Below are 72,089 nucleotides of genomic sequence, written 5' to 3' on the forward strand. Positions count from 1 at the left end.
AGTTCATCTTTCTTTAACATTCGTATGGTAAAGGAAAGCAAGTGAAGTTATTTTTGCAAAGGAAATTGCTTCACGGAGTCTTTTAAAGATTTAAGAATTTCAATGCTTTGGGCATCATAATTGTGGTTAAGATTTATCAAGTAATTACCAGTAAGCCTATCACTGTTTGTTTAAGAGTGCTCGAGTTGCCAGTGTAACTACTAATTTTCAACTTAAGTACATTTTGTGTGCGTTATTTTCTGAGGTAAAGTATTGGCTGGGCTAGTTACTGTGCCTGTAGAAAACAGAATGGAAAGAACATGGTTTTGATCAGGAGTATAATGTACGAGTCACCTCGTGTTCATTACAAGAGCCCCGAGAAGTACTTAATTGTATGTGCACTTGACAAACAAGGAAACTGAGGCTCAGGGTGTGTAAGACAGCTGTCCCATTTCATAGGCAGAAGAGGAGGGAGAGGGGCCACCACTCCTGCCCCCCAGTCCCGGTTATTTCTCTATCTTTTCTGGATCCCACCACTTCCTGTCGATTCTCAACCCAGCATGTTGCCTTACTGTTACCCATTTCAGCCACGTCATGTTGAACAGCACTTCATGAATGTCTCGTGTTCCTGTAAAGTATCAGCCTTTTGTCTAAATAGCAAACAGCCTTCAAATGTACAGGGACTGGGACAGGAGATATCGTCCTGTGGTTTAGAGTACTGGCTGCTCTCACAGAAGACGGCAGTTCAGATCCCAGCACCCACGTGGTGGCTCACTAGCGTCTGTAACTCAGTCCCAGGAGACCCTATGCCTTTTCCTGACCTCTGCGGATACCTGGCATCCATGTGATATTTACACATAAGTGCAGGCATAACACTCATACATATAAAGGCAAATAAATAAAAAAAAATTCCCACAGGCAGCAAATCCTGTACAAAGATTTAGAAAACTGTGGCGCCTAGATACATCCCAGGGCCTTAAAGAAGCATCAGTAAAGCCCGGCTCTGTAAGAAACACGTCTAGAACTGGAGAGATGGCTCAGTCGTTGTCAACTTGACTGCATTTGGAGTCAAGCAGCAGGGCACATCTGTGAGAGGTTTTCTTGACTTCCTCCTTTGAGGTGGTAAACCCACCTTCAATCTGGGCCATGTCTTCTGGTGACAGCCCACAGAAAAGGACACAGAAGAAGGAAGTATCTGGGTTTGGCCTGCTTGTCCTTACTCTTGCGGGCAAGTTCATCCACTCTGCTGTGGAGGCATTCCTTCTCTGATGTTAGGACCTACTTCTTAGGGATTCCAATGTAGCCTGGAGACCAACTGAGACATCCAGCCTCGTGGACAAAACAACGACTGGATTCTTGACCTTTCTGTCGTGAGACAGCTGCTGTTAGACTAGCCCAACCACAGCCTGTGAGCCGCTCTAGTAAATTCCATATGTAATACACTATGAAGCACATCTCTACAGAGGAGAGAGGAAGTAACGGAGAGCACAGCCTCATCAAAGTTCACAGCTGCCTACTTTTGTGGTTCTCCATCTGACCCTCCCAGCGTTTGGACACGGGGACCAGTGCACAAGAGCTCTCTGTAACCTCTGATGCTGTGGCAGGAAAACTGCCAGCTTGCGAGTAGGGTGAGTGGAGTTGAAGCTCAGACATCCGGTCTCAGAGTCGACCCCTCCTCTGCGTCTCCTCCAGGTCGCAACGTAGGAAAATCAAGTCTTTAAATGGCGTCTATAAGGCTCAAGGGTACTCAGCTTTCCCAGGAGCCATTAGCTCGTCAGCTTACTTTATGCCAAACGCAGCAGCGTCTCTGACCTTTCACCTTAACAGGAGGCCTGCTGTTTCAGGAATCTTCATTGGATGACCATTGGGGAGGTCTGTTGTTTCAAGAGTCTTCATTGGCTGTTCCTGTGCCCCCTCCCCCAGATCGCGTGTCTCCATTGCTCCGGAGGGCAACCATCCCGTTATCCACGGGTCTCTTCAGTGACCTCCTCACGGCTGTAACTGCTCTCCCAGAGACCCTCCCTTCCCATCTCCTTCCTCTTTGATACCACTTCACATTCTGCTTCTCTCATTCGTAGTCTGCTCCATTCTTCCGAACATGAACTCCACAAACACAGATCTTTTCATTCTCTCCTCTATTTTCTGCTTTCTGCGTCTCCCAAACAGCAATTGCCCCACAGCAGGGACTCCAGAAACGATCTGAATGAGAAAACAGAATCAGCAGTTCCAAGAATGTGCCATTTTCCTTCTCTGGCAGCCTGTACTTTATGTGTATGTGTGTATGCGTAGGGGTATGCTCACATGGCTGTGTATGTGTGTATGTATGGCTATATGCTCACATGGTTGTGTATATGTGGGGGTATGTTCACATGGGTGCATACATGTGTATATGTGGAGATATGTTCACATGGGTGTGTATGTGTATAGGTGTGGGGTATGTTCACATGGGTGTATATGTGTGTGGGAAAGTATGTTCACATGGGTGTGTATGTGTGTGGATATGCTCACATGGGTGCATTGTGCATGGGCACATGTTTGTATATGTGTACGGAGTCAGAGAACAATCTTCAGTGTTGTTCTGAGGGTAATAACTATTTCAAAATTTTAGCATCTCTCATTAGTCTGGAGCCTCCAAAGTAGCTAGACTGACTGGCCAGTGAGCTCCAGGGATCCTCCTGCCTCCACTTTCCCGACACTAGGATCAAACACACATACCACCAAACCTTGTTTTTTATGTGGGTGTTGGGAATTAAAACTGAAATCCTGTGCTTGCTATGGAAGCAGGCACTTTACCGAGCCAGCTTCCCAGTCCCACTCCACATCCTTTATTAATATACTTGACAGGAGGAAATGCAATGAACAGTGTTGAAGGCAGCACACTGGAGAAGAGGAAAATTGCGTTTTACAAAACGAAATCATGACAGCAGCTATAGCAAGAGGAACTTCTAAAAGAACTTTATGTTTTGTACATGCCTTGGAAGTCCCATTTTGAGAACAAAGCAAGACCCATCTCCAGCCACATTTGTTCTGGGAAGGCATTGTCCACCCTCTTTCTCTAGAAGGTTCCTTCCATCTTTTAGGTTTCGTACAACTTTCTCTCTGGACACTTAGGGAACATACCTAGTTCCAGAAGGCCAGCTGCTGCACTCTGAGCTAGTCAGACTCAGCAGATGGCTCCAAGCTTGCTTCATTCACCTGCAGTTAGCTGGTTAGTTGTTACCTCCGAACCAAAGCACTCCCTCAGGAAGAGCTCAGGGAGAGGCAAAGAGGCTCATGACACTCACTAGAAACCCAACTCAGCAAACTCATTAAAATTATAAGACACAGAATTCCCCCTCCCTTGCTTACATAAGCACTGACCAGTTATGTGGGGGGGGGGGGCAAGGACTATCTTCAGGGGAGCCACCTGTCATCTACACAGGGAACTACAGAGATGATCTTCCATGAATTGCCATTGTTACTGGGACGGGACTTTTCCCTCAGGCAGATGCCTGTGTGACTCAAGTTCCTGCCAGTAATTCTTTTAACCGTAGATTCACCAAGTGCAACTTGGATGGAATTGTGTCTGCGGTCTGTCCTTGCTCTTATCTGTGGTTTAGCAGGGATATCTTCAACAGGAAATACCACAAATGTTCCCTTTCCCGGGTCCACGATACCCAGAACGGTTTTCACTCAGGCCTCAACTGGGAAAGACCCCTTCATTGGTTAGAAGGAGTCATGTGCTAGGTTAAAAGTCCTGAGGTACGAATAAGCTTCTGGTAGGTTCTACCGACTTTTTCTTAAGTGCCATTGGTCTTTCAAACCCTACAGAAGCCTTGAAATCATGTGACTTTCTCTCCTCTGGGAGATATTGGGCCTATCCCTGGCCTGCTTGGGGCCTCAACTTCCTCCTGCACAAACATATCATGCACATCTCAGAAGAGGCAGGAAAGCTGAAGGAGTCCATGTGAGCAGCACTTCCTGGGAAGAAGCTGTCTGAACAGGCTAAATGCTGATCAAAGCTTTAGTGCTTCCAAGAGGCTGCAATGCTGCAGATCCAAACCCATGACAATTCATCTTGGATGATTGTTAGCCCGACTAAGAGGCCTTTACGTCGCCTCTTCTGTGTCAGACCTAACATCCTTCTACGAGCCCAATTTAACATCCTGACAAACACACAAAAACCTGTTGGGGTGTATTATCTTAACCAAACCCAACTTTTCCACCAATCAAAGAGCTAAACAGGTTATGAGACAGGATCCAAGGCCAATAGCAGAGTAGAACCCATCTTGCTGTGCCCGCCTTAGTTCTACCAATGTATTTTCAAAAATGCTTTGATTTATAGCTTTCTTTTTTCAGGTACTGTAAAAACCCCACAAAACTGCTTCCATATGAGAACACGGCATTTAGCATAACCTTAACCTAGATTCCCAGGTCATGATCGCTCCTATGTTCTCCAGTATAAACCATGCCTCTTGTATCTTTGAGATGAAAGCTGTTTCTTTGGATGGCATTACACAGATGGAAGGATTCAGGCGTGGCAGAGAGGGAGAGAGAATACTGAGAATCCTCTGGAATTCCCATGGTGACTCATTTTCTTCAGGCTGCACGGAGGTTCATGATTTCTGGAATCCATGAAAGAAGTGATTTTATTCTCAACTGAACGAGTAATAATGTTCCAGAGTCAGAAAACACATAGAAAAGTCGTCAGCTACTGAATCTTATATTCAACGTAAATTTGAGTTTCCAAGGCTTACCCTGGTTGTGATTAAAAGACCTAGATCCTGCTGCTTGGGGTCATGTGACCAAGCACATTATGAGTGTGTGTGTGTATGTGTGTGCAATTGTGTATGAGTGTGTGTATGATTGTGTGCAATTGTGCATGATCGTGAGGGTGTTTGCATAAGTGTGTGATGTGTGACTGTGTGGGTATGAGTGTGTGTGTGTGTGCTTTTGCTCTCTGCCACTCTCCTTTTCCTTTTTAATTAACTGTGAGCTGGAGAGACAGCAGAGCCGTCACACCTATCAGTAGGAGAGAGACCTTGCCACAGACGAAAATACTTTATGGCGAACAGAACACTGTCTGTAAAATCAGAAAAATCAGTGTTAGCTAAGAGTGCTAAAAAGAATTGTCAGTTCGAGCTTCTTGGCATAAAATTCAAAGATCTAAAAGAAAACTGAAAGCCAGGCTTGGTGGTGCACACTGTAATCCCAGCGCCCAATGCAGAGGGATGTAGGGAGAGGAGGATCCTCTGACTCTCTGGCCAGCCTCACTGAATCAGAGGGTGTAAAACACAGTGGTGACTGGCTATAGTCTCCCTGGTCCTGAGAATCAGTACCTTCCATTATGTGTCCCTGTATGATGGGATTTTTCACAGGCCAGAGCTCAGAGAGACTTGGAAGACACTGCCTTCCTTTGAGGCCACCATGCTGGTTAGGTGCCCACATCCGATTAGTGCGGAACAGCTGAGTCCTGGCCCTGGTAGGGGGCCCCACTGCTGGGAAGCAATGAAGGAAGCCCTTCTGACTTTCAGGAGGGAGTTATGGGCTGAACTTGTTAGGATAGCTGGGCCCTCAGAGAGTCTGGGATCTTAGGAAGGGCCAGTGTCTGGCTGTAGCTGAAGGGATCAGCTAGACCCTCACCTCTTACTTCAGACCCCACACTGGGGCTCCGTGCTTTTTGTCCGCTGGGCTCTTAAGGCCTCTTTCATGGACCTTTCCTCATGGCTGGCTTGGGAGTACCAGTAAAGCTTCTCTTTATACCATGAAAACGGCATTGGTTAAGGTCTAGTGCAATAGTTTAAGCTTTAAACTTCATTTTTTGTATATCTGTTGTTGAAAGCAGGTCACAGGGTAAGAGAGTGTGCTACCTCAGGAGCCTCCAAACGCGCACCCCATCCCCCACCCCCACAGCCCTGTATCTGGACCTGCAGAAGGACCGAGTCTCTTTCCCTGTAAGCTTACTCTATCTGGATGACACTGACTCGGGATCCTTTCTGGCACCTTGGCTAGAAACAGTTCTTCCCGGCCCCAAAGTCTCCTCCCTTTCTCTCCTGCATTGTTCTGGATTGTTCTTTGTTTCTGTCTTAGATTATAATAGTGGGCCAGGCAGGAACTCTGCCATACCTGATGCCTTGGCAGGCCATGGGTAGACTCAGCATTTCCAGCTAGAAGCACCCTCCCTGACCTCACTCCGTTGCTTGCACCAATGCTTCCTGTGTCCAGTCTCTTCTGGTCTTCAATGCATGGGCGGGAAGCTGGCATGTGATCGCAGAGCCAATTAATACGTTCCAATTAATCTTCTGATCCCAAGGATGCTAAATATAACAGTCTACCCTGGAGTTATTTCATTATCTAGTTAGAAAGGCAGCAGTCTACCTAGATAATACCTTCCCTGGAAATCGATGACCTCTCCTTGTGGTGAGAGATGGCTCTGACCGTCTCCAGATGGTCGGCGTTCCAGCTCAGTAATGGACAGAAAAGATAAGATGTCCACAGTCATTCTGTTTCTAAACTAAATAATAATGTGGAAGGGAACCGAGTTTCATAAGCCAAGCAAGTGTATTCAATTATTTTCCATAAAATATGGTTATAGGCTGAGATCCAAATTAAAAATTCAGGCTACCATAGATCATAAGAAAAAGATCAAGACTCCTGTTAACTAATGGGAGTAAGTTAAATGGTGTTCTCCCACCAGAATACAAGACTAGTGGGGGAGAGAGAGGAAATTGTTGTAATTGGGCCAGCAGGATGGCTCAATAAGTAAAGACACACGCAAGCTTAGCAACTTGACAAGTTCAGTTCCAGGAGCCCACGTACAGTGGGAAGGAGAGAATTAACTCCACAAGGCACCCATATCTACACATCATGCATGCAGGCACACAGAATACGAATGCATAAATCATTTTTAAAGTTTAAAATTTGTCATAATAAAGAACTACAGCAAATAAGAAATAAATATAGAGTTATCCTCACCAAATTAGATTTCCAGGATCACCAGGCCCTCCCCTGCAGCTGGTGTTGGTGAGAACAAGGAAATGATCTATATGCATGGTTGCCATGGATATCATTTATCTGCAGGTTTCTAATATGTCTGTGGCACTCACAAAAAAAAAAAAAAATCTGAAGACTGCCCTGCGTCCATGGAAGATTTTTAAGAAATGAAAACAATCCCGCTCCTTATGGGGTCCTGACAGAGGCACCAGCTTTGATCTTCTTTTGCCAGGTATTGGCTCCCAGCACTGCATGGCTCCTCCTAGTCACAGGGACACTCACTGTTTCTATGAGCACACAGACGTCTTTGATTTCAGAAACACTGACAGCAAAATAGACAAAGGAAAGATCAAAGCTTGTGTTAAGTAATGCAAAGAAATTAAATGTGGCCCACCATAACAGTCTTTGCTAAGGGATGCCAGGACCATTTCCACTGTTCATGTGGCTGGATTTGGAACCCACCAGGAGACGGAGGCACATCCCTGCTGTGCAGTCACTGAAGGCATCCCCAGGGGCTATGAACTGATGGAGAAACCAGCTCTGAACGTAGGTGGTATAGGCCAGAACCTGAAAGATGCAAAGGGGCAGGACATGACAGCTAGCCTTAGCTAACCTATAGTTAGTAGTCATTTGTCTCTGATTCCTGGTTGGCCCAGACCCTGAACTGCCTTGCAACACTGCACTCTCCTATGAAAGCCTAGGGTCAAGGGGCCATGGATTGAGCCCTTTAAAACTACACAAAAGAGCTGGGCAGTGGCAGCTGCATGCCTTTAACCTCAGCACTTGGGAGACAGAGGCAGGTGATTCTATGTGAGTTTGGGGCTAGCCTGGTCTACAGAGCGAGTTCCAGGACAAGCCCTAAAGCTACACAAACAAACCCTGTCTCAAAAAACCAAATCAACCAACCAAACAACCCCCCTCAAAAAAAAAAAAAAACTGCACAAATCTTTTTTACTTAAATTGTGTTTGCTGGGATTTACTTTTGTCACAGTAACATTAATAGTAGGGAACACAGGTAACCTGGGGATAGCACAGGCTCTCCCTGTCCTGCGGCAGAGGCAGCTCTGCCTTCCTGTGCTTTTGTAACAGGGGACACGGGGCAGATGTCTCATTCCAGGCACAATTCCTAGGCGTGGAACTGAGTTCAGAGGGTAGCCCTGGGGCTTTCTGGGCCTTGTGGCTCTTAATTCCTGGCGGTAACTGGAAATGTGATAGTTAACTAAATTTTGGAGAAATATAAAGACTTGGAACTCTGTCAGACAGACCTGGCCCTCAGTCTGCAGTTTGGCATTCACAATCGGAAGAGCCAGGTCTCTGTCAGTCGTTTCTATGAGGTGCATTTTTCCATGTAGGCTCTGTCTCCTACCTGGAGCCAGCCAGGAAGGTTTCCAGGCTACTGCTGCCATGGCTTCTTTGTCACGTGAGTCCCTGGAACTTCTTTCTCTACTGATCTCCAACACACCTACCTCAGGTGCACCACCAAGCATCTCAAGTGTTCTCTGGAAAGTAACCTTCCATTGCCCTGTGTCTCTGTCAGCGGCATTGGAAGGAAGGGCTCTGGGGAGATAATTTGGATTTGATGAGGTTGGGGTCCTCCCCCAGGTGACATCTGACCACCTTGGCTTGCTTTTGGCAGAAACCCTGACTGGTCTATTCAGCCAGAGCCCCTCCCCTACACCTCTTCTATTTTTCTGTTATTAACCTTTTATCCTCTGACCCATTCCCACTCCTGTGCTTCCTTGTGGAATTGGGCCCAGTTTTATACAGAACTCTTTCTCTGGCCGGGCGGTGGTGGCGCACGCCTTTAATCCCAGCACTCGGGAGGCAGAGGTAGGCAGATCTCTGAGTTCGAGGCCAGCCTGGACTACAAGAGCTAGTTCCAGGACAGGCTCTAGAAACTACAGGGAAACCCTGTCTTGAAAAACCAAAAAAAAAAAAAAAAAAAAGAACTCTTTCTCTGAAAAAAAAAAAAAGTCAATTTTTCCACTTCCCTTACGCTCCACCTGTTAATCCCAATGTGTGTGGGGGAATAAGACTGCCACCACGATATTTAGAGCCAAATTTGAAGCAAGTTTTATTTTGTTGGGGTGCGCCAGAGAACTACTCCTAAGTCGGGTTAGAGAGAGCAGCGCGGAGTCCGTTTCTCCTGGCACTATTAAGGAGTAAAATCAAAAGTAGTTGCTAGGCAGGTTTACAGAAGAGAGACAATAGGGCACTTAGGAAGGCTAGAAAAATCACAACAACAAAAAAGAAGCCATCATCATGGGGTCATTGATTAGGGAGGTGCAGGGTGTTCTCAAAAACAAGTCAAGATCGAGAGTTGGGGGCAGTTCAGGGTCTGGGAAATAGAAACTCACTCGGTGTTTATAGTACATGGGAACATTTTAACAATATAACAAAATGGTTCCTGCCTTCAAAATGGAGTCAGGCAGGTTCCTCAAACCTCTGCTTTTTCTTTATCAATAGAGAGTGATTACAGAATCATAAGTAAAATGATTTTGTCTTGTTTTCCCTTAATTCTATTGCTATGGAAATTAACTTTCCAGAGTTATTTATTCATTTGTTCTCACCAAACACTTTCCACATCTATTTTCCTACTGTGCTGGAGGAAATGAATGAAGCTCTCTGTCAGCTGAAGGCTGTCCCATAATTTAGCATTTCCCCTGTCTGTGGTTGTTTATCACACAAATTAAAGAGGAGGCCAATGCCCTTTTAGAATAAAACCTCCAAATCAAGGCCCCACCCTTAGTTCCTAAAGCAGCACAAGGCTGTGACAGCCAATGGGCTTTGGTTATTTTAAATTCCCTCCTGCCCCAACATCAGCCTTTGTCTTCCTTCCTAGTGTGTGAGAGAGATTTAACAGCACTATCATTTGGAATGAGAATCAGGACAAGTAAGAAAGGATGGAGCAACTGCCACACAAGTCATCCTGGTGCCAAGACTAAAAGGAAAACTTAGAAATAACAAGATTAAATTTAGCCATCCCAGCTGGGTCAGAAAAGCAGGGAAGGGTTCCTGAGCATGGCAGGGTCTTTATCTTCCTGCGTGAGAGCACAGATGTAAGGGCCAGAGCCCTAGACAATTAGAGTCTACTAATGCCACCGTAGGTTTGTGCTTCCTCGTCCTTTGTCTCTAGAAGTAGAAACATGAATGTCACAGATAGCAGAAAAATAACTTTTAGAAAGGAATTTCACAGTAGCACAAAGCTTAAAAGGGGAATTTATTGCAGAAAGCAAGCAGAGCTGCCTAGAAGGGGTCCTGAGCAGTAGCTGCACAGCATAGAAAAACACACACAAAGCTTAGTCTAGGGCAGTGGTTCTCAACCTTCCTATCACTGTGGCTTTTTAATACAGTTCTTCATGTTGTGGTGGTCTCCCAACTGTAGTTATTATGTTGCTACTTCCTAACTGTAATTTTGCTACTGAGTGGTGTCTCAGTTCTGTTTTCCAATGGTCGCTGTTCATCTCATCAGTTGAGAATGAGATCACTACCACAATTTAAAAGTCCAATTTGAAGCAAACTTTAATTAAATACTGGCCAGAGGGATATAGGCTATGGTCAGGCCCATCTCTGGGTTTCTAGAAAATTGCCTCAAGTCACATTTTGCGGGGGCTTAATAAGGCCAAACTCACAATTCACAGTTCCCATTAGGTCCAAGCAGGTCCAATCAGGTCCAAGCATACATCCGGATGTATTTCCTGTCTACCTACCTCCCACCTACATCCAGTCAGGGCAAGCATGCATCATGATGTATTTCCTGCCTGGGAAACTCCCACCCACATGTGATCAAGCACATCTGGTGTAGCTGGGGCTGGGTCAAACAAACTTGTTTAGGGAGTGAAAACCTGGGACTTGTTATCTCCCATAAACAACAGCCTCTAGCATTTCAGGAGCCTTCTGTCCTTGGGCTGGGGTTTGTAAGTCAGAGGCATTTTTGATTTGCGGATCTCAATGACATAATAATTAAAGCTTAAAATGTAATTTTGGCTCTGGCATAGAAACCCACGGGTTGAGAACCATTGGCCTAAGGCGGCACAGAAGCCTGTGACCCACTAACTGGCAAGTCCCTGCCACCTACTCTCTGTCTCCAGGTTGATGTCCTGTGTCCCAATATAGCTACTCACATGGAGAAGATTTGGATTCCTTCTCCTAGGAACATGGGGTAGTTGAGGAGTCTACAGGGCACAATTTCCATGGAAATCTAGAAGGATTGTGCCTGAACTGTTTTGGAAATATGAAGAGAAGGTCAGCACCCTGCCATCCCTTCTCTTTATCAGGTCAGCCCAGGAGATGCAAAGGCAAAAAATGTCAAGTCTCCTTGGCCTTGCGTTTCCCCTGGAGTAGTTTAGCAGCTGCCTGGGCCCCCACGGAATCCTGTCATACATAAATTACTGTCTGAAGGCTCAGGGACAAATGTTTTATTCAGAAGCATTGAATGGAATTTTGCTTTATAGTCCTCAAGATGAGTTATATGCTCCTTGGAAGCAGACAGATAGTAAATCAACCTCTGGGTTTTGCGGGGATAAATCCATTCCATGTCTAGAGATAGGAGGAACACTTCTAGTGGTCATTTTTGAAAACAGTGTGTTCAGTTACTGGAACATCTAAAATGGCCAGGGAAATGTCACTGGCAAGTACAGTAGATCACTTAATTGGACATGGGATCAGTGTTTGCAAGTTTGGCAAAAATCACATGTCTATGTCAAATCCAGAGTGAGCTTGGAACAGGCTGGTTCTCCCATCCCATCCAGAGCTCCCGCCTGGGAGTCAGGGAGCTGCTTGTATTCATGAGTTCACAGAAATCACAGACAAAGATGGCTTCTAAGGGACCCTTGGATTTAAAATGGACTATTCTCCTCCAACACAGCTCCTGAAAACTCACCATGGATACCTGACACTGAAGGCAAGAAGTCACTCTGTTCAAAGGCAGGAGAGGAAAAAACCACCACACTTTGCAGAGGTGAGCTTGTGAGAGCATTCCTCCTGGAATGACCAGTCCTCCTGATAGCTGACTTGCCCGAGGTCTTCCTCAAGGGGCTTCTAAGGCAGCACTGAGCTTTGTAGTGGAAGTGGCCACTCTCAAAGCATACCTTCCCATGGAGCTCTGCAGATAATGCAATCTAGAATCTGCATAGGCATGCACATCTGTACGCACACGCGCATTCGTGACACACACACACACACACACACACACACACACACACACAGAGGCTGTTTGTACTTCTCTCTTGTTTTGTAGAAGCTCTGCAGGGAATGCTGCACCAGGAAGAAAAGCATCCTGGGGTTGGAGATGCAGCTGAGTTGATAAAGAGCTCCATTATCAAAGTCACATAAAAATAAAAACCTTCAGATGGGCACCACTAGGTACGTACTAGCAATCCCAGTACAGGGAAGGCAAAGGCATGGGGATCGGAGTTCAAGGTCATCTTCTGGCTATTGAAGGTCACCAGTGGGCCACATAGTGACTTCAAGACCAGTGGATATATGCAATCCTGTCTCAAAAAAAATAATAAACTAACAAAAAGCATTCACTTGCTTTAAGCAATTTTTAAAAAATCAACACCATCATCTTCTACAAACCCATTACAAATAGGAATGGTGGCACACAATGTCATGCCACAGCAAGGTCACAAGGTCATTTACTTAAACATCTATCTTGGCTCTGTCATCCTGCAAGGGGCCAGGTGAACCTCACACAGGTATCTGCAAGTCTTCAGCAAGTCACACTGACTTTCTCAGCCTCTGTTCTATAAAGTGTTAAATATCTTTCAATTATCACTAAAAAGAGGCATTCATGTAGATATGTTTTATGTCACTTCTCAGAGTCTAAATCATGCTAATTAATTTCACTAAAACTCCCAGTTAATCAGGCCAACACTGAGATACCCTGGTGATGGTATTTGAATCCCCTTTCCTGCTCTGAATGATTAAAATGCAACCTGGGTTTGGACTCTGCTGTTTCCTAAGGTCAGAAGTCACTTGTGAATCTTAGCAAGAGCTGGGTGACTGACCTGGAGGACACAATTATCTCTATGGCTTCTTGACTGAGCATCTGTCTTCATGACACATGTTCATTGTTTGTACCGAAGGACTCTACTCCTCCTGATTTACACATAAGACAGAGGAATAAGAGGGGTCTCTAGAAATAAAACTTGAAGCAGGAGAGACATTTTACACCAAAATGAACTGAGTGAAGCTAGTTTAAGAAGTCTGAGTTCTACTGACTGTGGTGGCACACACTTTAGTCCCAGTACTTGGGAGGCAGAGGCAGGAGCAACTCTGTGAGTTCAAAGCCAGCTGGGTCTACAAAGCTAGTTCCAGAACAGCCAGGGCTATTACATAGAGAACCCAATCTTAAAAACAACAGAAAGTCTGAGTTCTTTCTATTGAATTCTATTCAAAAGTCTTCTACCTCCTAAATTCCTGAGCTTCATGCTGGATATTGTTGCAGAGACATGTGGGGCTTCTCTTCTGGTTTATCCTAAGGAGAGATGGGAGACACGGAGAGAGATTTGGGACTGTGGAACCCAGAGCTCCCAGCTCCAGGACCATAGGTGGCCGGAAGAGCGAGGTAGATCAGGGAAGATATCCATTCAAAGCCTGTGTAGAGGTCAAGATGTGCAAGCAAGGTCTGTTCCCAAGAGCAATCATGAGATTTGGGCTTTCCCTGAGGGCTGGATTGAAGGTGTGATGGGGATGTGGGTAGATGTGAGTCCCATGCTGAAGCTGTTGGTTACTGGGGCTTTAGAGACAACAACCTTGGATCTACAACTCATCCAGGACACTGAAGTCTCACAACGCATTTAACTTGACTCATCTCTGAGAAAACACATGGGAAGAATGAATCATGGCTCCTAGTGAAGCCAGAGAGAAAAGAATACATAAAGAGAAGCTTTGCAGCTAGCCAGCCCCTGACACTGCTGGCCAGGGACTCAGCAGACCTCCTCTCGGGAGGACACCCAGTTACATAGCACCAAAAGCTTTAGGTGGCCATGCGTCTTTCATCTGGGCATGTGCCATTGACCCCTGGGAAAAAGACCATAGACTTAATTCAGTTACAATTAAAGGATTTGTTGATTAGCTGCTAGAAGGGCCATGGCCTTAAAGCTGAATCTCAGGCATGTTGGGAAGGAGGGTGTGGGGAAGGGTTTGGTTTTTAAAGGGGAAAACAAGAATACCTTCAGTATCTATACAAACAAACAAATACTGGTCTGTTTTAATCTAGCTAAATGGTTAAGACAACACAAAGGAAGCCTTGAGTATCTGAGTAAGCAAGTTACAGAAGACCAAAAAGCAGTTAGTCATATCATAACAAATAAATGATCCCAACTGTGCATTTTTTGGGTAGAGATCACTGAGTCAGGGTTACTGGGAACTTACCTTCCAGGGCCTAACTGGAGTTAGAGACGAATGACCATTGGGTACCAAGGTGGATGCCTATCATAAAATGGAGCACTTTTAGCCATCACATTCCCCACTGGCTCTTTATCAAATGAATCAAATCACTCGCATTTATGTAAGGGTAAAGTTGATATTTTAACTAAGTCATTTAATCAACTCTCAGCCCCTATCTTGAGTGAGTCTCTCTGTAACTCTGATTTTTAACAGTTATTTGTCCTACTAAAGCATCCTAGAGGTCAGCATGAGCTCTGGTATGTCAATAGACCCATCGATAGTCATTGGTTTCTTCTGACAGTGATAGGGAAATGGCTTTCTTGGTAGAGGGGAACTAATTTCCTCTGGACCTAACAATCCAGCATTTTGTTAATGATAAGGGGAGCTATAGTCTCTTCTGTAACTGCTTCTCAGATGAAATAGAGCATTGGTGTCAAGCCCAGGAAGGCTAGAATACCAGCGGAAGTCTGGGGTGGGCTGGGGACATCTGGTTTGCTGCCCACGTTCTGGTGAACCACCTGGGACTAGTGAAGTGCGGGTAGCTTTGGAGAAGTCTGGAACGCAGGTCTGAAGCTGGGAATCAAGTTGATAGGAAATTTCATCAGAAGCATCTGGCTTACATTGGCTTTAGGCAAGTCTGGGACTTGCTAGCTTTGAAGGACCTCCTGAGGCTGGTGTGTCTGGAGCAGTGTGCAGTCTTTGGCTGACTGGAAATCTGCTGGGACACGGAGACTAGGAACAGAAGGCAAAGTTAAGGAGCTTAGGGGAAGATCTTAGTTCTGTTGATTACATTATTTGTTTAGACCTTTATAACGTGCATTTACATAATCTTAAACCACTTTTTCAGATTCTCATGATTTATTTAAGCTTTTAGATTCCCAGACTTTTATAACTTGAATTTGTATATCTTATATTACTTTCTTAGACTCTTATAACTTACTTAAAGTTTTACATCTTTAGACCTTTATAATCTGCACCCTAAATCATTTTCCTAGACCCCCATAACCTTTAGAAACTCTGAATCTCTTTTAGTAAGGTAAAATGTATGGGTCTGTCTTTTTCATCAGGAGACCTAGTAGCTCTTGCAAAAGCAAGGTTTGAGTTTTACATATGAAATGGACTGACCAGGCAGCTCCAGCCTTGGGACTAGGGGAGAGGGAGCTGGATGCTTGCTGTTGTTAAGCTAATAAAGTTATAGTTAGTCATCAACATCAACAGAGATCTGAGAAGGATAAATTTGAGCAGGAAGTATAATCAAAATGACCTCTGTGTGAATTAAAATGAGAGAAATTTACCAAACGGTTATGCTAGGTTCCTTCATGGCAGTCTTGGGGACGTAAGTCATTGGTTTTCAGCAGTCACACAGGACAATATTAGGTCTATCATTGTTGTATAGGGCAGCATTAGCCTTCCGATGCCAGACCCAGAATATCTGAGAGTCTCTCTCTCTCTCTCTCTCTCTCTCTCTCTCTCTCTCTCTCTCTCTCTCTCTCTCTCTCCCTCTGTGTGTGTGTGTGTGTGTGTGTGTGTGTGTGTGTGTGTGTGTGTGTAACTTGAGAGACTGGTCTTCCTTGGGAGGCAGAGAGGGGCAGCTAATTCTCCAGTGTCCTCCTTGTCCACAGTTTGGGTACTGGTTAGTGTTTGCTCCACTGATTGGTGTTGCTACAATCCAGATGTTGTTTGTGCCCCACAGTCTTCTATGGAGGAGACCTTAGGGCTGCCACTAGGATCTGGCAGTTTGGTCTATCATGGGAAGCTTTTCCATTACACATTTTAAATAGCATATTCAGTAGAACCCCTAGAAGTTTAAAGGTCAACAGTTAGTTTATTAAGCAGGACTGATTTTAAACAAACTTTTTTTTGGTTTTAGTTATTTGCTTCAGGCTTAACCTTGAAAAGATGCAGATAAAGCTCGTCCCTGAAAAGGAATTACGTTTTTACTCAGATAGTTTATAACAAAGTAGCAGCTTTAATAAGATTAGGATTTTATAGTCTTATTCCTGTTAGATTTTGGTTTTAAAAATTATAACTTTTGAATTGAAACTCTCTTAAAACTTTAAATTCTAAACACAGCTAATTATTAACATTTTGTTATACATTTTAAGCTAACATTTTGCTTGGAGCTTTATAGGTCCCTCTTGAACCCCTTTCAGCAATGATCTTACAGATCCCGAGAGAAAGGAAGCCTGCATTACAGCAAGAGTTTTGACTATCCATGCCCTTAAACAGGGGAACATTTCTATGTACACACGAACCAAGAAAGGGCAAGGAAGACAGAGTTAGATATTTTTAATTACATTTAGCCATCCTCCTTTTATATAAATCCTTTTTAATTAAAAAAATTAAATAATATGAGACATAACAGTAACAAATAAATTTACCATTTGTAAATTTTTCCTTTCGGGGTGTTAGACAATATCTGGAGCCTTTGCCCATTAGAGAGAACAGCTTTTCATTGTTATGTAAATTCCTTTCTCCTTACTTGTAGTTTTTTGTCTGCGTACCACAGTTTTCCCAGAAAACCTTGAGGCTTCCAGTAGGCCTAATTGCACAGGGCCAGCTGGGAGGAGTGCCTGGGTGTTTAGGTGGAGGTCCAAAGACCTTGCCGACCTCCTTCTCCTGAAGGAATATTAACTCTTAACAAGTCCAGCTCTGGTGGGTTTATGAAGGCATATCTGGCATTATTACTGAGAGATTTTAGACAGAGGACTTTCTTTTATTTCATAACCAGTTTGTGTGTGTCTGCTGATGGGGGCAGGCAACCTGAAAAGCTTAGCAAGTATTTTTCTCATAAAGCCATCAAGTTGCAGAAAAACCTAACGTCTGTAACCTAGAGGCCATGGAACAGAAAACTATAAAGACAGACAGCTACAAGAACTCAGAAAAAGTTGGCATCAGGTTGTTTTGTTTTCTTTATAGATTTTTGTTTTAGAGATTTTTAACCATACCCAACAAGCTTTCAAATCCTGAGGAACAGAAAGTTTATATTTTAGCTGTTTTAAAGCATATAGTGTCTTTTCTTGAACTGTTTTGTTTTGTTTTTTTTTTTTTTCTACTAGAGTTAGACAGCCTTTTGACCTAGGACATAAGATTTTGGAGAAAAATTTTAAGCAAATATGCTAGCAGTGCAACAGAGCCAGCTCTTTAATAAAGTAGAACAGCATAAAAATACAATATTATCCATAGACAAAAGACATCTGAATCCCTCCAAAACCAAATCCAGTGATCAGAGGGAGAGACCAGAGCAAGCAGAGCACAAAGAAGGCTTAGAGATAAAACACCCTGGTGTATGCCTGCTGCATCAGTGTGAGAGTAGAAGGTGGCAGAGCAGGGGGCTTATGGTGCCAGAGCGGTCTGCAAGACTGCATCTCCCCAGCCAATGGCATGGGGAGTAGGGCCAGCCAGGGATGGGAGCCAGCTGGGGGATAGAGCAAGCAGGAAAAAAGAATCCTTCAAAAGCAGAGCAAGGGAAAAGGACTGCAAACAAGAGAGCATAGAGAAGTGTCTGATGTACCTGCAGGATGTAAACAGCAGGCTTCAGTGAGCCCATGAGAAGAACTGAGATGGAGCAAGGCAGAAGGGAGCAAGCTCCAGAGGGGAGCTAGTGGAGAAGCAGCCAGGAGTAGTCTGCCTCGTGGCAATCGGGAAAGGGAAAATGTAGCATGCGGCTCAGGGGCAATTTGGCTGCACTCATTTCGATTTCTGTCTTTGAAACAATTCCAATGTCAACACAATTCCAATGGTCAACAGAGAACAAAGGAAAAAGACAATGCAACCACACAGGCAGGGAATACCAGATGAACTACCATGTAGTGGTCACCTTCATTCATACATCAAACTCGGCAGAGCATTCCCTTTGCCCCAGAGGCTGGCTCTATGATCAAGGCTGACCTCGTCTTTTGTCTCTCCAAATGTCCAGACTCCAGAACAGAGCTGCGCAACTCACCGATCCATCCAACCAGAAGATGCATGTTGGCTGGCAAATCTTATTTTCGCTTTGCTTTCAGTTTGCAAATTCGGGGTGGTTGCAGTCTGTGATTCTCAGAGCCTATCAAGTCCACCTTGGACTTGCTCCCTCTGGGCCTATCTTGGATCCCTAGTTCTGAGTCAGGGATCTTGCTGCGGGCTTCCAAATGTTATGGAGTTTGTGACCTCTGGGAAAAGACCACAGACTCAAACCAATTATAATTAAAAGATATGTTGACTAATTGCTACCTGGAAAACAGCCTTAAAGCCAAATGTCAGGCATGTGGGAAGGCAGGGTTTGGGAAAGATTTTTGTTGCTGTTGTTGGTGGTGGGTTTTTTTTTTGTTGTTGTTTTTTTGTTTTTTTTTTTTTTTTTTTTTTTTTTTTTTTTTTTTTTTTTTTTTTTTTAGAAAAAACTCAAAAGACCTTAAATATTTATAAAAGCAAGCAAAAACTGGCCTGTTTTGACAAGTTAAATGGTTAATTAAGGCAACTCAAAACAATCTTTGGTTACCTGTGTAAGGCAGTTACAGAAGTCAAGAAAGCAATTAGTCATATCTTAACAAGTAGATTGTCCCAGCTGTGCATTTTTGGGTGGGGGTCACTGAGTCAGGTTTACTGGGAACTTGTCTTCCAGGGAACAGCACACCAAGATGGACGCCTGGCATGAAATGAAGACTCTTCTGCCCTCATCCAGGTAGGAAGAAGTCAGAAGAAAGATTGAAGGAACTGAGCAATGTAGAAGAATTCTCCAGATCAACAAGAAAACCAGGTCAGCAATTGGGAAGGGGTGCTTGTTTGGTGCAAAATGGTTCTTGGTTTAAAGTCTTGGTAAGAGTGGTGGGCATCCTGGGAGCATTCGTGTTAACATTGGCTGCCAGAAAGACATCTCTTACATGCTGCAAAGTAACCCATGCTTGTTTTGCTGGGAAAGGTTTCTTGGATTGGTTGAGCATCCAGGAGCAGACACCACCACCACCACCACCACCACCACCACAACCACCACCACCACCACCACCACCACCACCCCATGACCCTGAGGGCTTCCCTTCTCAAGGCAGATGAAAGAGGAAGGCCAAGGGCATACACACTGTGAACAGGAGCCCTTTTGTCATAGTGGCAGGTGGCACTTTCACCTGTAATGGGCAAGATAAAGATGAGAATGTGCCCCGAGGCTCGGGATGCTGAGGCTGTACCACTTCAGGTGATGGGCTGTGCCCTAGGCTAATTCACAATCTCTTTCTCCTGGACCCAAACAGGGACATCCTGGCACCCACAATAGAATGTTTGGGGCTGCCAGCCACAAACCTGGGCTCCAAGTGAACTGAACTTGTCTGGACCTGGAGGCTTCATGTGGCTCCTTTCCTGATTCCAGCAGTCATGTGACTGCTCCACTTCAGAGAGAAGCCTACTTGCAATTTTTCTGCTTTGGGATTCCTTGTCCTGGGAGTGTTCGAGCTAGAGAAGAAGTTCCCTAAGGCCTGGGGAAAGGAAGGAGGAACTCAAGGAAACTAAATAAGGCTCTCAATCAGCTAATCTGCAGCAACAGGAGCCTCATTAGGTAGAATTACACAGCGCTCAGTGCGCTGGGAACCCTGCTGGGGAGGCTGCTCTCTGGAGTCACACACCAAACAGTCACATCAAAGAACTCCGTGCTGCTGTGTCTATTTCAGGTCTGTGTTGAGCCTGTCAGCCTAGGAGGATTTTCAGAATCTAACCCTCAAGTCCCATAGCACACAGTGCACTCCTGCCTCTTGGGCCCTTGATGTGTTCCATACCCTGGCTGCAATGTGCCTAGCATGGATGCTGGATTTGTGATCTTCCCTGTGGCCATGGCAAAATTCCTTACAAAAGCAGTTTAATGGAAGAAGGGTTCATTTTGACTCACAGTTTGAGCGTGCAGTCCATTGTTGTGGGGAGTGCGTGGTGGCTAGGGAAAAGAGGGAGGGAAGGAAAATGGAAGGGAGGGGCAGGAAGAGAGAGAGAAGAACATGCTGGTAGTACCCACCCTTTCTTCTTTATATTCAGTTAAATGACTCTGGTGCAGGGAATGGATATTGCCCATATTTAGGTGGGTCTTCCTCCTTATTTAACCTAAGAAAAAATAATCCCCCATAGACATGCCCAGAGACTGCTCTTTTTGGTGATCCTAGACCCTCTTAGTTGACAATCATGATCAACTATGACAAATGTCTTCATTACATTGAGTTATCATTTAAGAAAACCTAGCATGGTAGGTTTAGAGCTACCATGTTGGTGAGGAGATGCCTTTCTGGGCTCTGAGACCTGGCAGCTGAGCTCTCAAAGGTGAGCTGATTTCACCAGCCCCACCCTCACCTGGGGAACAATGAGAGTAAGCCAGGAAGCCAGCATCGGGGCTGCAGGAGAAATAAATAGTTTAGATAGTTACAAAGCTGCCCTGAGGGCAGTGTGGAGAGCACACAGGTACTATGTCCATCAGTGGCACATCCATGGTACACACAGGTACTGTGTACGTCAGTGGTACACAGACAGGTACTGTGTACGTCAGTGGTGTGCACACAGGTACTGTGTCCATCAGTGGCACATCCGTGGTACATACAGGTACTGTGTACATCAGTGGTGTGCACACAGGTACTGTGTACATCAGTGGCACACACACAGGTACTGTGTACATCAGTAGCACACACAGGTATTGAGTACATCAGTGGTGCACGTAGTGGTACACATAGGCATCATGTAAGACCATGTGCGAACCCCATTATGCAGCAGTTACCTTGGAGTCTTGCCAAGATCCCATGCTGGGGTCCACTCACAAGATTCTGACCCACAGACCAGAGTAAAGCCCAAAGATGTGGATCTCTGATCAGCTGCAGTGATGACAACTGAATCTCTGGTACCCAGAAAGGGCAAAGGGCACAGCTATCATAGCCCTTGACCAGTGGGAAGGCCCATAGCCTCTTACAAAATAAACGTGTTTGTTCTAAAGATGCCTCCAATTCAGGGAATGGGAGGGACATTTGGGACCTTGGAGCCCATCACTTGGGCCACTTATTTCGGCAGCAAACCAGGTTTAGGGGATTAGAAGGCAAATCTTCTAGAGAGTCGAGTGGGTAAGGTTCTGCCCCGGAGAGCCGTGGATAATATGAAATACTGTGGCCATGCTCCTCTTGAAGTAGCTTTGCACTCATGGGGTCTGCCTGGAAAACTGCCAATGAGTCTGGGAAACAAAGGTGGCTACTTCTAAAGATAAACAGAAAGTCATTCTTCGGACTCAAAATGATGGAATCTATTTGTGTGTGGAGGGAGGTCTATCCCTGTACATATGATTTCCTTCCTCAGTCAAGTTGATTCCGACCAGAAAAAAAAAAAAAAAAACACCCCTAAAGCTGCTCTGAGAATTAACAAAGTCAGCTTGTTGTTCTTCTGTAGAAAAGCATCTCCCAGTTCAGCATAGATGGTGAAGCAAAACCTATTCTTGGTCCATTTGGGAGCAAATGGGAGATGTAGGGAAATGACCTGAGTAGGATGAGATGCCTGGAACTGGAGGCAAGAGGCCCCAACCCCACAGTATGTGTCAGGACCCTGAGGATGGGAAGAAGGAACTCACCACAGTTAAGAGCCATTGTTGCATCTTCTTGGGGAATAGTTGCATTATAAGGACCCCACAGGGAAGGGCACGACTAAGTCAAGAAGCATGAAGAAGCTCAGGTGAAAGTACTAAGATGCTAACTTTGGGTTAGCTATGAATCTCAAGGAATCAATGCTTTCTGGAGAAAGAAGACAATAGATTAGATAGGTAGATAGGTAGGTAGGTAGGTAGGTAGGTAGGTAAGTAGGTAGGTAGGTAGATAAATAGATAGATAGATAGATAATACATACACAAATAATACACAGATGATAGATAAATAAATAGATAATAGAGAGATAATAGCCAAATGACAGAAAGATGATAAATATACACAGATAATGGTGAAAAATAGATGATAAATGATGGCTAGGTGATAGATGCATAGACAGGTGATTGATAGACTAGGATAGATGATAGATGATAACTATGTAGATGATATATAAGAACATAGATGTGTATGATACATCACAGATAGGAGATTGCTAGATGATGGATGATAGGTGGATAGATGTTAGATAGATAGATAGATAGATAGATAGATAGATAGATGATAGATGATAGATAGATAGATAGATAGATAGATAGATAGATAGATAGACAGACAGACAAAAGACAGGTAGATAAAAGATAGATGATTGATAAGTGGCAAATGTCATTTACAAGGAACCAGCTCCCGCAACGAATATCTACATCAGAGTCCTAGCAGGTTAGCAAGTAGGTCTTTTGAATCTTGTGTGACTCCAATCCTACTTCTCTGAGAACAGAAGAGGCAGTCAAAGTAGTGAGACAAGTCAGTGCATTTAATTCAATGCATCCATTTCCCCATCATTAGCTTGAAAACTTCCACACAGAAGGCGAAGAGCTCTGCTCTGCCTCTCATAAGCCCTTGTGCTTGCTCTCCCTCTACTCATCATCTTCTCTTGATACAGGCAAGGGCTCCCGCCCTACACATATGCAGCCAGTCCTGTGCTTTTGCTAAAAAACACAACAAAAGCATCAGTGCATAGTCAGCTGGCAGGGAAGCGGGGGCCCAGCAAATCAGATCTTGATTGGCAAGTGAAGAGAGAATGTACAGGAAGGGAGACACTATGTGCTGAGTGGATGGAGGAAGGGGTGGGGCTTGGGATTCTTTCACACAGGCCCCAGAAAATTGTCAGGAGACCTATTTCTCTGGGAGGTGATGTGATTATTGTCTACCAAGTGGGCAATTTTGAGCTTGTGATATTAAATGATCATTGACTGGATGAGATGGCTTCCCTGTGTAAGCTCTGTGTCATTCTCTCTCTCTCTCTCTCTCTCTCTCTCTCTCTCTCTCTCTCTCTCTCTCTCTCTCTCTCTCTCTCTCCTTCCCCCTCTTCTTCCCCCACTCCTTTTCTGCCTTCTTCTCTCCTTCTCCTCCTCCTCCTTTTCTTCTTTTTTCTTTTCATGGGGTGGGTGGGTGGATGTGTGTTCTGTATGTGCAGGTGCATGTGTGCACAGGAGTGTGAAGGCCAGAGGTCAACCCCCGGGTATTACTCCTTAGGTGCAGGCCCCCCCCCCCCATCTTTTGAGACATGCCTGTCACTGCCTGGAACTTTGCCAGCCAGGCTAAGCTAGATAGCTAGCAACCCCCGGGGATTCTGTCTTCCCAGATTCCCAGAGTTGGAGTTATGAGCGTGCTCTGTCATGCCCAGTACAGGCTACCAGGCCCTTACTTCAACAGCTGAGCCGCCTCCCCAGCTGCCATGTCCATCTTCGACCAGCCAGATTCAAAACTCCGTGCGTCAGTTCTGGAGACTTTTATTGGAAGACAGCTTAAGCACTTTGTTGTTGAGGATGGTGTATGTCCAAGCCTTGACCCATATTGCTGGTGTTCTGTTTCAAGGAGGTTTCTGACATCATTTTCTTTCGTCCCTGAGTATTTCAGGAGGCTCATGTCTGACTGAATGCCATGTGTACCCGCTCACTACTTTTGCAGAGGGAAAGGCTGGGACCATGCAATGAATTCCAACAAGAGTGGAAGTTCATGTAAAGGCATCAGATGTGATGGTCCTCGCCTGGAAAGCCAGTACTCCGTGGCAGGTGTGTTGGGGGTGGGAGGAGGCTGAGACCAGAGAGGTGAGTTTGGGGCCAGCCTTGGCTACACAGTGAGATCATTAAAAAAAAACAAAAAAACAAAAAAAACATTCCTGTCAAGTCACAGAAGTTTACAGCCACTCCATCACTTTTGGGTGTTCCTTGTGCTCCACCCCCACTCTCCCTTGGTACCCCTCTGCCCTGCGAAACCACTGCCAATATCTGTTACGGCGTTACCGCTCACCTTGCCTGCTAGCCACTTCACTTCCATCTCCCTTGTACAATTATCCAGACTGAGGTTTTAAGACTGCTTCCGCACTTGTGAACCTTATTTTTAAATATTTAAGAACAATTTGTAATGACAGAAAGCTAGCATCCCGGCTGAGATGCTAGGGACAACGTTCAGTGTGTCTGAGTGAGCTCAGGCTGACGGTAGGAAGCTCTGGGCTCGCAGGAGGGAGCCTGACTCTTTAGCAAAGGGAAAACAGACAGATTCATCTAGAGAATGTCCCGTGAGGGAAAACCGAAGCAACCTCATCATTTCATTTATCCACCGTCTCTCTGTTTTCCTCCCTCCCATCCTAAGGCAGTAGAGCATTTTTCTCCACTGGGCTCTGCTTGAGTTCTTCTCTGTTTTATTTTCAGAAGCCACTTGCCTGGCACAAGAGGGCTTCCAGCAGGCTGCACAATTTAATCAGTAGAGATGTTCTAGAATCCAGCAGCTTTCAGGCCTGCCTCCTGGAGAACATAGATGACTTAGGAGACATCATCTCCTGTGGGTTGCCCAAACGAAGCCAGAAATAGATGAGCCACATGCAGGTAGCAAAATACATGACAGTCACCTCTTGGGTCTGATGGCTTTGCTCAGCAAGTTGGTTGAAGGTAGAATACAGTGCTTGACAACACCCCAAACCATCAGCCCTGGCACAGTTTCTACATGTCCATCAATCCATTAGATCACAGACCCTCTAACCGCCTCTCTATCTTTCCCAGAAACCAGGGCACATGCCCCTGCATCCTCCATCTGGGAGAGATCCTTGAGCTAAACTTTACTTTTATCCAGTTTCTGCTTGCCTGCGCCTCCCCGCACACAGGCCAGGCTCAATGACAAGGTACGGAGCTAACCTGTCTCCCTCTGAGAACCTCTAAGAGTCAGAAGCCCCCTCTGTCCTCAGGAACTCTGGCTCTCTCCTTTAGGACACTGCCATGCCACATGCCACGTTGACCACTCTCAATGATTTTCATTTGGGGGACTTGAAGGTTGCCGCCTCCCCTCTTTTCTCTCTTCCTCACTCCTTCCTCTCCTCTCAAGACCCCACCATTGCTCCCCATTATCGTGTAGCCCTCCAAAGGGAGGATTAGTTCATACCGTCTCCTTCCAGGTAGTCTACAATATGTACAAATCCCAAAGGGCCACGACTCAGTCTGTGAGCAGTTCACCTGGCTGTTTCATGTGGCTTCTATGGATCCTTATCCTCACATGGCAAGCTCTTTACCAAATGATCCATTTGCCAGTTCTGGTAGCTCCCTCTGCTTTCTTATAAACATCTTGTGGAGAGTATGGGCTTGCATCTTTCCACCTGAGAACAAGCAGCAAAGGAGAGAGAGAGGGGGTGACAATGTCAGACGGAGGTCATCCCCCTGCAGAGTGTGTGGAGCCCTCATCTGCAGTCCTGTCCACTGAGTCCAGCCTTTCGACGCTACAACTGGATATCATCTGCAAATGTCGTCAAGAGAACAACATCACAGAGATGAGTCTCCCCAACCCCAATACTGGAAAAAAAAGTCCTGTAAAAGGCTTAAGTAAATTTAAGATCTAGTGCTGGGCTGTGCTTCTAGCTATCCTTGGCTGAATGTGGCTGTGGTTTGGACATCTTTAATTGGAAGTATTTCAGGAAAGGCCTTCAATACCTCTAGGGATAAAATGATTTACAGTGTTGAAGAGGTTCAGATGAATCATAGAGAGGAGGCAGAGAGACTGTAAGAACCAGTGGCAAGGGAGGACCGGAGTGAAGCAGCATCTGTGGACATGACAGCGTCCCCTGTACCTTTGAGCTCACAGTGACCAAGGCCGACTTCACAAGACCTGTGCTTTATTAACCAAGCATTACCATTGCAGAATGGAGAAGGCCCAGAGCTCCCACCCCCAGCTCAGGAGTGAGTGGACAGCTTCCCAGGGAGGAGAGGAGGTTTTCTTTAAGAGTGTTACCCTTGGCAGATGACCACACTTTCGTATACGGCCCACACCCGTGAGTGGTGTGGCACAACACAAATTAGATTGGATGGATTATTTAAAAAAGAATGGCAATTTGGGAGCCAGGGTGGTGGCTCTGGGAGCAGTTAGAGGGAGGAGTTAGAGGAGTTAGAGGAGTTGGAGGAGCTGGAGATGAAAAGGAGCAAAATGCATTGTATGCAACATATAAAATTCTCAAAGAATTAATAAAAGTTCTATATAAAAGGAGGTCATAAAGCTGGAGATGTAGCTCACCAGTTAAGAGCACTGACTGCTTTTACAGAGGACTTGGGTTATATTCTAAGCACCCACATGGTGGCTTACAACCGTTTGTAACTCCAGTTTGAGGGGATCCAAGTTCTCTCCTCTGACCTCCACAGGCACCAGGCATAGACACAGAACACATGAATACATTCAGGCAAAACACACATACATATAAAATAAAATAACCTTTAAAAATTTTTTTGAAAGGGGCTTAGGTGATAAAATGTAAGAAGATGGCAAACATTAGCTTCTTTTCCCACGTGGAGGGCAAAGCCTTCTCCTGTCTCAGCATCTGGGGACTGATTCATCAGCGCAGAGGTGAGGCCTTTGCTCACCTTGGCTTTCTGGGAAGACAGACAAATTCTCAGAAGCATGGGGAGATCCTTGCAGGTCTTCATGCAGCACCCACTCCTCCCCAGGGGCCCCAGGACCTGGCTTACCACACAGCAGGGTTTGGGCTTTGGGGTGTGGTTCCATCGAGGCTATAAGAATTATATGTTGTGTTATTTCAACTCCTTGTTAATGGGAAACCTAGCATTTCCTTAATGGGAAACAATTGCCTCAGAGTGGGCTCCGACTGCTTTATTTACAATGAGGAATGCGCCGCGCTCACCCTGCAATTACAGCGACATTACAAACCTCGGCAGAGCCGGCGCCTAGCAGAACCTTCACCATCATCCTGGCTTCAGATGCAGGAGACTCCACCGCAGGCACCCGGGGCCGCCTGTGCATCTCTGCAGCATCACTTCCGGGCCTGTAAGAATCAGGCTCCATCAGCGTCTATGGTGTGACGACCCGCAGACAGAAGCCGGGGAGCGCTTACTGAGTAGAGAGTCCTGGGTCCACTCTGGACTACTTCTCAAATTCCCCAGTGAAGGCCCAGGAATGGGAAATCCAGTCTGGGCTATGATGAGAGCTTTCTCAAACCCTCTACGTCTGACTGTGAGGATCAAAGCTTGGTACCCATAGAACGAAGAAACAGTTCACCAAGGGTAAAGAGCTCAGAGACTTCTGAAAATACCATGTTTTCCACCAAGCCTTGGTGGGACCGACGGACCTGTGCACCTATGTTCTGAGGTTATTTACAACTGGCCACCACTTCTACTGATGGCCACTCACCTCGCTGATGGGCAGGAGGTGGCCAGTAGTTGCTCCTTGCTTGGTGACAGCATGTCTATATGCCACCCAACATTTATTAGTCAGAAGCATTTTGAGTGCTTACTGTATTATACACCCCCACATGTTCCCGACGTCCACTCACGACTGACATACACATAGCCTGGAGATAGATAATGAGTTCCTCAATCTCAGGACACGTAAAAGCTAGTCGGCTGCACAAGGTAAATACTAAAAAGTCAGGTTATGAATGCGTAGGTGGAACACAAAGGAGGGTAGCCCAAAGGAAAAGATGCTGGAAGATGTAGGGGCCCCCGAGGAGCCTGGAGGATGGCTTCACGGGAGCCACAGACCCAGGTGGGGATGGGAGGCCGAGAGCAGAGAGTAGAAGGGCAGGCAATATATGATGGAGAAAATATGTAAGGTAACGAATTGCCAGCCATCTATCTGCAAGATTTAATTAAACCCCGTCTTGACAAAGCACACAGGATGCTGTTTTGCTTTGAAATATAACCTGTGAATTTTCTGCACATCTAAGATTTGAATGTGATGATTTGCATTAGAGTCAACAGCCTTGAATAGCTGTGGAGTATATAGGAATAATTATCCTGGGAACTGAAGAGTGATAGCTCCAGCAAAAACAGTGATCAGAAGCTGACAGCTAAAATGGGGGAGGAGGGGAAGAGGGGGTGAGGTTTGAGAGCAGCATCTATCTAAAGCACCAACACAAGGAACTAAAGGAGGAGGAGGATGCTATCTCATAAATAACTTGAATAAGAAAAGTCAGTGATTGGTCGGAAGTCAGAGGTCCCAGGTACTCCATCCCATCCTCCGTAAATATCTGTTTTTAAAATGTGTCATGTGAAAAATTGAGTTTGGGGCACTCAGGACTCACAGATTCGGGTCACCTGTGGAACCTTCTGGAAGGGAACTTTCAGGTGTAGCCATTGATACTTTAACCCATCGTTCCCCAGAGAAACACATAGGAAGCAGAAGGAGGATGCCCACTGGCAGACTTTCTTCTGCTGGGGTCACAAGAAGGCCGAAATTTAGTGAGACCCGGGCACACCAAGCAGGGAACCTTTCTCTTAAGCAGTAGACTGAGCAGTGCCCAGGAAAACTGGTCTGAACCTCTGAGCAGTTGGAGGCCTCCCTTCTTTCTGTTCTTTGCCACTTGAGAAACAAAGGCTGGCTTCTCCAGAGGGACCCAGCAGAAAGCACCAGCCCTACCCAGAACCCCCACTTCTTTGTGCAACACAGGTCCTCACCACGGTGAGAAACATCCTTCTCCGCATGAATGACACACATCTGAGGACATTTGAGAAATACTCCAAACACACAAGTGGTACCCAGTGTTGGCTGGAAGGGAACTGGAAACTGGTGTGTGACTGGTTTTAAAGATTTACTGGGTAGTCATGTGGTAGCTAGAGTTACCTGAAGTCAGGCCTAAAAAAGTTCTCAGTAAAATAAAAATCTACCACTAGCAGTATGACCTGAAACTCTTAGGCACACACGCATGCGCGCGCGCACACACACACACACACACACACAGAGAGAGAGAGAGAGAGAGAGGCAGAGACACACACACAGAGAGAGAGACAGACAGAGAGACACACACACACACACACAGAGAGAGAGAGAGAGAGAGAGAGAGAGAGAGGAGAGAGAGAGAGAGAGAAAGAGAGAGAGAGAAACTTGTGTTGGTTAATCTTGGTTGTCAATTTGATAAGATTTAGAATCAACTTGAGGATACAGTTGCTTGGCACACCTGTGAAAGATTTTTCTGATCAGGTTCTCCAACGTAGGAAGACCCACGCAAAGTTGGGATGGGATCTTTTGGTGGAAGCCCAGATATAAGATCTGCAGTAAAATGCCACGCACTGCGCCCCCGTATCTGCGTTCGGGGCACTTTTACCCAGTTACCGAGCTGCGGGCAAGGGGCTGGAGGTTAAAATACACAAACACACAGAGACAAAGAGACAGAGAAACAGCGACACAAGTCATCCCTGAATTCCCCAAGAATGCCCCCTTTATTGTGTTCAGGGGCAGATTATATAGAGATAGCCACGCCCCAGCCAAACCCACCGGAAACCACTCTCCTGCCATCAGGAACTCCTGATGGTCTCGTGCTCAGAGCAGCTGTAGGCACTCAGGGATTACAGGAAATTCAGGCTCTGGGGTCTCACTGCTCCCAGCAGTAAAACACTGTCATTGAGTCGCACGAGCAACTTCATCCACTCAGTTTGTAAGCTCCTGTATCTCTTATTGTTGCCTCCACAGCTGCTATATTCTCCCACTGCTATCAGACCCCAGTTCTTCAGGTTTCCATTGTAGACAGTAGACCACTGGCTCTCCAGGAATACTCTAGGTCTTCAACACCAGACTGGGAATCAGAGGACTCCAGCCTCCAGAACTGAGTAGCTCCTGGCTCCTAAGCTTCTCCAGTGTGTAGACAGCCATTGTTGGACTCTCCAGACTCTATTATGTAAGTCAATTTAATAAACCCCTTTACTATGCATTCTTTCTATCTACTCTGTCTCTTTAGAGAACCTTGACTAATCCAGAGCTTAGTTATGAATGTGTACATGTGCACATACATTCATGTTTTTGGAAGCCATTAAAAGCCCTCATGGACGTGAGACTGACCCAGAACTGCACAGTTACAGGTGATCTTCACTTCTTAAGTTCGTCTTCATTATTCAGGGAGTGCCTTGTGCATTTAAACACGGGCTCTGAGAAAAGCACCTACTTGGTTTCAGATTCTCTCCACGATCATAAGTGTTATTTTTAAGAAGTTATGTTGTTTTGGAGATGCAGCACAGGTAGGGCAAATCTGGAGGCAGGAGGATGGCTGAGAAGAGGTTGACTCACTGCTTGCTGCAGCCTGATAGTCTGAGCCTTCTCCTGCTCAGCAGGTCACTCATAGAACCTACCAGTCTCGCTGTGCTAGGGCTTCTGAGCTCCCCAAGCAGCCCTGCTAACTAAAAACAGTTAATTAAGCTTGTCAGTACCCTGCTGAACCCCAGAGCACCCTGGGGCATCTGGAGTCATTTGACAAAGGAGGAAGATTTTACGGAGGCAGGAAGTGAGATGCTGAATTTTGCATGGAGTATTCTTGGGTCCCAGGTACCTGATAAGTGTATATTCAGGAAGGAAAATCTATGGGCTGCATCAGTTCCTTGCTCAGTGGAGCATCACGCACCCAGCAGGGACAGGTGCCTGCTCTCTTTTGTTTGACCACAATTTAAGCTGCTGGTCACAGAGCTAAGGGCTTATGCGGAGAATCAAGCTATCAGGCAAGACAGCAGGAACTAAGGGTTAGAAGAGTGGACAGAGGACTTGAGGGCAAGGTACCCACTGCCTGGCTTATCCCAAGAAGAGCCTTAGTTTGGTCATGAGGGTGCATTCTTCCCTAAGCCTGTGTTCAGCAAGACCAGTCGTGGTTCTATTACCTGGGCCTGTTAGTACTTCAGTAAGGAGCCCTCTAAGCCTGGCTTATCCTGCAGGGTCCTCAAGGGGCACTCAGATAAACTTGCCTAGGATAGCTATCTTGGTTTGTGCATAAATCACACACATCTTTTAGTTCCATCAGGAGCAACATTTAGCCCTACTTCTGGCCAACTCAGCAAGAACTCTTCCCGGAGCTGGAGATTCCCCCTGGGGTTCCCCCAGGAATCTGTGTTACACAACAAGCACTTCCTTTAGAAGTAGGCTAACTGCTTGCTAGGAACATTTCAGAGCAATAAGGGTCAGCACTCTTTGTTGTGTGGTAAGCACACAGGAGACCACCACAAGGACACTCTTAAAGTTGAAAGGAAACAACCAACAGTTGCATGAGCATTTGCCTAAATCACACAGCCCTGAGCCTTACAGCTCTTTGGTTTTCATGCACAAAACTCACATCATGATCGTCACACTTCAGTTAGCCAGAAGCAGATCTACAGAAACCAAGGCACAGTCAGGGACTTTCCAAGAACTATGGACTAGGTCTTTTTTTTTCTTCTGTTGTTTTGACAGGCATTGGGCCTATTTGCTGGGTTTAAACATCATTAAACATCAGGATGATGTCTCTAACATGGTGTCAGTCTTGCTAAGGTCTGGAGGCCTGCTACAACTTAGTTCCTAAGAAATGAAACTTTTCTTACAAAAGACATAAAAGCAACATTTGAAACACAGCAGGAGGCACTCTAAAAGGTCCAAGCCTTGCTTCCGGTCCTTGCTTTCCCTGGAATAGGAACTTCCGCTCATTTTCTCTGCAGTAGTGAATCCTTGTTTGGGAAAACAAACCAGCTGTGGCCATAGTCCTCTTGGGCATGAGAAGCATGTAGTTAGTATAAGAACTATCATGAGAACTCAGAACTGCTACTTACCCTTTGTGCAAACCCTGAGAGAAGCAGCCAGCTGGCACGCGGACTGCCGAGCTCAGTCCCACCCAGTATGTGCCATTCTCTGGACTTCAGCCTTCGCCATACAGGGGCTCACCCTTCACAGGGAGCACCGAGATGAGCTCTCCAGAGTGGGCCCTGTACTCCCAGGCTGCCTTAGACCTGTTTATGGACCACAGGGGAGCAAGAAAGAGCCGGGAAGTTGGGTAACAGCCAATCATTCAGTTTCCTGGGAGCTCAGGCAGTGCTGACTTAGTTCCATACCGCCATGTTGGCTGAATCTGGGAGGCTGAACACCAAAGGGCATTGTAGAACCATTCATGGAAAAACAGAAAACCTCTACCCTCTGTTTTTCTGTTACGTGTACATATCTAGACTTAGAGAAGTTTGAATAGAGCCTTGGATCTAGGGAAGATGGCTCAGCTGGTAAAGTGCTCACAGTGTGTATTAGTTGGTGCTCTCTGGAAAAGCAGAACTAACAGAATGAATATTGTAGTGGCTGTTATTGGTTATGAACTTGGTTTCAAATGGAATTAACCCAAAACCAAGCAGCTGCAAACTCCTGTAAGCGATGTTTTCTTAATTAAATCATCTGATCCAGATCTTTGAGGTAGGAAGATACACCTTTAAACCCAGATCTTTTCAGATGGGAAGATTTACCTTGAATCTGGACCACACCTTCTGCTGGCAGCCTATATTATAAGGACATGAGAGAGAAAAGCTTGCGCTCCACCTGCTTGCTCTTGCTCTAACTGGCAAGTCCACTCCTTTCCTGACATTAGAGCTACTTCTTTGGGATTCCAGCCTATACTGAAGGCCAGCTGAGACATCCAGCCTTGTGCATTGAACACTACTGGATCCCTGGGCTTTCCATTAATAGACACAACCATTGTTGGACTAACTGGACCACAGCTTGTAAGCCAGTCTAATAAAGCCCCTTTCTGTAGGTGGTGATTTTAATAAGAATGCTATCCATAAGCTCATATATTTAAATGCTTAGTCACCGGGGAATGGAACTGTTTGAAAGGATTAGAAAAGTTAGAAAGCGTGGCCTTGGTAGGGGTGGCTGGCCTTGAGGTTTTAAAAGGCTGTACAGACCCAGAGTCTCTCCCTCTCTGCAGATTGGGATACAGCACTTGCGGCTGTTTCTCTAGCACCATGCCTGCCTGCCATGATGATAATGGGTTAAGCCTCCGAAGCTGTAAGCCAGCCTCAATTAAATGCTTTCTTGTTGGGAGCTATGCAGCCTAGTCTTGGGGGGCTTTCCTCGGGGCAATGGAAACGGATTCTCACTTGGCAAGGGCAGTGTAGGAATTTGCAGAATTCGTGCAACTCGCAGGCTTTTTTCTCTCTCCTTATATTGTTGATTCTTTGGGTGGTTTTTAGTATTACATTGTCAGTCACACATGCAACATGCTGTAATTTTCCCCTGGAAATTCTGCTCTTTCTCATTTTCCCCTAAGATTCAGCAGGGAGCTAATGTTTCTCAAAAAAAAAATCTTATCTGGAATTACTAACCACAGTGCTTAATCCTGAGTACTTTTCTGACTTAATAGAGACCATTAGGTATATATGAGAAAACAACACTTGGAGCATTAACTGTCTCTCACAGTTCTGGAAAGGAGAGAAGAGCATGCAAAGAATGGGGGAAAGCCTCAGGAATACACACAATGCCAACTGTTGACAGTAATTTCACTGGATACCAAGCATATAGAATCGATAGGATCTAGAATGATCTAATGGAAAATACAATGTATATGGGATGGTGAGGTCCATCTTACCATGCCCAGGAGCTCATATTGGTGAGAGAAGTGTAGTCTAGTGCATGAGAAAAAAGCGCCTCATCAAAGTCTGCCTTTACAGAGAGACGGAGACATGGACCCTCTTGTAGAAAAGGGAACTGTATAAAAGTATATCTTAGAGACTTGAAAGAATTGCTTGGGTTTGAATATCGCTGTCCTTAAAGCATTGTACCCATGTCTTTTAGTTTTTAACTTTGAAACTCCAAGGAGCTGCCAGCTTACATAAGCGCTGTGAGAGCGGGGTGTGTCTGCCTCGATATTTAGTTAAGCTTGCAAAAATGCTGAGCTCCCCTGTCTAGAATAAAGTTATGTCAGGGGTGGGAAAGTGTATTTGGGGAAGCATGAAGAGGAACAATGGGGGCTTTTATAATGATTATGAAATATTTCTTAAGAGTCAAAAACAAGAGCCAATAATAAAACTGTTCATGTAAGCCTATTAGAAAAAAAACTCTGTTAAAGTATAACCACATGTTCACTGTGAGACTTCATTAGTGGTTCTGTTGCTGTGAAGAGACGCCTGACCAAGGCAACTCATAAAAGAAAGCATTTAGTTTGGGCTTGCTTGCGATTTCAGAGATTTCGTCCATTTTCACCACAGCAGGGAACATGGAGGCACCATGGAGGAAGACATGGGTCTGGAGAAGGAACTGAGAGTTGATTCTACATCTGGATTCACAGGCAGCAGGGAGAGAGACTGGGCCTGGTTTGATCTTTTGAAACCTCAAATCCCAACCCAAGTAACACACTTACTCCAACAATGCCTCACTTCCTAGTCCTTTCAAATAGTGTCACTCCCTGGTGACTAAGCATTCAGATCTTTGAGCCTATGGTGGCCATTTCATCCAAACTACCACACTGTGATGTATATGTGTCTGTACACATACATACACAATCACATTCATATACACACACACATATATATATATATATAGAGAGAGAGAGAGAGGAGGGGGGGAGGGAGGGAGGAAGGGAGGGAGGAGATTAGACTACGAGATAATAGATGGGTAGGCTGTGTTTCTTGCTTTATTTTCTTCTCTCTCTCGCCTCTTCTCCCTTCTCTCGCTCTTTCTTGTCTGCTCTCTTTCTCTCTCTCCTTTCTTCTCTTTCGTCTCTCTCTCTCTCTCTCTCTCTCCTCTCTCTCTCTCTCTCTCTCTCTCCTCGCTCTCTCTCTCCTCCATTTCCCCCATGGAAAGTGCCCTAGGGGCAACACCCAAGGTTGACCTCTGACCTCTGCACTCATGTACAGAAGGAGGTACACTGGTACACATGTGTGTATTTGCCTGCACTGACATAGACACACAGACACAGATACACTCTTATACACATGAACACCTCCATATTACAATAAGAGAACTGAAGCTATTTAACAGTACCCTTAAGATAAAGCTCTCCCTACTGGCAAACATTCAGACACAAATGAAATGTGCCCTGGAGCCAATAGCTGAGACCCTGGCTATTGGAGCATGTGAGACTGAAATCCCCAAGTCTAGAAGAGACATGCTGGGGACATGGTAAGCTGGGGTGGAGAGTGCCCCGTCTGTAGCTGGCACACAATGGTTCCTACATAGGCAGGACCCTCTGCTTTCAGACTCTGGCAGGGATACAAGTGGACATGATGACAGCCATCTTAAATGTAACCTCCATGACTGCCACTAAGGAACTCTGGTAGTTGTCCCTCCATGACTCCCCAGCAAACTATAAATAGACAAAATCATCAGAGTTGTTTTCAGAATTTTGCAATCAGACCAGGCTCCTAAGCTCCAGGAACTGCCTAAGGTCCTTGATGCTAACCAGGATGAACCAGTTCATCTAACTTGCATGTAGTTGCCTTTGCCCTGATTGTCCCACAAGCCCTTATTCCTAGCTCAAGCCAGAGGGACTCACGTGGCCTTGTTGCCAGCCAGGGTCAGTAAGTCCCAAATAAACTACACTGTAATTCTGGCTTTCAATTAGTGGTTCCTGGGGCCAGGCCACATACATTGAGGTGAATTGTTCTAGAATAATCTCTTTCAAAGGATCCTTTGTTCCTTTGCCTTCATGAGGGTTTCTATTACTGGCCGTCTTTGTTGTTGCTTCTATATCTGTCTTTCCCTGTGACAGCGTCTCTCCTCTCTGAGGCTGACAACTGTGAACTCTTGCTTTCAGATTTAGACTCAAACATAGACCCCCTATGAGACCTCAGCTCCACAGAGGGTCTCATTTTCTAGTGACTCTGTACCTCTCCCTACCCTATGAGACCTCAGCTCCACAGAGGGCCTCAGTTTCTAGTGACTCTGTTCCTCTCTCTACACACTCACCTGTTTGAAGACGACACAACTTAGCGCAGAGCGTGCTCAGTAAAGGTCTTTCTCCAGTGGGCTATCAGGCAGGCAAGACCTATTCAGCTGTGGCAAAAGAACACTAAAATCTGATTAGGCTACAAATTAAGCAGTTCAAAAATCCAGAATCTGAAATGATTCCAAATCTGAAACTCCTTGAGTTCTAATTCGTCTTGGTATCACAAGAGGAAAATATCACTCCTGACCTCATGTGCAAAACTGGCTCATGTACTGAATGATGAAACACATTTTATAAATTACCTCATGGCATATATGTAAAGCACATGCTACATAGGTGGCTCTCAGCTCTGCAAGTGTCAGTCCCCCCAAGATATCTCATATGCAATCATTTCAAAGCCTGAAAACATCTTATCTGGATCTCGCCCGGCTCTGGGTCTTTCAGGTTGGACATCCTCAGCCTTTGATGACTGAGACCTTATTTTTGCTTTCTAGATATCAAATCTGGGATCTAGTGCGTATCAGGAAGGGCTCTACCACTGAGCTGCATTCCAGCCCTAGATGATATACATATATTTAAGTCAGAGTCTCTTGAGTCAACATACCGCAGAGGCACCTGCACACCGTGTTAATTGAAGCTGTGATCGCTAGGAAAAGAAAATGTGCTACGTATACACAATGGAATTCTCCTTGTCCACCAACATCCATGTCATCCACAGAAAAGTGGATGCAGCTGGAGATAGCCATATCAAGGGAATAAAACCAGTTTTCAGGCAATTATCACATATTCTTTCTTATTCATGGTAGATTTCATAAAGTCCCATAAAATCATATATGCACATATAACATGAAAGTGGAAGGGAAGCTGTGTGATGGAGCAGGGGTAAAAGGAGAGAGCATAGAGGTTATGGTTATTGTACATCATATACCTAGACAGAAGCTTAGAAATAAAGGAAAAGGAAAGAACATTGTTGAAAAGTCAGGGCCATATGAAATAGAATAGCTTCATTCCTCCCCACTATCGACGCTGGAAATGCCAATAAGATCCTGTTACATCCTCAAGCTCAATGGGTAGGTTTGTCTTTTGACAAGGCACACGACTAAAGAGCCATGTGGTGCTGGTGTTGGCACAAGACAGACACGGGTCCAACAGGAGACACAACAGAAAATCCTCAACAAACGCCAGGGTAAACGGCCACTTGAATTTTGGCAGAGAGACACCGTGGAACACACTGAATTATGGTTCTTTACACGGAACAACACTAGTAAATTATATGAGTACCTTAGCTTATATTTCTGAAACAAAATACCATGACTAACCGGAGGTCTCGCTCCTGCTTGCCAGGTCCTGAATACCCACTTTGAGGCTTAATATTAATTACAAACTGTTTGGCCTATTAGCACAGGCTTCTTATTAACTAGTTCTTACAGCTTAAATTAACCTGTTTCTATTATTCTATATTTCACCAAGTGGCTCATGTCTTGTTGCCTCACATCTTGCTTCCGTGGCAGCTGCTGGTGTCTCGCTGACTCCGCCTACTTTTTCTCTTTGTCTTTGCTTGGATTTCCCACCTGGCTCTATTTTGCCTGTCTATTGGCCAAATCAGCTTCTTTAGTAACCAATGGCAATAAAACATATTCACAGCATACAAAAGGGCATCTCACATCTTATGACCAAAAGGCAAGTTGGGGAGAAAGGGATTTATTTGGCTTACATTTCATCATTGCTGTTCATCGCTGAAGAAGTCAGGACAGGAACTCAAATGGGAGAGGATCCTGGAGGCAGAAGTTGATGCAGAGGCTATGGAGGGTGTTGATTACTGACTTTGTTTCCCATGGCATGCTCAGACCACCTTCTTATAGAATCCAGGACTACCAGCCCAGGGATGGTACCACCTACCCCCCTGATCACTAAATGAGAAAATGTCTTGCAGCTGGATTTCACTGAGGCATTTCCTCAATTGAGGCTCATTCCTCTGAAGACTCTAGCTCGTGGCAAGTTGACATGCAAAACCAGGGAGGTCAATGGGAAAATGAGGATTATCACACCACCCTGAAGGAAATGAAAATTAACTCTCATTGGCTTATAGATCCGAATGTGAAAGCTGAATCAACACTGTCTAGAAAACAACATATGCACGTATGGTAAAGCGTTTCTCAAACTGAATGGAATATGCTAAGCATGACGGAAAGGGCAGACTAAAGAATATCTAACTCGGAGTTCTACTTATCAAAAATTACATTAGCAATTACCAACGATAAATGGTGTGCTGTAGAAAAACATTTGCAAAATATATTGTTTATCTACTCTATATTGATTCGCATGTATATGGAAAAAAGACTAATGTTTACACATATTTTTAAAACAATAAACAAGACTGCAACTCTAAAGTGAGCCCAAGTCATCATCAGGTACTTAATGAAGCATGCTCTCCAAATGGCCAATAAATACAAGATCAGACATCAACATCAGTTACCGGGGAAATAAAATCAAAGTCACATGGGGTTGGGCATATGGCTTAATTGGTAAAGTGTCTATGTACAAGTATAATTCCCAGCATGCATGTGAAATGGCTGAGAGTGGTGTGACACACTTGTACTTCCAGCACTGGGGAGGTGAAGAAAGGCAGATCCCTGGGGTGTCATGTGTCACCCAATTTAGACAATCAGTGCCATCCAGATCCCCATGAGAGAACTTACCTGAGCAACAGTAACCCACCAAACTAATCAAGACAACAATGAAAAAAACAGAACAAGATAAGTGACTCCTGAGGAGCCACACTCCAGGTCGAAGGTGCTAGAGACAGTGAGACCAGGCTTTCTCCGTGGTGCATGTGCTGGCTTCTAGGAGCCCATTCCCTATGGTGGGATACTTTACTCAGCCTTGATGAGTGGGGAGAGGCTTGGTCCTGCCTCAACTTGATGTGCCAGGTTTTGTTGACTCCCCATGGGAGGCCTTACCCTTTCTGAGGAGTGGATTGGGGGTGGGATGGGAGGAGGTGAGGTGAGCGGGAGGAGGAAGTTGTGGTTGGTATGTAGAATTAATTTTAAAATTTAAGAACAAAAGGTGCTAGAGAAAGACATACCTGCTGAGCAGGCATGAGGACCAGCACCTCTACTCAGAGCCCATGTTGAAAAGGTGGGTAGGGTAGCATGTGTAGAATACAACGTCTGCTCTACGGTGCTATGTGCTACCGTATGGTCCACAAGCCGGGAAAATGGCCTGGAGATTGACACACACACACACACACACACAGAAACAGAGACAGGGGACACAGGTCATCCTTGATACAAGAATGCCAACTTTAAGCTGGGCGGTGGTGGCGCACGCCTTTAATCCCAGCACTCGGGAGGCAGAGGCAGGTTGATCTCTGAGTTCGAGGCCAGCCTGGTCTACAAGAGCTAGTTCCAGGACAGGCTCTAGAAACTACAGGGAAACCCTGTCTCGAAAAACAAAACAAAACAAAAAAAAATGCCCTTTATTGTGTCCAGGAGCAGCTTATATATTGCTCTGACCACGCCCAGCTCTCGGGATCTTTTAGCTGCAGGCCTCACCAGAACCCACTCTCTGGCAATCAAGGTCTAGGGCTCCAAGCAGCTACAGGCACAGGAAAACTAGTTTTGCTCAGGCAAAGGGTCTGAGGCAGGCAAAGAAAGTCAAGGGACCAGGAGTCTGCGGCCCCCAACAAGTATGCCAGTAACTCTGGTGCTGGGAGGAGAGATGGCTACTCTCTAGGGCTCACTGACCAACCAGTGATCTCCAGGTATAACCCCCCCCCTCGTTTCTTAATGTATTTATTTATGTTTGAGAGCAGGGTCCAATGTTGCCTCCAACTCCCAACACCTGGGACCACAGGTATGTACCATTATGCCTGCCTGAGAAGCATCTAAAAAATAAAAGAAAGAAAAGAAAAGAAAACAAGAGAGAAAACTGAGGGAAAATTATGACATCAATGGCTGGTTTCCACATACACACACATACATGTACATCTGAAGCACTCACACTGGGTGAAGCCACCTAAGTTTTCTGAGACAGAACCACATGGAGGCTGCTGCTCCTGAGTCACCACAGCCCAGTGTCTTGAGAGAAAGAAATTGAGCTGAGCACCAGCATTCATTTCTCTCTACTTTCGGGCCGAGGAGCCAGTGTGACCAGCTGGCTCCAGTTCCCGCTGCCACGCCTTCTGCACCGTGATGGACTCTACCCTTGAACCTGAGCCAGAACACACGCTCCTGTGTGGGTCGTTCACCAGAGAAGGCTGCTTAGACGTGGGTTTAAGCCAATAAAAGTCTTTACTAGCCACAGGTGACTACACTGGGTGCCCAGGATCCCAGTGTAGCCCTGATCATTCTCAGAGTGAGCTTCTTAAGCACAAAAGCCCTGTTTTGGGTCGATATACTTCAGTGAACAGAACTGCAGAAACCAAAGAGCAGGCTGGTACATTTCGAAGCATTCCCAAAGCTACAAATCTGATGAATTAGCTCTTTGCTTTTGTTTTGACTGCTGGGGCTGTCTACGTGCTGAGTGTTAAGGCCTGAATGCTATTTCCATCATGGAGTCAGCTGTTGCATTCCTTGCTGTCTTAGTGAATGAGTCAAATCATGGGCTCATCCTGTTTTAGAAAGGTGTGGTCAGTTCTGAGAATTATTAATTGTGCTGAACCGATACATAATTGGCCAAATAGTTTAAGATTCAGGGTCCTGCCATTAGTCCAATCAGAATTAGGATTAAAGGCACAGCCAGTGCCTATAGCAGAACAGCTGGCCAGGGAGACCAGAGAACATAAACTGGTACCAATGATCACAATTATGCTTTTGTCTTTCTCATTTTAAAGTTTTCCCCAACCATGGCAAGATTGTTTTTCTACTTACCTTGATAATTAGTATAGAAGCAACAGGTTTTCCCCAAAACCATGTGTAGTCCCCTTTGTTTTATAAGAAGTAAGCTTAAGCCTCTCTAATTTTTTAGGACTGTTCTACAAGGAATCTAACTTGTGTTAAATCAGAAAAGAAATGTTTAATGCCTCTAGCTTCCTTATCAACCTGTCTATTTAGTTTGGAAAGCATCAAAAGAGGCACATTCAGTTAGCCATTAGGACTTGCCACCAACTAGTCTCAAGCTCGGTAATATTACTGTTATGAATTAGCCCCTAGACCAGAACAGCAGGCATCAGAATAAGGGAAGGTGCCTAAGTTAAGGGTTTTGCATATTAGACAATCTTCACCCTTTGAATTTCCTCGAATGTTAATTTGGGCGGCCCCCAGTCACAAAGAGTTTTGACAGTCAGTGGGCTGACAACCTTGTTAGTTCCTAACTCTATGTAGTACAGGGGCCTGGGGGTTAAGCATAACCAGCGATTCTGGCCAATATCTGGCTGGGAATGATCAGCTCTATCCCTAGGGTTCCTTCCTGTGGCACAGAATCTGATTTTCCAGGGTCTCCCTGTTTCCCAGCCCTCGTGTTGGCTTCTTATTTGGAGATCTGGGTAAGTATCTCTGGTTAGGATTTACATGAGAACAAATCTAGCATCTGGTTGAGACATCCCAGGCGAGGATGTCTAGTTTGGGTATAACATACCTTGGTCTGAGCAAACCAGGAAGTTTTGTGGGCCCCAGATGAATATCCTAGTGAAGGTCACCTACCAGAGTCCTGCCTGTTGTTTCTGGGAAAATGATCTTTCCCTCTGGTGCCCTCCATCAGTCTGTAGGTTTGAGCTGTCTATTTCTTCTTCACCATGAATCTCAGGCAGCACCTGACTGGGGTTTGTCATCAGAATATCAATAGACTCCACTGGTCTCAGACCATTTGTCAGACACTCAACTCAGTGGCTGGCAGTGAAGGACAGCGACTCATAAAGGAAGCCAAGTAACCTTCTCGGAGCCAGGCTTTCTTCTTTTGTTTTCAAAGTTCTTTCACCTGGTGGAGAGAACTCTCTAAAGACCATAAGGTGGACATGCAGGGTAGTAAACGTATAGCAACTGTCTGTGTGGCTGTCTGTAAAACCTTCAATGCCCTTTTGTTTAGTCTCAGTCCAGATTAGGGACCCAGTGCTCTACTTTGTGCTGATATATTTAGAGGTTTTGCTATTTCTACAAAGTCCGGTATCTATAGGCAGCAATATCCAGCTGTGCCTAAGAACTCTGGAACCTGTCTCTCCATCTTTGGAGCTGGGATCTGACGGATGACGACAGCCAGTCAGCCAACCAATGAGTTCCAGATACAGTAAAATAACATGTCTCAAAAAATCAGGTGATAAGCCGGGCGGTGGTGGTGCACGCCTTTAATCCCAGCACTCAGGAGGCAGAGGCAGGCGGATCTCTGAGTTCGAGGCCAGCCTGGTCTACAAGAGCTAGTTCCAGGACAGACTCTAGAAACTACAGGGAAACCCTGTCTCGGAAAAAAAAAAAATCAGGTGATAAAGGAAAGTATCCAATATTAACCTTTGACCCCTACACACACATACACACACACACACACACACACACACACACTCATATACCACAGGGAGATACACACAGATAATGGATATATATACACCACAGGGAGATACAATGGATATATACACACACGAGAAGAGCTGAGCTCTACATGGGTGTGCTTCAGAAGGAATTAATGTGGTCCTTTGGGGACCCCGATTAGTTACTGCAAAAACAGTTGTTATGCAAGAACACGCTTGGTCTCTGAATCTATGGCTTCATATCTTACCATGTGATCTCATGACCTGGTGACATCACTCATTGTGAAACCATTCCCCTGAGGCAAACCAATGATACTGACTGATCTTGGAACTGAAGTCTCCAAAACGGTGAGGTAAATAGATTTCTTTTCTTTATGATATATCCAGCTTCTGGTGTTGTTATAGTAACAACAACAACGACATGATCCAAGACAAGCATGCTGTAATTCTCTGCAGCAACGCAGTGACCAAAAGAACAAGCAGAAGATTCATTCTTGGACTGTTCACTGTCAACTCTAACCCCGAGTTTGTCTTCCTACACCCCAGGTACACAGACAAAACCCAGGCAATGCTTACCCCTCAGTGGTGAAAAGGAGGTATACCAGAGTATTTTCTGACAGGAGATCAGAACAGTGTGCTGCCAGGGGTCAAGTTTGAGATAGATGTTAGCCTCTTCTTCAAAGAACTGACATAAAATCCCACACAGCAAGGCAATTTTTGCAGTAAATTAAGATGTCTCCTGATCTGGTGGATACCTGCACATTCATGGTGCATGCACGCACACGCACACACACACACACACACACACACTCACACACAAACAAATAAGTAAGTAAAAATAAATCTATAAAAAATATCTCTGAGCTTAGTGTCTATAAACAACAGGAAACTACTTTTACCAACACTTAGAGCTGTTAGTCCAAAGCATCAATAGATTCCAGGTCTTAGGAGGGAATCACTTCCTAGTTCTGGGATGGAAGCTTCTTGTGATATTTCAACTACACCCAAGGGCCCATTAAGCCCTTTATTCTAGGGACACCAGACTCAATCTTGAGGTTCCACTGTCATCACCTGGCCACCTGCTGAAACCCCCTCACACAATCATCTTGGGGAACAAAAATTAAGCCGACAAGTTCTTAGCAGCAGAGATGTCAGAGATGTTCCAACCACAGCTCTCCCCAAGAGTTCCAGGCAAATGCCTCATCTTCTCAGTCCATTCTTAAGTCTTGGCCACTGCTCAGCCCTCTGTCCTAGAACTGCTCGAGGCAACACTCCCACTCTCCCTCCCACCCTCTCAGCTTCTTACTCCTCTGTCAGCTGTGCCCACTTCCCTGCTCCGAGCAGAGGATGGATTCCCCAAGGACAGACAGCTCAGTGCTTCTCCATCTCCCACACATCCGCTCGCCCTGGGACACACACATCATCGCCTCCCGTGCTCCCATTGTCACCTTCAAAGATGCCACTTCCTGTGTTCCTCCCTTGCATACTCACCCACCACATGGAGGTTATTATAAACCAAGGAAGACCAACCGGATCCCTCCCTCGTAGTGAGTCCCAGTCTGAATTCTGTCATTGCCCACAATCTCGCTCATGCTTGCCTTGGCTTTCCCTAAATGTCATTTCTTCTCCTAAACACATCAGTTATTTTAGTTTCTCCACTAACTGCTATTTCTCATGACATCATCAGACCACGCACATGGACACCATCACCCTTTGTCACTCCGGTACTTGTCATGGACTTGGCCACGGATTTCAGAGATTCTATTCATTTGTGAGAAAATGGTGCCGAAAATCTGATGTCCTGCCTCACATAGACTTTCTTCTATCTAATAAGAAGAAGCTTTAGTGCTTCCAAAGACCAGAGTGCTGCCTGCACCTGTACTGCTGTTCATAGCACTCGGCAGTCCCCTAGGTGAGTGTTTATGGTTTCAGTCTACACCCTCCTACTAGAACCTAAGGTCATCCGCTCCATCGGTGAGACCCTGGAAACTAACTCTGCCCTGCTAGGGTCTACTTTCCATGTTCTCATCACCTACCAGTACCACCACCCTGGAAACCAAGACTCTGGCACGCAATCATGGAGGACACACAGCAGTCAAGGCTCTGACAAACTGACCACGGAGGACACCAGCACCACAAGAATCAAGGCTCTAACACACTGACCATGGAGGAACCCAGCACTAGGGGAATCAAGGCTGTATCAATTGACCATGGAGAAACCCAGAACTACGGGAATCAAAGATCTACCACATTGACCTCGGAGGAACCCAGCACTATGGGAATCAAGGCTTCCCCACACTGACAATGGAGGGCACAGTCAAACAGCATTCAAGCCAAGCAGCAAGGAAGACAGTGGGTAACTTTGCATTCAGTCCCCACCCTGCCCCGTCTTCCCCAGCCAAGTCACTCCTTGTAGAGTTCAAGGATTCTAGACATAACTGCACAGAGCTTTGTCATCGTCTCAGAGGTTTCCTGGAGAAAATCCTAAGTCTCAAAAAGCAATTACTTCTTGTGATGGTTCCTCTCCAATGTCAACTTTGTAGGGTTTAGAGTTGTGAAAACACACATCCTAGCATGTCTGTGATACATTTACAAAATGGGCAAGGAAGACCTAAGCCTGAAAGAGGGCAGCACCATTCTATGGGTTGAGGTCTGGGGCTGAGGACAGGAGAAAGTCAGAGGAACAGCATCATTTTCCATCTCTGCTTCCTGACTGTGACACGATGTGACCAGCACCTCACAGTCCCACCGCCATGATGCTTGTACCAGTGTGTGCTGTATCCTTCTTTACACAGCGAGCCAGAACAAACTCCTGCTCCCTTGTTACTTTTGTAAGGCATTTGACCACATTAAAGGAAAAGTAATTAATAAATCCTCAAGTCTGCTGTTTATTCCAGCAAAGTATGGAAGTGGGAAACACTACTCAGCTAGAGCCTACTGAAAAGGAGGACAGATGGTATCTCTGAGGCAGTAGCAGTACCCGCATATTGTTTTCCTGTTTCTGGATTTATTTTTCTGCTTACGAAAAGTGGGTCCCTGACTTTCCTCCCCCAAAGGTCGATCATTAGAACATGCTAAAGTTATTCTTTCCTACTATCCATTAGTTGATATGATGAATTCCCTACAAACACCAAATGTGTTGACTGTTTATGCCATTACTGGATATGCTGAGTAGCTATTTAAAATAATATTTGTTTAATTTTTAATTTTTGTGTTTATGTGTGTACTTGTCTGTGTATATGTTGTGTTTGTGTGTTCCCATGGAGGTCAGAAGAGGGTATTGGATCCCCTGAGTTGGAGTTACAGGCAGTTGTGAGTTTTAGTGGACACAGGTGTTGGAGTCCAAACTTTGGTCCTCTTCAAGAGCAACAAGCACTCTGAAACTGCTGAGCCATCTCTCCAGCCCCATGTTGGTTGGTTTTAACTGTCAACTTGACACAACCTAGAATCACCTATGATTAGAATCTTTCTTATTGTTTTTATTCAGCTATGCATTTTTCTCCACTCTCCCCGCTTCTTCCCCTCTCACATAATTCGAATCTTAATGAGGACTCATCTAGATCAAGTTGGCCTGTGGATATGTCCATGAGGGGAGTTGTCTTGATTGTTACTTGACACAGGAAGACCTACCTACTGTGGGTGGCACCATTCCCTAGGCAGGGCCTCCTAAGTGGTATAAGAGAGGAGAAAGCTATCTGAGAGCAAGCAAGAAAGGATACATATATTTTCTTTTTGCTCTTGATTGTGGGGGAAATGTGATTAGCTGCTTAAGTCCTTCCTCAACTTCTCCAAAACAAAGACTGTAATTTGGAAGTATAAACCAAATAATCCTTTTCTCCTCTATGTGCTTTTTTTTTTGGTCAGGAAATTTATTATAGCATCAGAAAGGAAACCAGGACAATGGGTAAGAAAGATGGATGACAGTGAATCCCTGCCATTCACTGGGGACAGTGTAAGGTGGGTAGACATGGACAGGACCAGCTACCCAGGTGCCTATAGACAGTGACGGTATTGCCATAACAACAGGACAGGGGAGACAACTGTTTGTTGACATTGAAGAAGGCAAAGTTCTTTTTTTTTTTTTTTTTTTTTTTTTTTGGGTTTTTCGAGACAGGGTTTCTCTGCAGCTTTTAGAGCCTGTCCTGGAACTAGCTCTTGTAGACCAGGCTGGTCTTGAACTCACAGAGATCCGCCTGCCTCTGCCTCCCGAGTGCTGGGATTAAAGGCGTGCGCCACCACCGCCCGGCTAAGGCAAAGTTCTTTATTTTCATGTCTGTCTTTAAGAACAGAAGGAGTTATCCAAACAGCTAAAGAGAAAGGAAGGAGAATCCAGGCAAAAGTCATCATGAAAACCACCTCTTACTTTACCACAAGTGATTCTGAGTCACAGGCATGGGAGAAAGAATGGGTCCTGGGCATGCACACATCAGAGATGGATTAATAGGCTTGGCTGGACAATGAAACATTGGACTGGCAATATAAAGATGAAAAATGGTTTCAGTTATGATGCTCATCCTTTAAAATACTTACTCCGTTGGTTAGAATGTATTATTTTGAAGAACTGAAATGTAGCCAGAAATGTAGTCTGTCTTTGCAAAGCTATCATGTTTATCTCCTTTAAAATTTAATCAATACAGTGATGATTGTAGCGTAATAGATAAATCGGAAAGAGAAGGAGAACCAGACATCATTCACAGGAGTACTGATGTAAAGTAGTCAAGAAATATAAACACTGACAAGAAATAAAAACACTGAGACTAAGCTTTGTGGCATTGCTAGGGACTCCATAAGTAATTGTTGGGCCTGGACAGAGACTGGGGAGGGAATAGGAAGAAGAGAAAAAGTGGGAAGGGGGAGGAAAGGAGAGAGGGAGAAATAAGAGGAGGAAGGGAGGGAGGGAGGGGAGAGGGAGGAAAGGAGAGAAGGACGGATGGGTAACAGGGTACACGTCAGAGCACTTACGTTTTTGAGACAGGAACTTGCCAGTTTGGCAGGATTGCTAGCCAGTGAGCTCCTGAGCTCTCCTGTCCCCTCTTCCCCGGCATAGGGATTACAAGTGTCATGCTTGGTTTTGTCTGTGGCTTCCAGAAATCCAGCTCAGGTCTTCATGTGTGTATAGCAGACACTCCACACACTGAGCCGTTCCCCAGCCCTGCCATGGATTCTAAATCATCATCCCCTTGCTGCCAAATTTGCCCCTCTGCATTCTGTTTCCGAGGAGGCAGTTAGAATTGTATAAGCATATGAATGGTAAATGATTTTCTGTCACAATTATCAGTTGGTTTTCTGTCATCCCTCTAACTCCTGTTGACCTGCGAAAGATCCAGAGTCAATCTTGAGAAAGAATGAAGATCAAGGTCTCTCACTTTCTAATGTCAAACTATATAATAAAGCTGTAGAAATTAAAACTGTGTGGTATGAACCCAGAACTGCAGGCCAGTGTAACACGCTAGAAAGCCCAGATATCAACACACGTGTCAGTCAACCTTCAACATGACTTTCAAAAACACGTGTTAGGGAGGGGTTAGAGTCCTTTACTTATTTGTAAATTTTGGTTTACCTGCGTGCCCATGTGTCTATGGGGATCATTTTCAGGAGTTGGTTCTCTCCCTTTACCCAATGGGCTCCAGGAATCAAACTCAAGTTTCTAGGCTTGGCAGCAGACTCCCCTACCCACTGATCCATCTCACCAGCCTTTATGATACATGAGGTAAGATGAACCCTGAGCTTGTATGGAATGAAGAATGAAATTGTAGCCTCACCTCCCACCACAAGCAAACAGCAAAGATAAATGAAGGATTTACGCATAAAACTTAAGACTATGAACCTAAAAGAAAGCACGAGGCAGAGGGCTTTGCCTTGGTCTGAACAACACATCCTTGTACATTCCTAAGGCCCACCGCAGGCTTCTCTTCACAGTGAGGATGTGACATGGTGTGTCCTCTGTGGGAGCATGTGTGCTGCTGGCCGGGATGTGACGACGTGGTGTGTCCCCCGTGGGAGCAGCCATACTGCTGGTTGGGATGTGGGCAAGTGCTTGTGGTCTGCTTCCGGTGAATTCCTCTGCCGTTTCCCTTACCAGCCAAGCTTCTAATCACATTGACTTAATGTATGACAGCTGCTTGGAAACCCATTTCCAATTAAAGTGTCCTTTGCAATTCACTGGTTAGGGGACAGTCCTAAGCTCTTGGTTATCTGATGTCCTGGAAACATAGCTGCAGGAGCAGATGGTTCACGGCTTAGATCGCCATGGATTTATTCCCTAGGAAATAAATACCTTGGATGCTGATCGCTTTGAGCTAGTCTTTATTTGAAACTTTATTTTTAGACATTTGATCTTTCTCATAAAAACAGATTTCAGAGAGTCTCGTAAGGGTATTCTGGTGCAAATCACCGAGATAGCGGTGGAACCTCCACGGGCCCAGGGGTAGAAGTCACATGCATTCTGATGATTCCCTTGAGATCCAAGTGATGTCTGCGTTCTACCCTCACTCACTCCTGCCTGAGGCAGACTACTAAGGTGTTAGAGCATCAGCCTTTGTTGGTTTGTTTGTTTAAACAGGATCGCCTGTGCTGTTCTTGCTGTTATATCAAGAGCTATTATCAGACTTTGAAGACCTGAAGTTAGATTCAACTTCAGTTACTATCCTAACAGGGATCTCATGCTTTCTGTGTTTTGCCAATGTCCTTTAAACAGCCAGTGTCCTTTAAATAGGGCACCTTTGCCCTCCCACAAGGGAAGCCATAAGGATGCAAGCAGGCCCAGATAGCACGGGACCTCTTGTGGGCCAGGTGGATACTTTTGACCACCCATATACCAGGAAGTAGGACCCAGCTCTGAGGTCTATGCCTCTGGACTATATCCTGCGCCTTATCTGGATGTGCCTGTGTCTAAGGAAACCGGCCATGTGCCTTTTTGTAAGGAAATCCATCTCTCAGACAGGGCTGCACCTGTGCACAGACAGCACTCGGTCAGCTTGGGCTCTTTGTAGTATAAGCTACAGTTGAGCCAGTTTTTGGCTACAGTCACCTGGCGACCCTGAGCCCATAAGAAGGAGCAGTAATTGGTGTCAGAGAGCTTCCCCTTCCACAGTGACACAGGGGCACTGAGATAGCAACCTTGCAGATTTCTCTGGGGTTTGGACCCATCTCCTGGTGAAATCCCTTCCTGTTCCTGTTTGGTCTGAAAAGGTTCTAGCCACTGAAGGTCCTGCCCTTATAAATAACCCAGTGACCTCATCACTGACACCTTACCAGTTCAGTCATCTAGAGCCACAGGAGTGTCACCCAGAGGGATGCCTCCCTCAGAGACTATTTGGATAATTTCTTCTGTAGATGAGAAATACCTGGTTTGGTGCCAGTATTTTGATCTCAGGCATTTTTTTCTCTTTGGTGTGTGTGTGTGTGTGTGTGTGTGTGTGTGTGTGTTTGCACACATGCATGTGCATGTGTGCATGAGTGTGTGCATATACATATGCATGTTGGAGCCCATGGGGGCCAGAAGTTGGCATTACATCACCTGGAGGTGGATTTACAGGTGGTTGTAAGTAGCCTCAGGAAGGCTCTGGACCCCTTGAGGAGCAACAAGTGGTCTCCCTGCTAAGTTATCTTCTAGTCCTCTTTTACCCTTTTTTAAATCTGTAACATTTTGCTTATTTTTGCCTGTTCACTTAGATGTAAATCTACTTCAGCAACTCTTTATGCCTGTCCCATCTTTTGATCCAAACATAAAATCGCTTTTTCTGCTTGGAGGAAACATCATTCTTGAGGTGATATTGGCAGCAGGTATCAGGAACTGGCGTGTAATGGCTGGACCAGTGTGTAATAGGCACACACCATGATGTCTGTGAGTTCTCAGTCAACATAAAGTCGCTACGGAAGAGAGGGTGCCCATCTGGAGTCCAGGTTCTGACCATTCTTCTTGTGTCTTTACCATAGGCCAGGAGCACAGACCCAGTCACTGATGACTCGCCAAGAAAGAACTAACTCAAGGAGAGTGCTGATGGGGAATCGAACGGAGGGACCGCTCTGGGTAGTGTCGTACTGAAGCACCCAGGTATACTTAGTTACAATAATAAGACTCTGTGGGCTTCCTGGAAGGGATGAAAGAGGAGATAAGAACGTCGGGTAGGCAAAAGGTACAGCAGGAACCTGACCAGCGAGGACAGCATGGATGGCTCAGGCATGGGCATTTCCACCTATAACCTCACCATCGCTATAACGACAGGCTCATGCTCCAGGCATAGGTCTGAAAAAAATTGTTAATGTTCCAATTTTTATTCACAGGGTAGGAATTCTGAGCAGGGGATGAAAAAACGATAACTTTGTGCTGGAACTACATGAGTAAAGAGTTCTATTTATAAATGAGCTTAATGCTAAAAAAATATTGTGGATGTTATAAAATTACCAATGAAATGAATATTCTATTGATGAGACAAAACGAAAGGCAGTGGGGAAAACAAGGAAACCTAGAAATGAAATCACAAAGAAAAATAATATGGAGAAAAAAACAACTTAATTGAAGCAAAAAAAGGAGGGGTTAAACAGGGTGGAGAGGGAACAGGTAGTCTAACAGGTACTAACAGGTAGTAATGCGGCAATTAATATCTTCATAACACAGAATCCCCACAGCAAAGCAGACCCATCTCTAGGAAGAGTGAGACAGGATTTATTAGCATGAACGGAACACTACAAAGAGCATGAAAGGACCAGTATATACAACTGAAATATTTTTTTTAAATATTTATTTATTTATTTATTATGTATACAATATTCTGTCTGTGTGTATGCCTGCACGCCAGAAGAGGGCACCAGACCCCATTACAGATGGTTGTGAGCCACCATGTGGTTGCTGGGAATCGAACTCAGGACCTTTGGAAGAGCAGGCAATGCTCTTAACCTCTGAGCCATCTCTCCAGCCCCTACAACTGAAATCTTTACTCTCTCTCTTTTCTCTAACACACACACACACACACACACACACACACACACACACACACACACACTTACGCAAATAAACCAGAGGGCATTTGGCATCGGTGTGTGGCTGTGACCAGTCATTTTCTTGTAGAGATGAGAGTCTGGTCTTTCCCTTAGCTTTCTGCAGTTCAGAAGGTAACTTAGTAGTTCAATGACCATGAAAGTCAGAGACATCTAGCTGTGGGAGGAGACAGGATATGCAGTAAGATTTATTATTCATTGTAATGTTTCAAGTTATGTGTAAGGATTCTAATACATGAAACAAAAATGTGCTAAATAGTTTTATGTCAGCTTTATACAAGTTAGAGTTATCTTAGAGAAGGGAACCTCAATTAAGAAAACACCTCCATAAGACCGAGTTTCAAGCAAGTCTATAGAACATTTTCTTAATTAAAAATTGATAGGGGAAGCCGGGTGGTGGTGGCGCACGCCTTTAATCCCAGCACTCGGGAGGCAGAGGCACGCGGATCTCTGTGAGTTCAAGACCAGCCTGGTCTACAAGAGCTAGCTCCAGGACAGGCTCTAAAGCTGCAGAGAAACCCTGTCTCGAAAAACCAAAAAATAAAAAAAAAATAAAAAAAATTGATAGGGGAGAGCTCAGCCCACTAAAGGGTGATGCCATCCCTGGGCAGCACTACTGGTTCTATAAGAAATCGGGCTGAGCAAGCCATGAGAACAGTCAGTAAGCAGTACCCTCCATGGCTTCTGCATCAGCTCCCGCCTCCAGGTTCCTGCTCTGACTTCCTTTGATGGTGAACTATTCTATGGAAGTGAAAGTCAAATAAATCCTTTCCTCCCCAAGGGTTTTTTTTTTTTTTTTTTTTTGGTCATACCAATTCACGGAAGCTATAGAAACCCCAACTAACTTAAAAAAAAATAGCAGTGGAAAAAAAGAAATGGGCTAGCTCATATGTCAACTTTGAAATATTAATTATTTCCAAAGTATACAAATCAAGAAAAGCATATTTCCTAAACATGCCAAAAACCAAATAAAAGCTACCAGAAAAATGAGAATATTGTGGTGGTGACTTTCTATGTCTAGGCTTGCATGGATTGTGCAATGCCCAGAATAACCCGTTGCCTAGGTGTGTGCCCAGAGCGTTAGAAACACTGGACTCAGAACTGTAGACCAATTATCCATATGAAGCCCACCTTTGAAGACACTGAGGCTCTGACAAGAGTTTAAGATGGAGAAAGGACACTGCCCATCTTGGCCTGCATGGCCACTGATGGCCGAGAGAGCCTGCAAGGCCATCTTCTCCTTCCTTCTGTGTTAAATGCCAGCGGGTTCCTGTGACTAGTGTGAAAATGGATATAACCATCCCATAGTGGTACAGCCTGTCTTTTTCACCACAGACTTGGCTTTGCCATTTGTGCATTTTGACCTGAAGTCTAACTCGATCAGTCCATCAGTGTCAGGGTCAAAGCAATGATAACTTCTTTCAGGGGGCTTTAAAATTACTTCCACATTCTGAATGAGGGTATATGGCATGGGACACTATATTTGCAGAATCAAGGCAAGCGCCAGGCCTTCAGCAGACACATCTGGTGAGACATACCAAATCCAACAGCAACGTTTCAGGAGCCTTTCTCTTGACTGCTGTTAGACAAAAATCACCATTATTTCAGGTGGAGACATAAATCTCCCATGTAAGAACAGTCATTTGTAAACTATGAAACATTAATTGATGGTTTTCTCTGTCTCTTCTTCAAGCCTCCTGTCAAAACCCACGATCACTTTCAAGTTTTTTTTCCTCATGGCACCACCCAAATCCATACCATAACACTACTTAAGAGAGGCAGAGGTGATTTGGCTCGGGCTTTCAGAGAATCACTCTCAGCTGGTGGTCTCAGCTCTGGCACTAACAGCAGGGTGTGAGGCCATTGGTTCCACGGCATTGACAATCTCTCTGGTCTCCTAAGTTCCATTACTCCCAGCCAGGACCCTCATCAGGAGCTCTCCCTCTTCTCAGTGCTGACCACGACACATCCAACCAATACCAAAGATGTTCTCCACTTCAAAATAATGAGCAATAGGAAGAACAATGACAGGATAGACCCAGGAAGAACAATGACAGGATAGACCCAGGAAGAACAATGACAGGATAGACCCAGGAAGAACAATGACAGGATAGACCCAGGAAGCTTTGTGCTGCTCTGTTATGAACGGTGGCGGTTTCCAGCTAGGAAGGGATACAGTCCTCAGCATTGCACTCAGCGTGTTCCATTCACTTTGCTCTAACATTCTGATGATGTAAAGGTCTGTAGCCCCTCGCTGCCTCCTGAGATGCTGCAAACTAGATGTTCCATTGCCAAGATGCATGTGAGGACCATCTATGGTCCTTGAGTTCACTAGCTTGGCTGACCTCCAATTCAGGCAAGGCCGCTAGTCAGGCCCTGCATAGGTGAGGCTACCAATGGTGGCAAAGACCTGTTCTCACTGTGGACACATCGGGCATGGTGGGTCTCATCTTTTGGCTGAGACACATCTCGCTGACTCTGGGTAGTAGTAGTTAAGTCAATTCCCCAGGTCTCCATATGAGGCGCCACACAAATGGGTCTTTTAGTACTGTCATGTCCGCCTCAGCCTGGCCTCCTCTCAGTAACTCAGCCTTCCAGAACGTTTTTTGTCAGTGTGAGGCAATATTACCTGGAGGGAGCAGAGACAGAAGACAGTCTTCCCCGCCCTTCCTGGTTCACTCTCAGCTCTCTTCTAAAACGTGTTGACTTGTTTCTCCCAAGCAATCTTCTGGGAAGTTGTCATTTCTGTGAGGTAACCATACTGGGAATCTCTCTTCTATCATTTCGATGATGGTGACCATCCATTTACTTCCAGAAGACATGATTTTTGTGGATATAGGCTTATAGAACTCTAAGGAGAAACAGCAAGATTGCTCCATCTACCCGTCATGGCTGCGGTGGTCTTGGTAGAGAACTCTGCTGTAACTCTTAGCTTTGTTTCTCTAGATGGGAATTTCTTTCTTTGCAGGTTGCAGTTGGTGTAGGTTTTCTGCACTTACTGAAGCAGGCCTAGGTGTGTTCTGTGTACTTGTCCCGTTTTGTGTTCACATTTGAGGAATGTACATCTTCATGTGTGACACATGATGGAGAAAAACCACACAGTTCAGGTAGGGTGGGAAGCGTGGGTGACCAGATGAGGAGGCACTGCAGAAGAGAGACAAGGTGAGACTCGGCATACAGCTGTCATAACACACGCTTGCAGCATATGCCACACAGCTGTGAATGTGTGTTCCAGCTCAAACTCACAGGAGGGAAATGCCTCCAAAGAAGCGCACCGCTGACGTCTGTCCACAAGATCCTGGGGTCTGTGTATTTCTAGTAACTTGGTATTTTATGCCCATCTGGTAAACGGAGTCTCAGAGCTCCTTAGTGCAGTTGCTTCAGTTGCTGCTTTTAGGAACCACCTCCCACACTTCAGCCATCTTTAGCATAATGCAGAGTTGGAAACCCTCTAAATAAGGAACTGTTTCCTTCCAAGTGAGTGGGCGTGGAAACCCTAAATGCAAAAACCTTCTTTTACTACGGCAATCACAAGGTATTTTAACCTGACATCTCTTGTATTTAAATTGTTTGACATCTGACAAATGGTTGTGAATTTCTTTGGCACTTGTTAATGCTTGAATAGTCTATTAAGGTTTACTAAACTGATAGAGATCTTTAAATCAATTCCTTTTTTATTTCTGTATATGTCTGTATCTGTCTCTCTCTCATCTATCTCTGTATGTGTGTGTATGTGTTTCTCTCTCTCTCTCTCTCTCTCTCTCTCTCTCTCTTTGTGTGTGTGTGTGTGTGTATGTGTGTGTGTGTATACCATTTACATGCTGGTGTCTGAGGAGACCATAGAGGTGTGAGATCCTTAGACCTGGAGCTACAAGCTCTTGTGAGCTGCCTGCTTGGGTGCTGGGAACTAAGAACTAGTCCTTGCCTGGCCCAGGAGGCACTATTAACTGCTGAGCTATCTCTTCAGCTCCTTAAATACATCTTTATGGATTTCAAATCCATCTGATTGTGTGCAATGTATTTCCAGATTCAAATGCTTTCTTATATTTTTGTGTCATTCTCTGTAGGATCCTGTGGGACATACTTGTTGCTAATCCATTTTGGAATAGCTCATTTTCTTGCAACTTGTAGGTGACACTTAACACTGTAACCATATCTGAAGAAATATGTGCTGATATTCTCAATATTTTTGTTTCTATATATACAAATTTCCAATAAACAAATTCAGAAATCATTTACTACCCTCATGCGATGGTGACTTTTAATTGTCTACCTGGATTCACCTGGAAGATGAGCCTCTGAGAATGTGGGCGATTGTCTTAATTACATTAACCGTAGAAAGATTTGTCCACTGTGAGTGGCACTATTCCCTGGGTCTGGAGTACTGGGCTGTCTAAGTGCAGAGAGGGGGTTGTGTACTACTGTCCATTGCGCCAGTACCTTGCTCCACGCTGCGACCAAGGTTGTAAAGTGACCCGTTCTCCCAAGCTCCTGCTGTGTGACTTCCCTGCAATGATGGCCTCTCACCTACGATTGTGACCTAAATAAACTCTCCAGTTCCTTTTTTTTATATATATATTATCATAGCGACAGGAACAGAAACTCTGACACATCAAAAAACCAAACAGGACTTTTCTGAAAGCGCCCAATTCCTCTGCTTTTCTGGGTCACTGTGTTCCCTTGGGGTCGCTTAGCCACACCCATGAGAGCATCGCCCACGTCACACTAGTCACACTAGTTCACTGAGAGTGCCGAGAGGGGCACAGCCACTTCCTCGCGAGACCTTTCCTTGCCTGGGCACTGCTGAGCAGCAGACGGGAGCAGCTGCAGGGCCTTAGGATGGCCCTCCTCTCAGCACTGATGCTCAGCTTTCCAGGCTGTGCGTGTCAGGAAGGGGGTCTGTGTGACCACTGGCCACGCTTAATAATCATTCACAGCTAGTCATAAAATGTGATCTGTAGTCCTGCTTAGCTTGCTGTGTTTTATATTTGCCCCCTATTGATTTTGCTTAAAAGTGGTGAAATCTTCCTTCATAGCCAAAATTATCTCTAATGTGCCAAGCCTAGGGTCCTCTTTCTCAAATCATTTCTTTTGATTTTTATGGGGGATTGCATTTAAGAGATTGCATGAGGCTGTTACAGACTGTGGGGACTTTTGAAGTTGGATTGAATACATTTTTGCATTATGAGATGGCTACAAGCCTGTTGTGGGATATTTTTACACTGTGTGAAGATATATTGTTTTAACTGGTGTAATCAAAAGCCGAATGGCCAATAGCTAGGCAAGATGTATAGGCAGGATTTAGGGGGAGGAAAGGAAGAGGAGGAGGAGGACTCTGGATGCCTGAGAGATGCCAGAAGACACAGAGGAAACAGAAAGTACAAGATGAAAGACGGTAACGCCCCGTGATAGAACATAGATTACTATAAATGGTTTAAGTTATAAGGACTAGCTATGAAAAAGCATAAGCTATAGGCCAAGCTTTCATAATTAATAAGTCTCTGCATCATTATTTGGGAGCTGGTTGATGGAACAGAGAAAGACTCCTTACATCCATTGCTCAGTGTGGGGCATGTATTTCCACACAGAGCCCGAGAAAGCTGACAAAGACAAAAATGAACACGACTTCCTAATACCCCTGTGTTTGCAGTGTGCAGCGGTGTGGCTCTGCTGTGTAGAGAGCACTTGGGCAGCAGACATGCTAGGTAGAAATGCCTGCCACAGCACAGTCTGCCACCTCCCAGGGCTGAGGCAGTTAAACGCAGCTTCTAGCCATGGCTGCAGGAATAAAGCTCATCTCTCATGGATCCTGGGAGGGGTAGAGTCACCCATGAGCAGCTGAGGGACTGGTTGCTTGGCTCACATGACCAGAGAAGGCTGTAGGTATACCGTAAAGCCAGGTCCAGCATAAAACAGGTACAGAATGCTTAAAAATGTACTTAGGTGAGGAAGAAAGCTAAGAAAATGAGTATAGGAAGTCTTTAAAAGTTGGTTAAAAATAATGTAATAAAATTAAAGAAAGAATAAAGAATATAAAAAGAATAAGCCACATAAGGATGAGAAATATTATAGCATAGAGAGTTTGGACCTTATATGGTGTTTTGTTAATTTTAAATGTTTTGAATGCTGGTGAACAGAGAATAGCACTGCTGAGAGACACTGGATCCTGAAAAGGGCTGCTGACTGAAACCAGCCAGTACACTTCAGAAGGGAAGTCAGGAAAAGTGTTGTGTTGGGGGAGAGGTTGTACCTTTGTTTCCACAAGAAACAAAAAGTCATGTTTCTCTTCATAATTAATGGAGATCAAATGTGATGGGGGGGGGTGGGAAACATCCTGAAAGTCTTGGCTACAGACATGAAGAAAGAAGCCAAGAAAGACCGCAGGAGAGATGACGTCTGCCGATCCGCCTACTATGGGAACAGCTCTGAGACTGGATGAGACAAGATAAATCTATCTAGAAACTACCTCAGAGATGTGCCCAGAGGTTTGTCTCCTGGGCGAGTCTAGATTCTGCCAACTCGAGAGTCAGTGTCAGCCACCACACCATGTGCTGTCTCTTCAGTGGCGTCCTGTCATGTGATCAGTGAGGTGATGACATCATCCATAACCAAACCAATGGCAAGCCTGATCATGGACCTTTAACCTGCAGAACTTTGAACTCAGTAACTTCTTTTCTTTATAAAAATCATCCAGCCTCAGATTTTTTTTTGTATCAGTGCAAAATAGACTCAGACATCTTCTAACATGGCACACCAGTGATGTTGTAAATGAAGATGCTCCTGCCCCCATCCACACCACCTGAGCTTAGCAACCACCAAGCAGGGTATCGCCCAATTCCTGATGGATAAAAATCACAAAATGTATTGAATTTTAAGTTACTTTAAACTATAGCATTCTTGGATATTTGAAGAATGATTGTAACACTGAGAGATGAAGTTATTAAAAAAAAAAAACCACACACCTGCCAGAGAGTAGGTGACTGCTGAGCCTTCAACCCCAAATGAAACATCTGTATCACTCCTCTTCCACAAGGCTCAAGGACCACATCAGAGGAAAATGTGGAAGGACTGTGAGGGTCAGAGGTCATGGGAGGTGCGGTGTGCGAGTGCCGTCTGTACATGACGAGGTCGTTGCGCTCACAACCCCACAGCAGGCATGGCTGGCTGCACATAACCCACAGAAGATCAGGCCAGTCAGTATTAAAGCCTCGTGGCAGGAGGAGGCAGGCAGATCCGGGACAGCACAGGCTGTAATTGATTGTCAAGATACTGGCAGAAGCATGGGCCAGACAGCAGCAAACTAGTAGGATGCCAATAATTTGGGTCAGAAGGAGAGTAAGAACAGGAAAAAGTGACCTTGTTGGACCTGGGAGGTACCTGGTTTACACTAAGCCAGCACCCAAGACTTCGGGTACATCCCTATACTGAGAACACCAGTGTCTGTCCCCAAAACACTTTGTACCAATGCTAATGGGCTAATGGGCTAGTGCTTACCTTTATTCAGAATATGCTGGAAAACCACAAGCAAAGCAATCAGGGACGCTCAGGGTCTATAACAGTGGTTACAGCTCAAGATGGTGACACTCAGGTCCAGCTAAGCCCATATAAGAGAGAAGAGCCAATCCAAGGTGTTCCCAGGTTCAGAGAATTCTTCTGAGAAACTACTCTGCTCCCATTGACTAATGGTAAGATCAGGACAGGACCTCAGAATCTAATCTCTGCTGTGCAACAGTCCACCCCTCCCACGGATGCTGATGGGCACTGAGACAGCCCAGCCCTTCCACGGATGCAGATAGGCACTATGGCAGGCCACCCATAAGCCATTTAGGCAAGATTTCTGACCTTTATGGGAAGGTTTAGCACCAGGAACATCCTGCTCCCCACCCCCTTGCCTGCCTCCCCTCTGGCTGCAGACCTTTGCTGTGAAGCCCGTTCCCTCCTCCCATCCTCAAGAGATATAGAAGAGAGCCCACTTCAACCCCTAGAGACTCTACAACCTTGCTGTTTGTTTCTGGTGCTGAGCTCTGAGATCCCACCATGCTGTTGCTTCTTTGTCCCCAGGAATCTGTCTTACTGCCCTTTTGATCCACTTGCTGACACATCCAAAACCTAAGAGTTAGCACACTGGCATTTTAATTTTCACTTGTGTGTCTGTCAAAGGGCCCTCGGTGAACATCTTTATGGGATTGTTTACAAGTTACACACACACACGCACACGCACACACGCACACGCACACACACATGCACACATGCACGCATGAATCAGAAAAAAAATCCATCAGAAGACTCATTCTTCCCGTTTCCTAGCTGTAGAAGGATAACTAGATGAATGGCTGGCACGTCCCACAGATGTAGCTTTTGGCTGAGCAAAGCCCCCTCCCCCTTTTCTCTCTTTTTCCATCTATGAAAAGCATCTTCTTTTGGGACTCTACTGAACCTTTAGCACATTTTCTTATAAATCACTTCTTTCCTGGAAGTTTTTCCTTTTGTGCCTGTGTGATTTCATTAACATGCCCAGTAGCAGGTTTCCTTATGGTGTTTCATTTTGGTTTTAGCTGACATGGTTTGGGCTGACCTCACCCCCATTTTCCTGCCCCTATCCCTCTAATTTCCACCCCCAAATATTTATTTCATTTAATAACATGTGTCCATTTTTAAAAACTATTTTATTTGGTGTCTATGGGTGTTTTGCTTGCATTTATGTGTACCAAATGTGTGTAGTACCCATAGAGGCCAGAAGAGGGCACCAGATTCCCTGAAACAAGTTACACATGGTTGTGAGCAACGCTAAGTGTTGGGAATAGAACCCCAGGTCCTCTGGAAAAGGAGCCAGTGCTCTTACCCACTGAGCCATCTCTCCAGATGCCAACATTTTAAATGTATATCATTTGTGAATCTCCTGGTCCCCTTCCCTGCTGCCATTCCACTTACTCAAGGAAATATTATGTAATTCTTACTTTTAAATTTTTGTACTGAGTTCATTTTCCCCATCAGGCTTCAGTTCTCTCTTATTTGCCTTTATAATGTATTTTTCAGTAGATCAGATGTTCCTGTTTGGACAATGACAGAGCACATATGTTGTCTTAGCTACAGCTATCACCGCATCTTAAGACTCCTCTCTTTTCTGCCCTCGGCTATTCGGTCCTCCTGTGCACACTATTGCAGTGTGGTGTCATGGGCCATGGGGCCATGTGAGCCGTGGTTCCCCGTGGGGAATTGGGGAGCCGTGGATTCTGCTTTTGTAGTCACTCTTTTTATAAGTCTTCTGTTAGACTTACCTCTCTTTCTGAATCTAGCACTCTCTCAGAGCATCTGCTGGCTCCGTTATGACTAAGAGAAAATTACCACTCTTCCACTTCCTCCCTCTCCCCCACCGCCCCCGGGCTTCTCTCAGTTTGGTCCTTATTTTTAGGTCTAGTGGTTCCCTCTGAGCTCCAACTCAGGAGGCTGGGTTATTTTTTCCATATCTCTCTTTCTCTCTCTCCTTCCCTCCCTCTGCCTCCCTCAGTCAGAATCTCATGTATCACAGGCTGGTTTGAACCCCTATTTAGCCAAGGTTGATTTTGAACTCCTGACACTCCTCAGGATTTTGAAGTTCACCAGTCCTGGTTTATCCAGTGTTCGTGATCAAAGCCTGAGTTTTTCTGTGTGCTCAGCAAACACTGGACCAACTGAGCTGCATCCCTCCCCTACAGCATCCCTCCCCTACTGCATCCCTTCCTAGCTTTCCTCCTGTCTCACTGACCCCTGGATGCAGGACAGAGCCGGCAACTAACGGTTCACATTTCCTGCCTCCTGCCTGATTCTTCCTTCTTTTGTGTGAATTTTATTTCTTTAGATTTACAAAATGTTCTTTTTGGAAGCAAGCTGTTTTCAGGGATTTTGCTTGAATTTCATTCCTAAACCCTTCTTTGTTGTTTCCTCCAATAGCGGCATGCGGTTTGTCACTGGAACCTGGTTTCAAGACTTTCCAGCTGAGGTTGAGGTTTGTGCTCTCACTGTAAACGTTCAGGAACTGAAATCCTCTGTGCTGATGCTTCAGAAGTTGAGATTTGGGGCTGACTAGATCGAAAGGGTGAAGCCCTCATAAACAGGATTAGCACTTCACAAACATAAAAGTGAGCCTGGAGGGAGGGCTCCCTCGCCCCTTCCACCTCCTGAGGACCTAAAGTGTAGAGCCAGGGGAACCTGCCCTTGCCTGGAGCAGTCAAGTCAATCTATTTGAGCAGATTGAGCTACAGGCTGTGTTAACTGCCCCACTTCTGACTTCTCTTCGGATTGAAGCATCCTGTATTTGACGTTCAGTGTCTTAGCTGCTTTAGTATGCAGCTGGATTGATTTTTCTGTGGCTACTGTAGTATATGTAGCTGGGTTAATTTTTCTGCGGCTACTGTGATATGTAGCTGGGTTGATTTCTTTTCTTAAAGAGATGGAGTTCTGGCTTCTATGTCCTCTTGTCCATTCCCTTCGTGTTATGAGTTTCTTTGTTGTTGGATGGGAAGAGAGGCGAGGGTTGTTTTGAGTTTGTTTTGAGACAGGCTCTCATCTGTCCCCCACTGGTCTCCCACTCTTTATGTAACTGAGGATGACCTTGAACTGGTGAACATCTAGTTCTCCTGCCTCTACCTCTCAAGTGCTGGGGTTATTATAGTCGCTTGGTATGTGATGCTGAAGTTCAAGTGCATGCCTGGTGAATGCTAAGGCAAGCACTCCATCCACTGAGCCATAACCACAGCCTGAGAGGTATGCGTTCTCTCTCTCTCTCTCTCTCTCTCTCTCTCTCTCTCTCTCTCTCTCTCTCTCTCTCACACACACACACACACACACACACACACACACACACACCCCACATAATAATTTTTTAAAAAAAATTTTAAAACTGACTGGTAGTTTAATATTTTTTGATTTAACTTGTAGTTTTGCATTAGTAGTGGTTTTCCCTTTAGAAGTATGTCAGATCCTGCTCCTCGGGCCAGGAACACCACCTTCATGCTACGCTAAATGCACTCCCTTCCCTCTGGAGGACCCACTGCTCTGACCGTGATGTGTGTTGGACCTACCTGCTCTCCACCATTGCCATCCGCTATCTAACTATACCCAATGCCCTTTTATCCCACACTCAGAGACAAAGTAACTCACATCTTTCCACTTTACAATTTGCTTTGGCTTTGCAATGGGTCTATTGCTTAAAAACAGAAATGTTAAAAAGAAAAGACACATGACCACACAGGGAAGAAATTGAATAGAGACTTCACAAACTGTGTTGTCTAAATGACTAGGAACAAATAAGGAGGCCAGGTGGGGACCTGGTCCGTCCTTAAGGCCCTGTCCTGAGGTTTGGGTTTAAACAGAGAGGCAGAGGTCTGAAAAACCCAGCAGTCTTGGTCCCACCCACCATTATCTTGGCTGCACTCGGTCTTTCAAGGTGTTCCCAGCATGCGATTCCTACGAGAATATTAATTATTTGGGATGTGTTATTTTAATAGTCTGATATCAGTAACATTTCCCTGAAAAATATCTTCCTTCTTGCTGTAGGGTGCAAGGAAACGCTGAAGACCCCAGATTCAAACTAGTATGTAAGAAGAAAGGGTGTTTATTATACCACATGCATGTGGGGTCGTTCACCTGTACAAAATGGCTACGAACTCCAAGAGAAATATGTAGGCTCCTTTTACACATAGCTAAGGAAAGTTTCAGGAGCAATGACGTCATCTCAACCATAGTTGGTTAAGCAAGCGTCAGTTACATTAGTGTATTTCTAATTGGCTGAAGTTTAGTCTTAGCATTTCTGGACCCCTCTGCACAAGCTTGGACGTGACCCAGAAGCAGGCCGCTGGGTTTGCCCTTGAGATACTGTGAGGCTGACTGGGTCACGTGCAATCATTCAACTTAACTAGAATCCTCTACCCCTGGGGTTCTCTTAAGTGTATTTTCAGCCTCTGACACTCTCCAAATCCTCTGTCACTTGTCTTTGTTCCATCTGTGCAACGACCGCGTGCCCCGTCTGCACTCTATGCTAGAACCCAGTTCGCCAGCTTCGGGCAAGGGGCTGGAGGTTGAGAATACACACACAGAGACAGACCGACACACAGACCTTCAAACACTGGTACCAAAAGCCCTTCTTTAATAGCACCATGGAGGCTTAAATACCCTGCAGTCAATGGCCAACAGATGAAAATCCCATCCTCTGATCCTCTAAGCTAGGCACAGCTTCTAGTAACTTCAATTAGAAGGCTCTAGACAGGGAAGAGCAGCTGAAGGCCAGGACTCAATTAGTCCCAACAATCTGTGCCATGTCAGCTTGCTCCACTATTGCCATAGCTTGGCACCTACTGCAGGGCTTCTGAATGCCTCTTCCTTGCCACCTATGCCGGTTACTTTTTCCAGTGTTATGATGAAATATCTTTAAGAAGCTTCTTAAAGAAGAAAGAGTTTTTCCAGCTACGGGTTTGATGATATAGTCCATCGTGTGGTGGAGAAGGCTTGGTAGAAGGAGCAGGGAACAGCTGGTCACTGCCTCTACAGTCAGGAAGCAGAGGTGGCACACAGAAAGTATAGAAAGGCCCTCTGCCCGGTGACCCATTTCTTCCACCTGCTAAAAGTTCCACAAGAGACAGTTCTAAAAAGAATCAAACATTCTGCTGCTTTCTCTCCATTTCCCCACCAGCCCATACCCCCACCAGTCTATACCCCCCCAGCCCATACCCCCACCAGCCCATACCCCCACCAGTCTATACCCCCCCAGCCCATACCCCCACCAGCCCATACCCCCACCAGTCTATCCCCCCCCAGCCCATACCCCCACCAGCCCATACCCCCACCAGTCTATACCCCCCCAGCCCATACCCCCACCAGCCCATACCCCCACCAGTCCATACCCCCCCAGCCCATGCCAGCGGGCAATGCACGTGGAAGGACACATGGGTGAAGGTCACACTAGAGTTGGCTCCTGTGACAACAGGAAGAGCAGCCATGCTGGACGGGGTGGAACACAAGGGGGCATGCAGAAGGGTGACAGCCACATGGACGGGCCATACCAGCAGGGAGGGGCCCCGAGACTCCTCCTGCCATTTTGTTCTTTAAACAACTATTTATGTCCATCAACTAATAAACATCACATTAATGTTTTTTAAATGTCTCTAGTTAAAGTATATTAATAAGACTAATAATAAGAATGTTAGAAATTACAATAAATTTTTCCAAGCTCACCTCACTTTCGCATGTCTAGTAATATCTATAATAAGTTAAATACCACATCATGGATATGAAAAGTTTCAATAATTGAATTTAGTCTGTTTTGTATATCATCAAATTTCATTAAAGTTCACAGTATTTAAATGGAGGGCATTATTTGCATCTTTTGCCTATGCAGAAGCAAAATCTTCTAGGACTGTGGCTAGGAAAAGAATGAATTTGCACATAAAATCGTGACATATTTCAGATAAACAGAGCTCCGAGTCGCAACTAATGCCTTAACATTAATTTAAGGTTAAATACTTTTGCCACCTAATGCAGTGTATGTATCAGGTACCATGATTCATAATTCACTCTTTTTGTGGCCTGCTCTCTCCGTCCATCTTCATGTGAGTTCTGGGGATAGAACTCAGGCCATGGCGCTTGCTTAGTGGTGCTTTCTCCCCAAGGGGCCTTCTCGCCAATCCCATTCGTTCTTTTTGAAGAGAATTCAGAAGAAAATTAAGAAATGCATTTTACAAGAATAGTAAATGATTTGACACACACAACCACATGCAACACACACACAGACCTACACACATACATACATATACATATACATACACACTCACATGCATATACACAAGAGACCTACACACATACATACATACATATACACTCACATGCATGTACATACACATACGTACATACATAACCACACACAGAGACCTATATGCATACATACATATACACATACATACACACTCACATGCATATATACAAGAGACCTACACACACACATACATACACAGTCACATGCATGTACACACACAAACACACACATACATATACATACATACACAGCCACACACACAGACCTATATGCATACATACATATACACATATATACACACTCACACGCATGTACACACACACAGGCCTACACACACACGCATGCACACACATACCAGTGAATATAGTCTTGAGCTTTTGATAGTGCGTGTACATCTCTGTTCTCTGTCTTAGCACGGCCATGAGCAAAGCACCCAGCCCCAGCTGTAGCAGCTGACTTAGTTCACAGTTTCGTGAGCGAAGCCCTGTTTACTTTCCGTGGACCAACACGCGTTACATCAAGGCTTTCCTTTTCAGGAGTGGTTTTCCCTCTGGATTATACAAGGGGTTTGTTTTTCTCTGCCTCTCCCACAAATGTTTTCAAAGATGGAAATGTCAAAGGCAGAGAGAGAATAAGAGTCACAAGAACAAACGCTGCCTGGCATAATGGCTCCATTTCCTAAGGCTTGCACACGTTCGCTTAGAATGAAAAGGAGACACATTCATAATTTATCTTTTTGCAGCTTTTGTGCTACTTTGGGATGCTAACAATATATGCAGCTTGAAATTATGCACTGTCAAAGCCTTAAGTGTGAATTCAGTTTCTCAATAAATCTTCTGAAGGTTCATTTCATTACAGGGTAATAACTCTACTGAGAAGCCCCAGTTGATGCTTCCAGCCCATCTAAGTTAAATATTATATAGATATGGGATTTGAAATATTTCCTTTCAAGGTATATTTATGCATTTTTTTCTTGATTGTGTGTGTGTGTGTGTGTATATGTGTGTGTGTGTGTATATATATATGTGTGTGTGTGTGTGTGAGTGTGTGCATCTACTGGTCAGATGACAATTTGTGAGCATTTGTTCTCTCCACCATGTGGGAGACAGGGGTGGGGTGCAGGGATGGGGTACAGGGAGATGGGATACATGGATGGGGTTTAGGGATGGGGTGCAGGGAGATGGGGTACAGGGATGGGGTTCAGGGAGATGGGGTACAGGGATATGGGGTACAGGGATATGGGGTACAGGATTGGGGTGTGGGGATGGGGTACAGGGAGATGAGGTACAGGGATGGGGTGCAGGGATGGGGTACAGGGATATGGGGTACAGGATTGGGGTGTGGGGATGGGGTACAGGGAGATGAGGTACAGGAGTGGGGTGCGGGGGTGGGGTACAGGGAGATGAGGTACAGGAGTGGGGTGCGGGGGTGGGGTCCAGAGATGGTGTGCAGGAATGGGTTGCAGGGATGGGGTGCAGGCTTGCTGAGCCCTCTCGCCAGCGCTGACTGTGTCAAGGAGTGATTTCTTCAGACCATTGACAATGGCAAGGGTAGGAAAAGGAAGAAATCAGAGCAGCAAAGCACCAAGTGCACAGCTCGAAGACTCGAGATTACATTCACCAAATAGAATGCCAAGCTTTTTCTAGCCGTGCTCACCATGTTTTTCTGACAGTTTGCCAGCGGAGGGAAAACCTCTCGTCCCTGGTCTCAAGCAATTGGGCTTTATCTCTCCCGGCATGTATTATGGGGAGAGAGAGTTCTCATCAGTATGTTTCATAGGTGTCCCAGTTAGTTTTGCGAGAAAAGGGACCTCAGTCAAGGAACTGCCTCCATCAGACGGACTGTGGGAACGCTTGTGGAACATTTTCCTGACTTACTACTGATGTGGGAAGGCCCAGTCCACTGGGAGCAGTGGCTTCTCAGGGCAGGGGTTTCCCGGACTGGGAGATAAACAAGTCAGGGTAAGTAAGCCAGTAAGCAGAGTTCTGTAGGTCCCCCCTCTGTGCCTGCTTGAGTCCCTGCCTTGATTTCCTTCTTAGGCAGACTACGACTGGATGTGTGAGCCAAATAAATGTTCTCCTCAAGCTGCTTTCTGGGCATGATATTTATCACAGCAACGGTCACAGATTAGGACAATGATCTTTCAAAAATGCATTATTTCATATGACAGTGGCCATGCACTATGAACTAGGCTTTTGGTTCATGATCATTTCAATGTGTAGCAGAGAGTCAAAGTGCCAACTGTCATCATTGTAATGGGATAGCTTTAATTTTCTCAGAGAAGCTCTTTTGTGGACAAGTGTGTGGGCACATTGCCAGGGACCAGAACTACTTCCTCTCACTCCATCACCTTCAGGAATCCTGCTAGAATAGAAAGTACTTCTCATGGCACTGTTCACCAACCTCACACCTGCCAGACACTTGTCTTCTGTCTGTGCTACCCCAATATCCAAAAAATGTCACCACTAATCACTTCTAGTCATAGGACATTCTCAGCTGATGGCATCAAAGCACTATGCTCTGTTTTGCGTGTGAAATGATGCCCCCCTCCCATGGGCTTATGTATGGCAGCACAGAAATCAGAGCTGGAGGAAGATACGGTGGGGGTATTCTTGAAGGTAATTCCTGGTCCCTGGCTCCTTCCTTCCCCCTCACTTCCACCCTCTGTTTCCTGTCTTCCATGAGGTTCTGTCGTGTCTCCTGTATCCGTGATGTGCTGACTCACAGGTACCTGGATTGAAGGAGCCAAGGACTGTGGACAGAAATCTCTGAAACTAGGAGCCAGAACAAATCAGTCCTTCTGCGAGTTTTTCTCTGGGTGTCTTATCACATCTGTCTAAAGGGAAACAGCACAAGTATGTATTAGCTTCCTTTAGGAGGCTAGGAAGCTAAGACCCAAAAAAGGTTTGGTTTTTTTTTTTTTTTTTTTTTGAGCTCTACATTTTTCTCTGCTCTCCTCCCTGCCTCTCCCCTCCCTTTCAACCCTCTCCCATGGCCCCCATGCTCCCAATTTACTCATTTTTTGAGCGAGGTAACCCAGACCCAGAAAGACAATTATCATATGTACTCACTCATAAGTGGTTTTTAAACATAAAGCAAAGAAAACCAGCCTACAAATCACAATCCCGGAGAACCTAGACAACAGTGAGGACCCAAAGAAGTTTTAAATCTCACCGTGGATCCCCCAGGATTTGGATGTAGGGAAAACTTCAGCTCCTCAAGTTCTCTTTCCTGTCTTATAAAATGACTTCAACAGCAAAACAAAGGAGTGAAAATAGGCAAAGTTTTATGAAAATTTAGTGGATGCTTTTAAAACCCACACACTCACTAAAATCGGTTTGTGTGGATGATTCAAATCTTTAGCACAGGCCTCATCTCTTGTGTGTTGAGGAATTTTGTCAGCTGGACAGGCCGCTGGGCGCAACAGAGCGAGTTTCTATTCGTGGTTCGCTGAGGTGGGAAGATGCACCCTGAATGTGGGTAGGGCTCTTTTTCATGTCCAGTGGTCCCAGGCTGAATAAGAAGGAGGCATTGAGCTGAGCACAAGCGTTCGTCTCTACTCCTGCACTGTGGGTGTCATGTGACCAGCTGCTTCGTGCTCCTCCTGTCATGACCTCTCCACCATGACGGGCTGTGTCCTGGAGCTATGGGCCAGAATAAGCCCTTCCTTCAGTGGCTTCTGTCAAGGGCTTTGCCACGGCCCCCAGAAAGGGAGTGAATGTGACCATCTCATCCTTTCTGGAACAGCTGAGGCTAGATAACACACATCCCTCCCTCCGTTTCTACATATCCATGTGCCACTCTCTCTGAGATTTCTCTCTAGTTTCCCAAACCGTTTATTTTATAAAGCACTAAAAATGTATATACATGTGTTTGTGTCTATGCATATGGGTGCGAGGGTCCACAGAAGCCAGGAGTTACAAATAGCTGTGAGCCACTTGATGTGGGTGCTAGGAACTGAACTCCAGTCCTCTGCAAGAGCAGCAAGCACTGTGAACTGCTGGACCACCTATCCAGCCTCAATAATTGCGTTTTTATCCTTATCCATATATGTTTGTTTGCATTTATCTGTTTATTTCGTGACATGATGTGCTATCTCCTAGGGATAGTATACCATACTGCCCTTATCTGATGGTTTGTTTAGTTCTTCTTCCATGGGAACTTTAAAATGAACTTTGTCAAGTTGTGCAAAATGTTCTTGGACCTTTGACCACAATTATATTAAATGTATCAGTCTGCGCAGCAGTGCCAGGTATTTGTATAGCTTTCTGAAAAAATAATAGTTTTTAATTTCTTCATATTACCGCCTATCTTTTAGGAAGACACTGTTGTTTTCATGTAGTACAGTTCCATCTTTCATTGTCTGGCCGACCTGGCTGACTGGTCCACCCCATCCTCCATGCCACAGAGCTTCTCTGTGCTGCGGGAAGCTGCTCTTCCTTGGAAACATCTCAGTTCCGGTGGGTTTAGCTGCACCCAGCAAATTTTCAGGAGTATTTGAGATCACTTGCACAATGTTTCTTAGGATTTTAGACGTCTTGAGATAATGTTGCCTGTATTATTTTCTGAAAAAAAAAATGTGACGACTTCACACAGATGTTTCAATTCACCCAGCTAAGCTCTTTGTGGGATTCTCTGTGTTCCCTCTGAGGACATGTGGGTCCCTCTTGACAGAACTCTGGCTCACTAAGTTATGTGGGGTGCTTTGATTCTTGCCCAGGGAGCATGACCTCCACAGCATACCAACTGTGCTTACTGTAGGAGTGGGCAACAAACAGGACAGCTTAGGTGAGCTCCAAACAGCCGTGACTCCAGCCCATGCAGCTCACTTGTTCCCACCTGGAATGCCTCCTGAGCACTGCTTTGAGTCCATCCTGTGACATGTTTTAGAACTCAGCATGCAGCTCTTTTCTTGGGTCCCCTTTTCATCTACCGTCTCCCTGCCAGCGACAACGGCTCTCTAGTCAGTGAGTGGGACAAAATACGCAATCCTGTACTTTTGGAAGCTGGGCTCAGATAGAAATATTTGGAAGCCCACTGGACCCTTAAGGCTATATTTCTGGAGACAGACAATAGGAAGAGCTAATAAAAATCATGCAGTCATCTGACTTACTTATGGGAAGGTTTGTGTGCATCCCCAGTTTCATGTGATAGAAACTCCATCTCCAAAGTCAGTTGTAGTTTGTGTTCAGAGGTGCGACCCTCGGAAGGTATATAATGCAGATGAAGCCGTGTCACAAGGGTGAGGCCCCATGATGTCATTAGTGGCTTTATAAGAAGAGTGACAGAGAACCAAGCTCAGTCTTGCACAATCCTCTCCCTGTGCTATGATGTGACACCATGGTCACACGCACACCAGTTCCATGTTCTTCACTCTCTAGGAACCAGAACTGTGAGCTTCATAAGGCCTCTGGGGCCTAATTACCTGGAATTGTCAGCTGCAAGAACGGTAGGTCTAGGTCGAGTGACACACCATGCACCAGTTCTTGTTTACTGACATCAGGCTGACTCCTTCCATAGCCCGCAGGGTTTCCACAGTGTCAGAGAAACATGGGCTCAGGAAGTTTGTAAAGATTTGCAATATCCACACAGCCAGCCTCCAGTCTGACCACCTGACAAATCTAATTTGTGCTATAGATTTCAAAAACACTCATCTCCCTCTGCTTTCTGTCTGCAGATGTAAAGTGGCCAACTTCCCCACCTTCCTGGGGCTGGGACTTCCTTACCACAATGAACTATACCCTTAATCTATCAGTCAATATTAGGGCTGTACTTGCAGAGGACATGGGTTTGTTTCCAAGTACGCACGTGATGGCTCACAGCCATCTATAATTCTAGTTCTGGGGAATCTAATGCCCCCTTCTTGCCTCTGTGGGCACCGGACATATGGTGCATACACATACATGTGGACATACATTAAAAAATACTAAGCAAAAGAAAATGTGTTCTATTTAAATGTTGTACTATTTTTCAGCATTAAGCAATGACATATCACTTGCTGCCACATGAAAGGAACTGGTAGCACTTGTGTTAAAAGAAAACAGCCAAGCTCAGAAAGACAGATATCACGTTGTCCTCACTGGCTAGGGGACACTGAATGGTTGGTTTCATGGAAGAATGAGTAGAATAGTGGTTACTAGAGGTGGGAGGGAAATGAGAAAGGGCAGGAATCAGAAGGGGAGCAGACACGGAAGAGGGACAAGTTTGAGTTTCCTCTATACAGCAGGGCAATATTTGTCTACCAAGGATACAAGAAGAATCAGCCTACAGTTGGACATGGTTGGTGTTCCCAGAAATAGACTTACTTCTTTCTCTGATATGTTCTGCTATGTACAGGTATCATATGGTATGCCATACATATGTACAAATACTGCCTCTCAGTTTTAAAAAAGAAAAAAAGTCTTCTTCTGGGGACTCCCTTTCCAGGGCCCAGGCAGTGCCTGCCTTCCATGTAGACAAGGCCGTGGGTGGGATGGACACACAGCTCAGAAGCCTCTCGTCTGTCTGTTCTGATTCCTTCCGCTAACAAGCCTGATCCCTCCTGCCGGATTTCTCTTTTTCAGAAAGGCAGGCTGCATGCCTCGGCTGTGCTCATCCTAGGCTGGAAAGTGGATGTAAGCATACGACAACAGTCTCCACAGGGAGACTACCTGGGTACCTGGAGTAGGTACACAGATACTTGGGTAGGATCATGGGGCAGCAGGAAGTCTCACGCTCACCCCTTCGGGTGAGGCCTGCTGTCCAGACAAGGAGAGACTTAATAAAGAGCATACACAAGGGATCTGGGGAGAA

The sequence above is a fragment of the Arvicola amphibius genome, chromosome 6 (assembly GCF_903992535.2).
Source record: "Arvicola amphibius chromosome 6, mArvAmp1.2, whole genome shotgun sequence".
In the NCBI taxonomy this organism is placed as follows: domain Eukaryota; kingdom Metazoa; phylum Chordata; class Mammalia; order Rodentia; family Cricetidae; genus Arvicola; species Arvicola amphibius.